This window comes from Sander vitreus, chromosome 19 (assembly GCF_031162955.1).
Source record: "Sander vitreus isolate 19-12246 chromosome 19, sanVit1, whole genome shotgun sequence".
NCBI lineage: Eukaryota > Metazoa > Chordata > Actinopteri > Perciformes > Percidae > Sander > Sander vitreus.
Window position 1 is genome coordinate 3994161 of NC_135873.1, and position 65237 is coordinate 4059397.

Below are 65237 nucleotides of genomic sequence, written 5' to 3' on the forward strand. Positions count from 1 at the left end.
ACACAATTGCAGGCATTAAAAGACTATTGAGTGTTTGCTTTGATTTATAGTCTGTCTAACACGTTTATTTCCTAATTCTAAACAGTGAACATTGGTAACAAGCATATATTTTCTTTCCCCAAACTGCACACTTTCTACTTACAAGTGCCACTCAGCACGTCCGTCATGCAGATTCAACACAAGAATATCAAGATCTAGTCAAACACCCTGACTTGTCTCAATTGAAGAGTTCAGTTCTTTAGATTAAGTGATTTGTTAGGAGGATATGTTACAGTGCAAAGTTCTCCTACAGACATAAATGCATAGGATACAAATCAGTCCAACACTACAATATACAGCGAGCAATAAAAAAGAGAGAGAGAAAAAAAAAAAAGATCACAGAAACAGTGATCAAAATAAAAGTCTTGGTCGTTGGCACTGGGGTCTGGAGTGGAGCAGGGCTGGGAGAAATGACTAGTCGTACACTGATAGATTTGTATGTTGTTGCTTCATTTTTTGGATCCTACAGCTTTGATAACAACAAAGATGGGGGCAGAAATAGACCCACAGACTAGTCCTTAGCAAATTTCAGTGAGAGCCGTTTTGATTAACTTGATGTGTGTGCCGGTGTCTGTCTCCGCTTTTACACACAAACACACAATCACTCACAGTTGTTAAAAATTTTGGGGTAAACACAAAGTCCGCTAAGGCTTTAATGCGGGGGGGAAAAAGAGACACAGTGTTCAAAAGAGCAGTTATTATAGTTTAGTTTCAACAGTCTTGCTAGCTATGTTGGTGCATGGCGGTAATGGCACAGTTAGTGGGTTATGATCCTTCATCACAATCTACTTTATGTACACTTTGTTAAAATGACATGTTTTATTATCACATGCCACATTGTCTTTCTGACCTTTTCTTTCACTTTGATCTGCACTTACGTTTATTTCCAGAGGCCATAGTTTAATACCCTCATACAGTGAAAAATCACAAGCTGGTCAGTTACTTTCTGTGCAACAAATGAAATGGCAAGAAAGGGGTGTAAGCAAGTTTAGTGTTTGTCTCTTTATGTGTCACACAACACAACATTTCCACGCAGTAAATATAATACCCAATATGATCTCACAAAATATACTTTTCTAATGTAGTCCAAATTGATGTACTTTAAGTGCTTAAGTGTTTTTTCACCTCAATTTCCGATTAGATAAAATCAGGGTCTTTAGTTACAAAAACCAGACATGGTGTAATTGAACGTACAGTGGAAATTTGAGTGTCCTCTATGGAACACACACTGCAGGTCAATATATTATTTTTGCTATATTTTCTTCTAATATATTATTTGTATATTTACATCTCTAGCCAGCTCATACAACAGACTTTCATGCTATCTGGTCCCCTTGATGAAAAGAGAACCTATGGAGAGGGAATATCCATAGTTTAGAAATAATTGCTTTACCTTTCCCATCTAAATGTTCTCTAAATATATCTTGCTATGATTATAAGCTAAAGGCAAATATTGGCTTTTCCTATGAAAATCAACTTTAAATATATTCTTCTAAAATATTAGATTTTTTTTCTTTTGCTCTTGAAATATGATATCATTATCTGTGTAAGAGTAAAGGGAATGCATACAGAACCTCCAGCTGAGAACAGTGACTGTACTGGCCTTTAAGTTTGACTTACAGTTTAGTTTCAAATACAGCGGCCTCATGGCAAAAGAGGCAAAAGATGGTAACTTGTTGACTGTAATTATTTTGTAATGAACTATACAGACTTTAAAGGAATAGTCTGACATTTTGGAAAATCCTTTAATTTGCCTTTTTGCCGCGAGTTCAATGAGAAGATCGCTATTACTCTTATGTAATATGAAGCGTTTAGCTGAGCAGATTAGCTTAGCACAAACACGAGAAATTTCTGGCCAGCTATGTCCAAAGGAAACAAAATCTTCCAACCAGCACCTCTAAAAACTAATTAACAAAACATATCTCATTAATTTAATTCCTATAGTAACCCAAGTGTAAAAACAAGGCTAGCTGTTTCTGGTCTTTATGCTAAAATAAGCTAAACTAAGCTGTAGCTTCATATTTAAAAGACAGACATAAATGTGGTATCTTTCTTCTCAACCTAGTCACAGCAAAACAGTGAATACACGTCTGTTGAACTATTCCTTTCACATTTCAAACAGCTGAACTATTAATGCAGCTACACTAAAACAAGCACCCTCACAGAAACAAACCAGAGTAATATATGTGAGATTTCTTTTTTTAATAAGTGTTAACTTTTGCTGCAGTTTTGTTTTTAAAATACTTTTTGATAATGTAAACTATGTATTTAAAATGTTTTTGGCTGTTTTGCAATTTCTACTTCAATTCTATAAACAATTAAGCAACTGCTGAACTACATTCATAGTCACAGTCAGAGTTAAGTATCATTGTACTGTACATACAATGCATTCCCAGCTTAATTGTTTCTATGGTTAGCGATCAGTTTTCTGACATTTTTAGAAGGTCTGAAAAAATTAAACTTTGCCATTTCACTATGTTGTTACGTTTTGAACGCAGGGTTTGTAGTTTTAAACTCTTCATGGCTGGATGTAGTCTTTGTCTTAACAATAACAACCTTCACTGGCATGCACACACACTCAGACATACGGTTGCATACAGTAAGCACAGCATCACAGATTGAACAGTGTTTACAGATTACACTCATTCTAAACTGACCCATTCAGCATTTGAATCAAGGGTAGACTTTCTCACTCTCTCTCTCTCTCTCTCTCTCTCTCTCTCTCTCGCTCCTTACACACATACACTGTTCGTCCGTCTCCAGATTAGGTCTTCTAATGTCTCTTTTTCGCAGCTTCCCGCCTCCCCTCAGCTTGGAAAGAGGCTGCATTGCTACGATCTGATTGGTTGCTTGGTTGGTGGCTGCCTGCGTGGTTCTGTGTTAGTGCAAGGATGATGCTTAGCTGGATGTGTGTGTGTGTGTGTGTGTGTGTGTGTGTGTGTGTGTGTGTGTGTGTGTGTGTGTGTGTGTGTGTGTGAGGGTAGGGTGAAGTAAGGGAGTGATGGGGTTGGTCATAAACGGTTGGTCGGTTGATTGGAGTGCCAGGAGTAAAGAAATCAAGGTGCAAAGATCAAGGTGTGTCACGCTCTCACACTTTTTTAGGAGGCGGGGCCAACTTGATGATCTCATCTTCAGAGGGCTGGCGGATGATGTCTTTTAGGGGGGAGGGGTTGGGAAAAGAAGGTAGAGAGAGACAGAGAGAAATAATAAGAAATCTATACTTTAAACAAAAAAGGATGTAGCCAAAGTAGAGTAGAGCACGTCGCACCTGGAAACGATTCATGCATGCAATCCATCTTTTTGTATGTCATTGATATCAGTCTCCTTACACAGTATCAGAGCTGTATAAGGCAGCATTCGTACAGCTGCTGCTTCACATTAAACGTGTTAAACAGGCAAAACACAGGGTGGCTTTTATTGTGAAGCAGTCAGAGGAAACAACAGTATACCTGTATTTATCACCAATGTTAGCACTGACTGAACATTCATAAAAAAATGCATCTACCAAACAAAAACGGCTGCTGATTTATATTAGGCACTTTGAGTTGCATTTCATGGATGGAAGTTGCTATATAAATTTTTTTACTATTATTCTAATTCAAAATAAAATACATTCATTTTAGACAAGTAAATTAAAAAATTGGAGCTCTGAGCATATTATTTATAGTACATGAACACTAACTTTGTCATTAAAAATCATGTTCAGTATTACAAGCAGAGCTGGATATTGAACCTCAGTGCTTTTTGTATTGAAAACTGTAAAGTTATTTTGTGTCAAAGACCACATGGGAAAATGCATTCAGTCTTCTACTCTGTCCGAGTATATCTCATATACTTTTACAATTTTTATCTTTGGATTATGAATCATTTTATTCATTCCTCAAGCAAGATGCACAAAGCGCCCTCCAAAGTTGGGAAGATAAAACACAATGACAGGACATAAGCAGCCTTAAAACAGCAGCACGGGATAAAAATAAAGCAATGCATATTAATATGACCTATATAAGACTAAATATATAATCCGTGTAAAAAACCTAAATCACAGTCAAAGTTAGTTTAGTGCACATGACATACAAATGATGCTTCCTGAATAGAACTGAGCTAAACAGACATTCAATCATTTTAACAGTAGAGCAATTTATGTTTTTTCTTTGGCCATTGCACGCGTTTTTATGTTGTTTTAAATCAACCTGGCTGTAAGCTAAATTTCCCCTGTGAACTGAACCGAGCTACAAAGAAAGTTGTAGTGAAGAAAGAAATAATGGCAGCAAAAAGCAGGTTGAGAGAGGAGGAAAAAAACCATTTTATTGCAATGTGACCCTCCTCTTATTTATTATTTCAATCTTTATTTACACCCGAAGGAAACTGATATAAAATACATAATTAAACCAGGATATATGTAAGATAAAGTAAAGATGCTTTAAAATAACAATTCATAAAAAGGAAATGACTGTTCAGAATTAGATGCTTTGTCATTGTGGCATTAATCCAGACCATGTTTACGCATGTTTCCTAAATTTGTACACAGTTGGCCTGCAAATTATTAATAATGTTATATGAATATGACAGTTTGTAGCCCTTTGTAAACACAAAATGCCCTCAAATAGAGTCCTCAAAAGTAGAATCTTAAATGTATGACAAATATGATGATTGCCTGCAAAGTTTTGTTTGTTTTAACTAAAACAAACTATTCACAAAAAATGGTTTAATATCACGTTATCAAGTTTAATTGGTACGACTTATAATTTATTAGAATGCTTTTTCCTTGCAGCTCTTTTTCACAGGTTGTTTTTATGTTTTATTATGTCTACCGATTGTGACCAGTTCAAACAAAGGGTTTTTTTGTTGTCGTGAAAAAAGTAGTATTATTATTAATTATCCAGTAACTGGACAGTAACTCACAAGAAAAACAAAATGTTCTTCTGCTTTCCTATCCTGTTAATCATTTTACAACCGCCTCAGAATGATCTTGCTACCACTTGTGGGCGTCCTGATACATAGGTTGGGAACCACTGAGGATAAGATGTTAAGGCAGTTTTCTGTTTAGCCATTAGCGGGCAGAACTCACCTACTACTACTACTACAGATTTGGCATACCAGGAGCTAATCAGAGTACCTCCTTTCAAGTCAAACTGATATATAAAGCTAACCCTACATCTACATGTTTTAGAGATTAAGCTCAAAGAGAGGGCTACCTTTGTATTTCTTGGCTGAGGGGATGCGTGTGAGCTTGGTGTCGATCTCGTCATCCTCAGAGATCTTGAGCACGGTGGTGCGGTACTCGATCACCCTCGTCAGCAGGTCCGGTCGCCGCGAAATCTCGAAGATGTGCTCGATGTACGACAGATTATCTGCATGAGAAGTGTTGTTTTTAGTGTTAGTTTACAGCAGGGGTCTTAAACATTTTTTTAAGCCAAGGACCCCTTAGCTGAAAGAGAGACGGAGCAGGGACCCCTTCTACATATCGTATAAAATTAAGTTGCATATTAAACTGGGCCTCCAATAACATGTAGGGTGGCCTAAAGCCTTCATACATACCTTTTTAGTGCATAGAACACTAAGTAATTAAAATAATAATTCTTGGCATGATTTAATAAATCATGTTAGCTACTATCTTACTCATTCATGTTTTTTTGTTGTAGCTAATATGTTTGTAGCCATGGTAAGATATTTTCATTTTTTAAAAAGCTTTCACACTTTAAATATAATTTGGTGGCCCCCTCTCTGATGACCACCTAGGGATCCCGGACTCCCTGTTGAATATCTTTGGTTTACAGTATTTCAGGCATGTCATACAGTTTATTGGAAATACAAACAGGACAAACTCTGCTCTTTACCCATTTTCACCCAGGCAGATAAAATACAGTATATACAATACTCTGATTTATTTGATTCATTCATTTGAAATGTGTAAAAAACTCTCAATCTGTGTTTCTCACCTTGGGCCAGCTTGTCGTTCTTCTCCAGGTAGCTGAACCACTCCTTGCAGGAAGTGATGTTGTTGCTCTGGTCCTCAGGAATGTCCTCCTTGCAGGCCGACTTGAGCTGCTCCAAGTCTTCGTTGGTGATGTTTTCAGACAGGTCGCTGAGCAGAGAGCTGTACTCCGCCATGGTCTGGTCAGAGACAGAGAGAAGGGAACCAGTTAGATATACTGAACAAAGTGATGCCAAAAGACAGTATGGGGGAGAAATAAACATATCCTACTGTTGCTAAATTCCTCAATGTGGAAACAGCCCACCTACTTCCCAGATTTCAGAATGGAAAGTTAGGAAATCTTAGATAATGACAATAGCATATTGTCAGAGTGGGATGGAAAAGCACAAAGGCACTGAGAATAGATTATATTAAACAGGTCAATCCTCTCTGTTTGTATCTGAAAGAGGAGATTGACTGAAAAGACAGGACAGGACAAAAAGGGACTAAACACTGTCTTGCACCTAAATTAAGGCCGTCCCAAAGGGGGGATCTATAGCACTCAGTGAAGGACTTCAGTCAGCATCGGCTTTTGTTTATTATACATGGACTGATCTTCCATTGAAGGACGGTGACAGTCTATATTTCTTTATTGTCAACCAATCTCATGAAAAGACCAAAACCAACTAAACCTATGAACAGGTATTGACTGAAATAGCTTGTTCCTTTGTGTCATAGACTTCCATTATTGTCCAAAAACAATTGCAAACACATCAATGAGCCATACTGTTGCACTCAGTGACATGTTTCTACATTACAAAGAACAGACACTGTAAAGTATTGAGAGATGGACTAAGGCATTGTTGGCTTTCCTCTTTTCATGGGATGTGTTGCCAATAAGAAACATATAGAATAACATTGGCCTTTTAAATGTTGTACCATCTACATGTATTAGCAAGTACAGTAAAACAGTTATTAGTTGCTTTTCATCAAATCAACTCAAGCTCTAATGAACATTTCTGTGTCTCCTTTTAGTGGACGTATTAAAGAAGACCATTTCTGTGTCGCTGTAGAATCACAGAAGCCAGTATTCTGTGTATGTTGGAGGATAGGCAAGTCTACCCCTCAGTGTTTCTGCTATCAGTTAGGTTACTTTTGTTACCTTACATAAAAAAAATATTTAAGCAGGGATGTATATATATATTTTAAATTTGGGGAATTACATATATATATATATATATATGGGTGCTTCCTACTTATAGGCTTCCTACTTGGACAAAAATAGAACATAGATATTCTAATATATGGCAATACACTGGCTTGTTTTCAGATTTGGACCTGAGATGGGAACAGTGGTTTAAGGATTCAGTACATAGGCATGCAGTGGTTACGTATCAGGCTAGCGTTAATGAATGTGAGTTGTCAAGATTCCAGAGTTTAGGTTATCTTCACAGAGATAGGGTATTTGTCCCTGTGTGTGTGCACGAGTGTGTGGGAGTGTGTGTGTGTTGGCATGCAAGTTGTTCAGAAACAGGCAGTTGGCGACAAACAGACAAAAAAAGAACCACAGTGAGAAAGAAAGAAAGAAAGAAAGAGAAAAACAGACTGAGTGATTCAGACGTGTTGTGAGGCCGTCTGCTCTGTTCAGCTGTGTCAGTTTAGAAGAAGTAAAGAAAACAGGCTTCAGATTGCAGCTCATTGCTCGGTTATTAACATACTTTGGTATGTAAAGTATTCATATGCATCTTTATATCCGGATAATCACAAATATCTGTGCACATTACTGTAAATATTATGGTAATATGCAAAATTTGAAAAAAAACAAAACAAAAGAATATGTAATTTGTGCATGAGATATATAAAATATACAATTATACAAAATCGACTGTTAGATCGAAAGTTATTGGCAACAATAAGGATACGCATTCATTCTTTAAGTCCATTTTTAAGCAAAAACGTGAACATTTAGTGGTTCTACATTCCCCTCTAGTTCAAAATGCAAAAATGTTTTTTTTTTCAGTCTTTTTAAGATATTTGAAGATATCACCTTGGACTCTGTGACTTTGTAATATACAATGTTTGATAGAATAAGCGATTCTGCTATTATTTATGTATTTATTATTTTCATTATTGATTGTGGAAAGAAATATCCCTCACAACGCCTTTAAATGTCTTTGTTTTGTCCAGCCAACAGTGCAAAAGGCAGTTTACAATGAAATGAATATATATCCACTCATCAGAGATTCTGGAATCAAAGAACATTTGTCATTTTTACACAGTTTTATGCTTGAAAATCTCTTTCTGTCGATCGACTAATGGTGGAGACATAGTGGGATGCCAATGACATAATGCTACAGTAAACCAAAAACCAACTGGTGGTGCTGCTTCCAACATTTTCTACCTCGCATCCAATTAATTGGCTGCCTCAGGTTTTCCAAAGGCCTTGCTATCCCAACATCCTGGTGAGATTTTCCCCAGCCCTTAGTGAGTTTAACGAGGCAGGGGTTTAGCTATGAGGAAATGATTAAAGTCACCTAAAAAAAAGCTGCATTTGAGCTGATTGGGATCCAGTGTCTTGCTCAGGGACACTTTGGCAACTTTGAGGAGCGATAGAAGTCACAGTAGGACTGCCTCCCTTCTACCCATCTCCTCTAACATAAGCTTCCCACAGCATAAACATGAATCTGAACACATATCTCTTTCTGTGTCACCCCACCTCCCAAATCCCTGGCATCTATGCAGCTGGCGAGAGGCTGCCGCTCAATGCAGTGCATCATAGGCACTGGCACAAAAATCTGTCTGCCTCTGATCCCCTCAGTCTCATCACAGATAAACATGGCGTGCAGAAAGCCCAAAAGAGGCTCTGTGGTGAGTGGTGTGACCTATATAATGGAGCTGCTGTTACCTGCAGCTACCACCAGAGGGCCCCCATTCTCTGTGGCGCAGTAGATGCTGTAGCGGCAGCTTAAGCATCTTATGGTGCAACAATGCTATCATCTTTAGCCTGCTCACAGGGACATATGGATAGGAGGGGATGCTTTCTAGTTGAGCAGCAGACCGTGAAAACATGATAGTAAACATTAATGGAAAAAAAACTATGGTTTTATGACCTTATTCTTTCAAAAATACAGTTTAATTTGACACAGGAATAAAAAAATGTGCATTTCCAGCTAATAACTGGCGACTAGATGAATAGGTCTACATGCTGTCCTGACAAACAGTGACAGGTCTTTTAGTCAGCATATAATGTATGGGATGCTGCTGTCCCAGAGGCTGATTTTAAGGTCATGATTTGTTTGTCTGTTCTCTAATGGCTAATTGGTGGCATTTGGTTTGGTTTGTCTGATCCACGATCTCAGCCTCAGGGCGAGAGCACAATGATGACAGAGCACTTTTACTGTGCATGTGGTGAGAGAGAGAGAGAGAGAGAGAGAGAGAGAGAGAGAGAGAGAGAGAGAGAGAGAGAGAGAGAGAGCGAGAGAGAGAGAGAGAGATAGTTATTTCAGTCTTAAATGTCACATTCATCTTCTCTCTAACCAGAGCAACTTGCTCAATCAACACAAAGCGCTGCGTTGGAGAGAGCAGGGATATGCACCTTAACTCCAGTGAATACAACAAGGGTCTGAATTGTGTGTGTGTGTGTGAGCATTTTTGCATGTATTTGCGTGCACTCAAGTGAATGTGTGTTTTAACGCAATCACGAGCTTGGGAATTGTGTGTGTGTGATGGAGGGAGACAAAAAGGAGTAAGTGTGTGTGTGTGTGTGTGTGTGTGTGTGTGTGTGTGTGTGTGTGTGTGTGTGTGTGGGTCCCTGAGCCTCCTCTTTCGACCGAGGTCGCCCTGCCTGCTCTCTGTTTTGCACCACAATGGACTGGCACTGCTTTTGTGTACTTTTAACAGAGAAGGGGGAACAAAAAAACAACAATGGATTGAGTGGCTACATTTAGTGTTTCTCTCCCACCGCCTCGCTCACATCGCTCCCTCTCACTGCCGCCTTTAACTCTTTCTTATCCGCCAAGTAAAGATGTTTCTATTAAAATACTCAGTAATGGGCACGCTTCAAAAATGTAAAAAAATGATGATTGGTAATATTTATGATTTCTTTGCCATTTTATCTTCGGTTCTCATTTGTTCTCTTCTAAAAAAATATTTAAAATCAATACATCTATGTTTTTGCCATCAAGACAGAAAAATATGACAATAAATGACATCACCTAAAGTGCGTGATCTGCTATGATGGACCCAATGTATTAGTAATCATAGAGAGAGGCCACAGAAAGTTTGTTTCAGTACACATCCATTTCTGCAAAGGCCGACTACCATGCATCAGTGTTTTGTAAAAAGTTCTGAGAAAAAACAGAGCTATATATGCATTTTTAAATTCCTGTGCTACGTGGTAGTCATGCTCTAAGTAAAAGAGTTTGTGAAATCCCCTCCAACTAACGCTCCCCCCCCCCCGTCCCTAGTCTCTCTGGGACGAGCCTGACACTGCTTCCATACATAGAGACCCACTGTGCTTCGCATTCTCATGAACACAAACATGCTTTTGTCTGCTTGTTCCTCTGTCTCTGCTGCCTGTGCGTGTGTGAGTGTATGTGTGTGTCCTTAAATGTGGGAAAGAGAGAGAGAGAAAGAGTTGTCACTGAAATTATAATTACAAAGTCAAATTCAGCTATATATTTAATTGTTCAAGTAGTCTGAACAATAAAAGATGACCTAAAACAAAGAAAGAAAACAGGTTTTTGGGACGAGAAAAAACTATACTACGTAAAGACTCTCCACTTTATAAATATATACCATTAATGCTGTATTTGTGTTTGGTTACATTTCCAAGTTTATTAGTGACAAAACAGTTTGATGAGCAGTAAATGAATTCAAGCTGTGAGCAATTTTCAAGGGAAAGATTTGCACTTGTAAAAAGGAGGTCTTCATGCTCAGTTTGAAATGTCAGTTTTCTCTAACAGTTTTGGGGGAGCTTAGCAACTTTTTTTTACACAGGCTTCTACAAGTTTATATTGTATCTCTTACAGTTTAAGTCTTTAAATGAATAGTTTGGGAAATACACTTATTTGTTTACTTGCAATAGCTGGAATTGAAAGTAGCTAACCAGGCTCTTTCCAAGGGTAAAGAAATCCGCCTGCCAGCATGTCTAAAGCTAACCAAGACTCCAAGTCACTAGGCTCATTTTCTCTCCATTTCCAGTTTTTATGCTCAACTAAGCTAACCACGTCCTGGCTCTAGCTTCATATTTAGCATAGACATTATTCGGTAAACAGCGTTTAATAGGATGAAGCTTCCCTCTCTGGCCAAATCCAGCAATCCTTCTAACTGCAATGCTGAAAAAAGTGCGTAAAGGAAATCCTGCAACTCAATCAAATCTGGTGACACAGCTCCTCTTGTCCTACTACATTTGCAGCTGAAATGCAAAGCAAGGCGTAAGCCAACGTTTTTAACCATCACTGAATTTAGCTTGAATTGCAAAAACTATACATTGTTTTGTTTCACTATGGGTGGTGATTAGCTAGCCACATTTCTTCAACTCAACACTGAGGGAAAATAAAAGTTTGTTTCTATTTTAAGCTGCAAAGCAAGTTGAAGCAGCCAAGCTAAGCATGTGCGTTTATTTTTCAATACTTAATAAAATTAAGAATGTCCATTGCAGTTTATGATGCATCTTGGCTGCACATGTCAGCATGTAGAGTTTGGAACCTTTAAATACAAAAAAAAGAAGCGTGAATTACTTTTGCATTCGTTCTGTTGTTTCGTCATTAATAAACTTCCATAGATCCTCAAGGCGTGAATGGATGCCAAGCAGTCTTTTTCCACTCCGTGACTAAACTGTTAACCCCCCACCACCCCATCAACTATAGTCTGCTTTACATTGTGCAATCAGGCCATTATTCATCCAGACGAGACCCACTGTTTTCCCTATACCGATCTTTTTCCCCTCCTTTTTTTTACACTTTCTTGTCTCTATTCCTGTTAGATCCTTTCTCTCATTTCTGTCTTTATCTCCATGTCTGATTGCAAAGGGGTTTCATAAATGTGCAACAGCCTTCAAACACAGAATGACGGCACAAACATATGCTGCAGCAGACTATATATATATATATATATATATATATATATATATATATATATATATATATATATATATGTATATATATATATATATGTATATATAAGTACAAATGTGGAAGACCCAGGTCTGAAAGCTACGACGATATCTGCCGAGTCCTCGAGCACTTACAGAGATCAAATCTATTTTTTTCATTTTACAACACTTCACTATTCGCTTTCCATTTTCAATTGCCCTAACCTGCTGAGTCCATCTTTTACACACAGACACATTCAGACGTACAGTACATATATATCACAACCACCAAAATGCCATTCACCCTCCACACCAATGACGTTGCCACGGAGACCAGGCCTCGCTTTGCCTTTAGGCCTGGAGACTGTTACCTAGCGACGGGGCAGAAACCATACTCCCTCCTCACTTTACCTCGCACCCTCCTCACCCCTTTCAGAATAAAAGCCCCACAAGGTGTGCAATTTGAGTAAAGTCATATGTTGAGATTTTCTTTTCTTGACTTAGTTATCATGGATTATTAGTTTATTTGCAACAAGAAAACAGGGCTGTGACGACATGGAACTTTTCTTACCGCGGTGAAGAAGCAATGTATAATGTATGGTGGTTAACCACACTCCTCAAGCCTAGAAATAATTAATAATTATCAAACACAAAATAAATCCCCCATATGTTTAATAGACTGTCCATTCACTTTGTGGAAAGCCGAAGTGACAAGCAACTTAAAACATTAATAAAAAGACAGTCAATGATGATAACTAAACAATGATTGTGTTTATTATATTTCATATCACACGACAAATGCACACCAGCAAATAAATTACCCCCCCCCCAAACAAAAAAAAAGCGGTGATACAGTTTTTGTCACAGCCCATGGAAACACCATCATTTGTTATTAACACCAGTTTTGCTTTACTGTAATGAACATGGTGTAACAATATACAGAAAAGTGCCTGAAAACATTCTACACAGATACAATTTGAGACATCGTGACAGTCATATGATCAATTTACATGCTTGCGTAACTCCACCTCCTCTGTCTCTCTTTTTATCAAAGCACATACAACAAACACACACACACACACACACACACACACACACACACACACACACACACACACACACACACACACAGCTGGCCAACTGTGCTGGACTTCAGCGTGGAGACAAGCCTTTAGATTTCACCATGGCAACCAAACCACCGGGATAGCAGCTCAAAAATTTCCCTGACGGAGATCTGGAAAGCGAAATAGACTCTGTGGTATTGTTTCCTAAACAATATATTCAGACCTTGTGTCTGTGTCTGGTTTGTTTTGGCAGCTCTTTTTTCCCTTTTTAACTTGCTCTTTGATCCATCCCTCCCTCCCGTCATGTATTGCCCTTTTGTCTCTGTTGCTGTTAGTGTCTTTCTCCGCCTCCTCAAACTCCCAGCTGTTTGAATTTACACTCTATCACTATGGGCTCTAGTAAGTGATGATTAATCGATGCATTGTTTGGTCTATAAAATGCCAGAAAATGGTGAAAATGGTGAAAAGCCATTCCGATTAATTAAATAATTGACAACTAATAGATTATTCTTTGCAGTTCTAACCCAATGGGTAATCTTGAAACAGCTTCTTTTGTCTGAACAACAGTCAAGTTCCCACATATTTTACAAAACAGAGAAAAGCAGCAAATTCTCACATTTGAGAAGCTAGAAATGGAAACCATAATACCTGTTGATGATTAGGTTTCTGTTGCTTAACTCATTGATTATTCAGCTAGTTGTTTCAGCACTGACAAAATGGGACCATAGATCCAATCGGGCAACTCATAAACCTGACAAAGTGGCATCTAACAGTAAACATAGTATAGAGGCCAATGTTTTATACACTTAAAGGGGCTGTATTTGAAATACTGAAAGAAAAAAACAGCATGCTGGGATTGCCTCCACATGGCTCTCACTGACTGTACCCTAATATGTCAAATATCTATGTTTTTTTTCCCAGCCACATGGACTAACATACATGCGTGGCCGGACCGGCTATCAAAACAAAGAACAGAGAAGCTGTACACACAGAGGGAGTATGAAGTCATTCTCTGCTCAGGACGCCATTACTCCTTTATATCTTTACGTAGCATATATTTGTTTGCTGCTATATTGATGTTCTGAATATTGCGTACAGCCCCTTTGAGTGTCAATATGCTAATAAATCCTGCACAACTTCTTGTATCTTCATGTTTGACTCGGTGAGTACAAGCAGTTGGTCTCCATCTTCTTTTATTAAAATATCGTGACATTTCTCAACCTCCTGTGCTCTCTTTCTCTCTCTCTCAGTATATTTTTCTCTTTCACTCAGATGGACCAAGAGGCAGAGTGTAGGAGTCCCACCCACTCTTAAATCTCCCATGAAACTCACCTCGACTTTACAAAAGTCTGTTCGGCTGACCATGTATGGAAATGTCTATTCTAAAACAGCATTTCTTTCATTCCAAAAATGAAAAACAAAGGCAACAAAAAATGATATAATATACGTAATGAAATCTTTCTCTAATTATGGCAATGTTGCAGTTTGAAGTTACATATTTCTCTGATTTCGTCTTTCCTCCTTATCAATATGTCTCTCTCTGTGCAATAAACCTTCTTCGTCTCTCTCTGAATATATCGTCAGTCTTGCAGGCAGCAGGAGGTGAGGGATTAGAGAGTGGGAGGCAGAAGAGCTCACAGTTGCAGGTCGAAGCGAATGTCCGCCTCCAAAATTTACCTTTTCAGGTCAGAAGTCTCTCCTACCCATCCACAGATATCATTTTGCATTTCTGAGCGTGTAATTAATTGCAACCCACTTGCTCATGCTCACTCATTATGAAACCCACTGTAAAAAGAAATCTTTCAACAACAAAAAAACATGAAAGAGATTCAGTGGCTGTTTATCTTTTACAGTATGTTTGTCCATCATCCTTCTGTTGCTATTGGACTGCTGCCTAATGCAGCAGAGTTGTATTTATTGAGGTGACTGTGTAAAGGTGATATTTTGAATACATTGAATGGGAATATATACATAGGTTCTTCTGTAATATACTTAAAAATGTGCATAAAAGTATTGAGTAAGTAGAAAGTTAAAACTGCTAAGTTAAAAACTGCTAAGTTAAAATGCTGTAAGTCATTGCACTACTTGGTTAAACTACTTGGTTAAAAAGATGGTCATTCATTTCTTTACTGAGTTAAAATGCACTATGATCTGTAGATCAGTAATCCATTGCTCTGACCTTTTCATATAAAAGAGGTTTAAAAGATAAATAGGATAAAAAGACGATTTGTGTTTAAAATGCTGTCTAAGATACCTATACCTAAAATGCACTTGAAAATACATTTTGCAGTATTTCTTTGTTTCCTTAAGTTTCTATTTGTTTCCTGTTTTAAGCACTAGTTGAGTTGCTAATCTGTGTTTGATTACTAATGCCTTGTTCGGACTGTAGGGGAATGTGTGGCTTCCACTCGTTCATTACAACATTGGATGTGAGCGAAGCAACATCGTGTCTGTGTAGCTCATTCTATTTTCCCCTTTTACAACACCTGCATGCATTATTGACAATAACTAATGGCTAAAGCAAATATTATAGCAGGAGATAACATTGTTCACAAATAATACACTCTATTGGTTTTATATGGATTTATCAACACTGTGGGCACAGTGAGAGACTTTTAAGTTTTGTTTAAACTGTCTATGGTTACTAGGGTTGGGTACCGTTCACATTTTTTTCCGGTACTGATACCCCCCCTCCCAAACCCGTCCCTACAACCTATTAAATCAAATCATTATTAATTTCCTTCTCACTGTACACTGTTATTGTTGTATTCGTATATTATTCTATTTTAGCCTGTTTAATTTTCATGACCGTTTTTAACTGCTCTTTAATATTTTATATAAAGCACTTTGAAATTGCTATGCTGCTGAAAGTGCTATAGAAACAAAGTTGCTTTGCCTTAAACCCTCAGCCTGTCAGTCAGTCACCAGGGCACAGAAACCACTGTTGCGCTTGCTTGTCTTAGAGGAAATAAAAGGCCAACAGCAACGCGACCGCTTTCGCCTTGCCATAAATATATCGCAGTGATTGGTGTCTTCGTGAAGTTTTGAAAACTGTAACCACACTTGCAACCGTTTTATCGGCATTGCCGTGACTCACTGTGTCTTAAAAAAGTCTCACAAAACTGCAGAGACGACGTAGTTTGCTCGAGTTTGCTCCGTCCGCACCTCTGCGCGCGCTTGTGAATTCGGTACCCAACCCTGACAGTTACATATATTATCCCACCCTGAGTGCATGAGCAGAAGTATTGAGGTTTGGGTTGGTTGAAGTGAGTAATTCTAGAGGAGGTAATGAAAGGCTATACTTGTACAAACAAGGAAGCTTTTCAGTTTTAACAATAGTGTTGTACTGGATGTGATTAAACTGGATATGTAATTAAAGAAATTGGTTCAATATTTCGGTTTTCATAATACTTGCTTTTCCATTTCTCCTGATGTTATCACAGCCAGTGCCAAGACTTAATCTCTCGCTCAGTCTCATTCAAATGTTGTGCATGAGTCCTGTCAAAATTATCACCATATAAGATACATTTATGTCATAGTGAGGTGACATTAAATAGGGTATTTCAAACAAATACATAATAAATGCATAACTAACTTTAGAAATACTCCTGCCAAGATCTGAACACGTCTCCTATAGTGCAAGTCACCAAACTAGAACTTTCTGTTTAGGTCGGTACAACAGTTAGACCCAGAATTTCTCCCTGTTTACACCCTGGGTTCCTGCAGTAAATACACAGAATGTAACAGCAAATAATGCAAATCACATGCTGTATGCCCTCTATTCTGTATACTGTATGTGTAAACCAATCCGAGTGTCTCACGAGCAACAGTCGGACATTGATCAGTGCTCGATGCCACAGGCGCTAAAGCAATCCAATCTGCCTCTCTGCAGGTTTCTTTTCCACTAGCCGAGGAGGAAACACTGTCCAGTCACTGCAGGTGATGACCAGGCCTCGCTGCACATCGCCATGTAACAGCTTTATACCACCGCTGCTACACCGCATCCTGCTGGGCTTCAGAATGACACCATGCTGTTAGCATGTAGCTGTGTCTCCGTTTAATTTTTTCTGAGGTGGTTGGGGGGCAGTTTGAGTTTTGATTCTCTGTCTGTGTGTGTGTTGGTTTCCGTTTGATTTCTGGCAGTCTGTTGCAAACCCTCTCTCTCCGTATTATCCCAGCATAACTAAATGAATGTACCGAAATGCTGCAATAAAAACAGGTTGACTACATAGTGTTAAGATTGGTTGTTCGGAAAACCTGAAAATTCCATCTGCTAGATAAATAATTGACAATCACAGCTGCATAAAATGATTTGTGTGTGGGGCTACAGTGCATGTAAAGAGCTTCCAGTCCAAAACCAGCTGACTCTAATCAGAGTGCCTGATGTAGACTGGATGGCTTCACACCAACATTGTGCCTGTCTAGTTTTGGAGCACCCCCAACAATTAATGTGATCGCATGGTTTATGAGCAAATGCATCCATCCATTTTAGCTGCTTATCTGGGCCCACGTTGACATGGTTACAGTAGTAGCAGGCTAAAAAAGTGACCCAGACATCCTCATCTCCAGCCACATAAGGATGATACAGAGGTGGTTTCCAAATGCCTGAACAACTGGCTCCTGCCAACACGAAGTAGCAGCAATATACTCTGAACTTCTTCTAGATATCTTAGCTCCTTAGCCAGTTTTGTATGAGCCCAGATATATTTGACCGGTTTCAAGTGTCAAATCCATAAGGGCAAATCCAAGTGAAGTTACAAGTATTCTTAATTTGTAGTATCCACTAAGAAAGTTACTATAGCAGACAAATAATGCAATGGAGTAGAAGCATGAAATGGAAATACATGAATTAACTGTGAGTACCTTAAATGAATACTAAAGTACAGCACTTGAGTAAATGTCCTTAGTTTCCAACACTACAAAATGCACTTTCAAGGCCAGCAAAAAGTTTGCTGACACGATTTATACAAATCACATCTCGCCAAATATAGAATGGATACAGTAATGGACATATGATTTATTCATGTTGGGGAATGAGCTAACAGTTAAGTTAGTCTGCTAATGGTGAAGCACTCAGCCAGAACTCTGGCTGCTGTAAGCAGATGTGCAGTTTTAGAGAATGCCAGTTTAAGTTAGGAAGATGACTTTTATGTTGCTTGTACTGTACTTCATTTTTCACTGTTAAGCGTCATGCTGCCATCTGGTACATGCTTTCACGCACACACACACACACACAAACATCTCAAATTAAAAATACAAGCCTGCCATCAAAAGGTCAAACACACTGCTCCAAGGTTGTGCCATCCGCCCCTTCTCCTCATCCACATCATTCTGAATTAAAGCTGCTTCTTTCCTTCTTCTTTCTCCCTCTCAGAGACAGGGCAGGCTATGAAGTTGACAACATCACATGGGCATTTTGCTGCCGGGAAACAGCAATGATTTCTGACCATTAATCTTACTTTGATGTCTCTCTCACTAAAACCATTGCCAAATAAAACACCAAGTCCCCTGTCTTTTCTCTCCTTTGCTCACTTGTTCTATCCTCCTTGCCCTCTTTCTGAAACTCTTGTCGTTTCTCTCTCGGGTGTCCTGTTTGTTTTTGCATGCTTTGATAGAGATCCCCTGCCCATTTACCATGGGATTAACCATCGTCCTGTCGGCGATGTGTCCATTTAAACCACAGGCCTGGACAGCGAAAAGAGGGATATAGAAGTGAAGAGGAAGAGCGGAGAGAGTGATATTGTTCACGGGATTATGGGATGAGAGAGGGAAAGAGGGATAAGAAGGGGTTAGATGGCGGAGCGCAGAGGACAGAGAGAAAGAAGGTTTGGTCCTTTTCCTCGCAGACGGCCTCGTGTCCAATGAGGCAGTGAATACTGCCATCACTTATCAGTTCAAAAGCCCAGAGCGAGAGAGAGCGGGAGAGAGAGATTGAGATATGGAAAAAAAAGGAGGAGGCGCTAATCTGGGGAGAAGCCGCAAAGCGCCGGAGAATATAGGCCACTGGCCCATTTTTCATTGAGGAGAAAAGATTTGCTGAGTGTAAAAATAGGGCCTTTGATTCAAATATCTTTTTTTAACAATCCATGAGTTTGTCTTTTTCAAAACACTGGGTTTTTTTTTACTCTTTTTTTCAATTTGTCTTCTTTTGTGGATCCTCTTGAAGACTTTTTTCTTGACGACTTTTTTTTTTCTTTTCTTGAAGACTTGGTTACTTCATTTTAGCAATCTGTGACATTTTCAAATAAATTAATCATTATAAATTTCACACATGCTAGTTTGTTTGTAGAGTAAATAGAAAAACTGAGGAGTTAGCATGAGTATAGCTGACCAACGCATTCTCCTGAACGGGTCCGTATGATATCGTATGAAAATGCATGCACACCAAAACGTATGATATCCTACGAAATTACAGACAGTTCCAGTGTCCAGTGGACATTACTGTTAAATTTTGTCCACAAAATATGGCCATTTTGCCGCAACGAAAGTTAACCGTGTAATTAAGGCACCAAAACGACCAATTAAGATTAGAAAAAAAGATTGTGGTTTGGATTAAAACAGTCCTAAGGAACACACATTTCCTGGGTGAAAGTCTTTTGTTTTATAAGCGAACGCCGCTCACTGGCTTAAAAGTCCTGTATGTTAACGCCCACCCATCCCCCTGACCACCTCCCTACGCGATCAGCCGTGTTCTTATGCAGCAGCAGTCAATGTGGTGAATACAGCAAAAGAAAACGTGGAATGCTTACGAATTACAGTGCTTAACTTTTCGTAGCTTTTTGAACGAATGGTTCATGAGAACAGGCTGAGCTGATAAGGCTGGGAGACCAAAAAAGTCAAACTTTAACGACAAGACTGTACTTTGGCACAGCGGTGCTTTGAGGTAGCTATAATGGCAACATGCTCACAATGACAATGCTAACATGCTGGTGTTTCGAAGGTATATTCTTCTTCATCTTAATTCAGCCTTTTAGCATGCTTACACTAGCTAATCAGCAGCTGAGGCTGGCAGGAAATGTTCTTTGTTTTGCAGGTATTTAGTTACAAAGCAAAGTTATAAAGCAAATTACTGGACCAAATAAAAGTTTGATCTGATGATGGTGCTTGAAAGAGAGTGAAGGGATACTGCCAGGAACAAATGTCGGTACCAAATTTTGTGGCTAAAAACTACAGTAGCCAGCTGTGCCAGTATATAACAGAACCTTTTTTGTGTGTAATGTGTTTATCTTTAAATAGGAATGAATGGGCTTGGAGAGCCAAAGACAGGATAGTTGGAAAGTGCTGAGCAACGGATTAACACATTGTACGTTTCGCTCTTTTCATGGAATTTCTTGACATTAAGAGAAATATAACTTTTAAAGTGCTCCGAAAAATCTCTGTGACAACTGGGCAACTCCATCTGCTGTGGACGATCCTGTAATATGATTGAAAACTGGACCGCCAGCCTCATCCTCTAAATCCTCCGCAGTTACTGTTACCGTGCAACTGCCAACTGGCCTCTACTTTCAGTCAATTGTATTTTAAAATATGTACAAGTTAACATATTTTATACAAAATGAGGGAAATACATTTAATCTAAGGCATTCTTTATGGAAAACACTTTTTCATTACATTGGCTTGGTCAATCAACCCTTCATACAATCCCTTGTTCAGTCTGAATGAAACATGATTATAAACTGAATGCAGAGCTGACTGAGGCTTTGTGCAGCCTGAAGAGAGCTAATGGTGAAACCTGCTGGATTGTTCTTGAACCTATTTGAAGAAAAAAAGAAAGAAAAAAGGCTCATTTTACACCCTTTTAAATTAACAGCTTCTCGGATTTAGTTTTCGTCTCTCTTACAGTAAGTAGCAGGATTGAGGAAGATTTACTTTTGATCATCTGGGTTGGAGTTTGCTGAGGTCTAAAGGGCCACTATACCCAAATTACAAGGGAAAACACTTACATTTAGTAATATCTAGCCATGGTTTTAGTTTTGGTTATATTGGCCCAGGTTTTGAGATATTCATCGTCGGGGTTTCTGCTGTTATCCCAACAATGGAGCTCAATGGAATTTTGTTTGTTAACAATAAAAAAAGTATGTATTGAACTGAAATGTCTTATTCCCCGTAATACAAAGGCTTAACTGCAATGAGTAGTCCCTCAAAAGTGGGTGGATTGATCCTTTAAACTTCCAGCTGCTAGTTTCCTAAAAATCAATTTTGTCTTTAAAGTTATCCAACTACTTAATGAGGCTGATTTATTGTTGCACGTTATGTGCACAGGTACTCATATGGATACACTCATTTATATCCAGTATCCTACCAAGAATCCTTGTGTATCGATCTCTGAACTTTATTTACATGCCTAACAATATTTTGTTCTCGTATTCACATATGCAGTTATAACTACGTTACATGTATGTTGGTATTTTCCTCCCTCACATTTTTCTTTGAGCTATAGAAGAACGTCGGTGAGGAGTTTGTGTAGGCAGAGCCAACAATCAATCCTCCCAAGTGACACACAAACACAAAAAACACAATCACACACACTGTGGGCAGTGTGTGGATGTGCCCTGTATACAGATACACCTTGTTTTTTTGGCACAAGCTTGCGTAAAGTTAGAGGGTAAAGGTCAGCGAAAGAGAACGAAAAGAACACCATGGGAGACTTTCGGCAACTAAATCGAAGTGTTGTGCTGGCTGAACACCAGAATGAATACAAAATGTGAAAACGTGAATGTGAATGAATGAAAGCATGAAAAGATTTGTTGTTCAGCGGTGGAAGAGATCGAGCAAAATGTGCTGTTCTGTACAGGCAGGGTGGATTCAATAGTAAAACCAGCTGCTGTGCATGTCGTAAACCCTGAGTGGGCAAACAAAACACAGGCGTGACAGCTTGAGTGCATCTACACCTGTCTTTCATCTGAATTATAATAGAAAAATAACATAACATTAGGTAAGAGAAACACCATTTAAGACTGTCCAAGGGCTTGGATGAATGAGAAAACAAGATATTTCAAGCAGCAGCAGACAGTGTTTTGCTTGCAGTGGAGAACTGGCTGCGACTGACCAGCCAGGCTTTACTTCCTGCCGTCACCATGGACACACTTCCTGGCCCCGGGTGTATGGTGGCGGAAAAAACAGCAGCCGACAAGGGAGAGAGAGAGAGTAGATAGAGAGGGGTAAGAAAGGGAGAGCAGAGAGGATAGAGTGATGAAGAGAAGGGAAAAAATAAGCAGCAGGACTGACTCGGCATCGGAATTAAAACTGGAGCTAATCCCTTCTGCTTTGTTCAACACTCCCCTCTTTTTCTTCTCTCTCTTACTCTTCCCCTCAGGGCGAACATATCCACAGGAACATGTTAAGGCTGCACATTAGACTTTCCATTGCGGCTTTGCTTGCAACACATTAGCATCATTAGTCCGAGTGAACTGTACAGGACTCACTGAGGACACAAAGGTTATGTATATAATATTGTTGGTCCTAGTGTGAATGTAGACTGGAACATATCACTTTATAAAGTTGATATGGCAAACATTTTCGCAAACTAATTTACACATTCAGCAGATACAGAGCAAACATCAGCATTCATTTAGATTTGTGGTTTTGGCCACCCAACACATTTAAGTCCAACTCTTGTTCTCCTTTTAGCTCAGTTTTGGTCTCCACTAACTCCTGGTATTGTGGCTGATTCTGTGAATACCTCCACAGTTTCTACGAAGTGCTGATGGCCTGCATGCCTGTACAAGGGTTGATAATGTATTTAACTGTATGCATGAATTGCTGTGTGAATATGAATATAAATGGCTGCATGTGCCACACACGTGGATGAGTGCACTGATATGAGCGAAATAGAGAAAAGGAGAGAGTGAGTTACTCTATCCCCATCACTAGAGCTGCCTACTGCTTAATCTAAATTCTAAATGGCAAACGCTTCATCGTGGCTGCAGGAAAAGACCAGATGGCCACGGCTAAAACCAGAGAGACAGATGTGGTGTGTAGAGATGCAGGAAGAGATACCGGCTAAAGAAAAGGGAGAGAACTAAAGCACACTGACATGGAGAAGACGAAGGTAAATGGGGGTTAGAGCATGTGCAGAAATAACAGGAGTGAGTTACTGAGTATAAACACACACGGATACACAATCCTTTTTTACTACCGCTAATCAAAGCAAAGACCTGTGTATTTTGGGATAGACCTCACGACTGTGACCCGCAGTAAAAACCAGACAACGACGGCGTGCACTCACGCACCCACCACCCATTGCTCCAGAATTAATTCTGTAATCCATTAAAATCCTCCTTCCATGCAGCTTAACTACCATAAGCAAGTCAGTAACCTTCAGCACCTGATATGTCGGTACAGTCAACACACATTACAAGCTGTTTATGCTTCAAGGTAGTTTTAAGCTCCTGGTGTCACTATAAGTAATGTTTTTTCCTTTTGTTTTGAGGATTCAGAAGTTGCTGACTGGAGCTTTTAGAGACATTTTTCCAAGCTCCTGTACCAGCTGAAATCAGTTCTATGGGCAAACCTTTAACAAAAAAAACATAAAATACTATTTTCTAACTTATGAACTTCTAAAATAAACAAGCCTTTAAATGTAAAATGGCATTTAACTGTAAATTAACTTTGACTTTTACAAGCCATCTACAATAGGGCTTGTCTGGCTCAACGGATGTACATTTCTGGGATAAAACCTGACATCCGGCTCCTCCCTCCCCTTTCGCTATTTATTTTGCAGGAGCACTGTTGCTGTATGCATGAGATTTCATGGAGTTGAAAGTGCAATTTTTTTAAAGAACAGTAAGAAAAGTACAATAACTGAGTAAATTATATTCCACCTCTGCAAATTGTACACCAAGTAACCAACCTTTTTTCGCATCTCTTGCAAGCTACTTGTGTTCTGACACATGCAGCACATCTGCATTTGTGAGGCGAACATTGAGAACATTTCTGCCCTCTTATCTAATCATCTTGTTTTCCTGAAACACGACACAATCTGGCATTTGTGTTTATACTTATACTCATTTCCAATGCAAATAATTAATTTCAAGAGTTTCTTTGAACAAAGTGTGTGTGTGTGTGTGTGTGTGTGTGTGTTGGAAGGTCTTATTTTATGACACTGTCAACTGTTTAACAAAAAAGCTCGAAACAAGTAAATGGACTAGAAATAAGTGGCATCATCTCACCTCGCTGCCTCTCTCACCTAACACAATTTCAAGACTGAGTTCATGATTAAATTGCTATTTAAAATGTGTAATTATCACTGAAATGACTCACACGCGACTTATAGATTGTGACATTCATGCACTGTGACAGTTTATGTTCACAACAGCAGACAGAGATTGGGCAGTGTCACAGCAGTGGTGGTAGGAACCAGATTTGAAAAATGTTATGGAAATGTATTTGTGTTGTGATGCTTCATTAGCGTTTAGGCTTTATGTAAGATAAAAATATCTTTGTGCCTCTGGGAGAAGAGCGGATGAGGAGGGGAGGTGCAGGCTGTGTGTGTGCATGAATGTGTGTGGAGACGAAACGAGGATGCAAGAGGGTTTTTTGTATGTGTGCTGTGTGTGTTTGTGCATAAGCGAAACCAGAACAGTGACATCGATTTCCAAGCAAAATGTGACAAAAGGTGCAAATCACAAGCTGACGTCAGCCCCTCCAGACAGCCTGCTGTGAAGTCAAAAATATCTCTCGTCCTCATCTCCTTCACTCCGTAGCTCTTTTTCACTTCATCCTCCTGCTCCTTCATAGAAAGCACACTGCAGGCTTTCGTAAGAATGTGTGCAGCGGTGCATGAAAATGTGTGTTGGTGACAATGACACTTCTAAAAACAAATTGGGCAACTTTGTGGCTGAAAACTAATGTCTTCCAAAAACATTAACATCTCAACCACCTGAAATAAAACTTCAACACATTTTCATCCATCTTTGCTTTTCCAGGCTCAACCAAGAGCACAAATTAAAACATCCTGTATGACTAACACACCCCTCGGACCCGTTCTAACAATGGATGAAGCACTACATTGAGCATCATCACACCAAATCGCACTCCGTTCGTTTCACCATGACCTGCGGGTAAATTATGTTGTACAGGTTTTTAACAACTAACTGTCACGTCTAAAATGGGCAGTTGAGCTGAATGCTGGAACAAACAGCCAAAAGGCTCGAGATGCTGGACTGTTTCAGCTCTGGACAAAGAACAACCAAAATACAGATATAACCAAGGAGGGCTGGGTATCGTTCAAAACATTTCGATAACGGTACCAATGCCAATACCGTGAATACGATACCAGCGTCTTAATGCTTTTTTCGATACCAATTGAATAAAACAAAAAGGAAATTACAACATCCCACACTAATGCACAAAACTATTATTTTTTTCAGCTCCTACTAGGTGTGTAATGTGGAGTTTCTCCTGCCTGCCTCTGCAATGTGGAACATTAGACAGCCAATCACACACATTATTAGATCTTGGTAAAAGCATGCATGCATATTGGCTCCCTGACTCTGATGAGATTTACTCCTTAGGTATTGAAATTTGGCCTTTTTTTTTTTTCTCGATACTTTAGGGACAATTTGGTTGGTGCCTAAAAAGTATTAAATTAAGGACCCAGCCCTTTAACCAACAAGTCCTGCTGTGACCTCACCCACAGCCACATTGAAGAAACTCAGCCGACACAGTGGGTTAATCGAGAGACGACTTGAAGACTTGGCTTTAAAACATCAAGAAGAGCAAAAGACATACAGTAAGTGTGTGCATAATCAGTCATGTCATTTGTGATAATGAATTGCCTTGGCTGAGTTGTATAGCCCTGGTGTGTGTTATTATACTCAAAAACAAGGCAGTGTTTTTGTCCTATGAAAAATATGCATATCCGAAACCTTTTTATTTTTAATATTCATGCATCAGCTTTTTAGATACTCAATTTGATTTTTAAATGGTTTATTTACCACCACATTTTGGTGATAAATGGTTTTCACTGGACAGCACTAGCACTGATTTGGAGTTTAGTGGTTCAACTGAGCGCTAACACATTCACAACTACCAGAGGGCTTGTTTAAGCACCAACATTGAATAAAACACCTTCAATTCATCATTCCAGTATTCAACTACAAATAATCAGGATTAGAAATGTTGCCCCTAAATGTGCAGCCTTGCTTCAAAAACAAGCGCCAGACAGACAGGTGGCCAGGTAGTCAAGCGGGAAAACTAATTAAGAGCCAAAAACATTCAGACACAGTCAGCCCGTAGGGAAACGCTGTCGGATGTTTTGACCGGTTGTCCAATAATCAAGAAAATCAGACAGGAGTCTGGCTGGTTTCTTACAGTCATCTGGTGACATGTTTGTGCGCATCCAGGGGCATGAGCACAGAATTAGAAAGACAAGCAGTGAAAGGCCTGAGAGAGAGGAGGAAAAAAAGAGAGGTAATGAGGAAGAAAGAGAGGGATGAGGTGGTGTTGTGATGTTAAAGTTGAGCAGCCTGTTGAAAGTTACGCTCTCAGTGAGCTCCGACTTGTGTTTAAGGCGCATTTACAGCCCGTCTCCTGATGAGAAGATGAGAGCCAGATGGCATCTTATTTCCTTGAGGGGTTGGAGTTCACAGAACAAATTCATCATTTAGAGAGGAAAAAAGGTGAAAAGAGTAAATACTGTGGACAGGAAGCAGAGCAAGAGTACTCATTTTCTTCTAAGAAGCTGATTACGAAGTTTAAAGCCTCCATCCATCCAAGGAGAAGGAATCTAGGTACTCTAAACACCTAACCTCTAGTAAATACACCAAGCATCACATATAAATGATATTTGAAACATGCAAGGGGATCCTACAGAACAGAATTTTCTTTTCAAAGTACATTCATGTGATGTTGGAAATACTTTTTTAAATACATCTAAGGACCTTGCAGTGTTGCATCTGTGCTGTAGCTTCATATTTATCATACACACATGAAAGAGGTATCGCTTTTCTTATCAAACTCAGCAACAAAACAGATATGCACTTTCCAAAATGAACTATATATGAACTGAAATAAGGCTGTCAAAAAGACATTGAAGGTGACATCAATAAAGGCGAGTGATGCAGAACCCTCCCCCCCCACCCCAAAAAAAGAAAAAAAAAAAACCGTCCACCAAACATCTCCACCACCTCCACCCTTCCCTCTTGTTCACTCTTATCACATTTCCATTTCCTGCTCACATGATCTCACACATTCTATTTTGTCCCCGTTTCTCTCTCTTTGAGACTCTTCCAGCATCTTACAATATGTTGTATGTGAACCCGGCCTTCTGCCTTTATTTTATCTTGTTATCTGTGTCTTAATGTCTCTTTGACGCACTTTGCACTCCATTTTGAGAGTAATAGCTACCTGCACCAAGGAGGTGGTGTTTTCGGTTCAGTGTATCTGTTGGTCTGTTTGTTTGTCAGCAGAATAATCAAATACTGGCCTGACTTTCATGAAACTTGGTGGAAGGGTGTAGTATCGTCCCAGGAAGAACCCATTACATTTTGGAGCAGGTCCGAATCACGGGGCGGATACACAAATTATTTTTCACTTCTGTTATCATTGCAAGATAAGACATTTGTGCTGGGTGTTTCACGTTTTTCACGTGGTGTCGGAATAATCGAAAAATATTGTTCCAGGCTGGGAAAATTCACACTGCATTAACATTGTGAGAGAGTGGATGCCTTGGCAGATATCTGCACTTTCAGAGTCCTTCTAGTTTTTATAAGCTTCATTTGTGTAATGCATGTTTACGGCCATGAGAAGATACTTTGGCACCTTCCTGTGCCTGCTAGGGGTGTTGAAATTAATCTTTGCATCGTGATGCGGACGTGGACGAATCTGCATCGATGCAGTAACAGACCATAATCGATTATTGCCTACCGATGTTGCGTGTTGATTTTCTGTTTCTGCTTAATTCGTTTTATGCCTTTTGTCTGTTGTCTTCTGTGCTCAGACTCCGCTACATTCAGGAAGTGCCTTTTTTAAGAGCTGATACAATAAAAAGAGGAGCTCATACATATCTGACTGCTTGGATTGTTGATGAAAACCATATGTAGTATATAATGATATTGAGGAGGTGACGCATTGTGATGCATCTTGATATCGAATCGATTTGAATCATGAGACCAGTGAAGATTCACACCCCTAGTCCCGACCAATAATCGATGGGGACTTTTCCTCTCCGACTTGAACCTCTCAGGCAGCATTTCCTCCAAACCCCATCACTGGGGTCGGCAAACCTTTCCCAACAACTCTGCCCTAATCTTGACCATAAAGGAATAGTTTGCTCATTTGCTTTCCTGCTGAGAGTTAGATGTCAGTAAATAGTTCCAGCAGGAAACAAACGTTATATAACATTAGTTATTATAGGTAGGGATAGGCAGATTCCTTTTCCAGTCTTTAAGCTAAGCTAAGCTAAACAGCTGCTGGCAGGAGCATCGTATTTAACTCTTGGCAAGAAAGCAAATAAGTGTATTTCCCTAAATGTCAAACTTTAACCATCTTAAATCTGAATTATTTGATTGGTAGTGCTTGTGCGGGCTGTTGCACTACCTGGGAGACTCTACCCAGGGCACCAAAATCCCTAAGCATGATAAATCTGTGAGAAGCAGAAACATTCATTTCTATCTGCTGAGATAATAACTTTATTTAAACAAAGAAATCGGTAAAGACTCAACTCTACATGATGAAAAGAAAAGAGCTGAATAGGTCCCTTACTTTATTATTCCCATGGTGGAGGCTTTTTAAATATTAGAAGAAATGTTGACTGTAGCAGACAGGAGAGCACAGCCTGGGCCATGATATAGCTTTTCTACCCTGAAAACAACACCAACACCTCCACCACACATACAGAATCCTCCCGCTTTCCCGGCAACATGCCAACAAAGGTAATGAAACAAGCACAGGGTCCAAGTGACACACACTGGGTCAAAATCACTCATGCAGACATGCAAAACACTGCTGATAAATGGCCCACTCAGACTTCTGATGGTGCAGGGTTTGTTGCTTGCTCACTTTGCACACAGCACCTTTGCATAAATAACTTCAAGGCGCTGACTGAACAAAAACAAGAGAGAAAAAAAAAAAAAAAACGATTTCCTGTTTGGCTCCTGCCTGATCCCAGATGGAGAAATGGCTGCGTGGAAAAAAAAATGCTGCTGGAGCATTTGTACAAGATGGGAAAGTATAATAATAATAATAGTGTGTCCACCAGAGGGCACTCTACAACATCCTATCTTAAGTTTGTATTTTTATACATTTTATTTATCAGAACTTTAATATATTTTGATGTTCCTCTGTTCTGTTGTGACAATAAAACAAACAAGTTTATTTTTTATAACTGCATTATCATATTATTTTAGTATATGATACTCAAATAACTACAAATAACTAATGTTAGGGAACTCTGTTTATGTGTTGTTACGCGTTCCTGGATTTAAAAAAAAAAATAAATAAAATAATAATAATAATAATAATAATATATATATATATATATATATATTATATATATATATATATATATATATATATATATATATATATATATATATATATATATATATATATATATATATATATATATATATATATATATATATATATATATCGGCCGATATATCGAGATATCGGCCTTAAAAATCCTTTATCGGTTGGGCTCTACATGACACACACATAAATAGCAACTTATCCAAATGAGACGTACAGTTTTTTTTTTTCCCCCAACTACTCATTCGTCACTTCATCCGCTGCATATTGTCTCACTGTAGGTGTGTTTGTATGTGTAAGTCCATATTTGACAGACACAAACCCACATTATCACCTTTTCCAAGCTGTTATCGACGAGTGAACATTCTTCCTCTAAAACAACATGTTTCTCTCCCCTACTGTTGGCCTGTGGTATTTACTAGTGTGGAGCATATGCAGGAGTGTTAGCTTGCGACTCTGGGGTTTGTTCGACCTGCCTATCACTGCCTTTACAGCAGCTGCTGTCTCAGGGAGGAGATGGGAAATAGCTGCACAGAGGGAAGGAAGATATACACCAAAACACATCAATGTTTACTCTAAACTTAAATTCACACTAACCCTACCACCAAATTCAGACATCTTCTCACTTTTTTTGTCACATTTGTATCCATGTTAAGACATTTGATCCTCACAGATATAGAAATATAAGAGCATAAACACGCACACACATAGTTATGCAGACAAAACCAATTCAGCAAAACTGCATTCCTCAATAAACAAATAAGAAAATGTCAGGGAAATTCAGTTCACATAGCTACAAACTTGCACACAAACACAACCATGAACACACACACACACACACACACACACACACACACACACACACACACACACACACAGTTACACAGCAGGCCTATGTCCGGATGCCGGCATTCTCCACAGTGATAATGGGGCTGTATCCCACAGTAATGCACAGTTCACTGAGGCTGGCTCGGCTCCAGACGGAGAGGCAGCGAGGAAAAGGAACAGGATGCCATAACCTCGCCTCACACAGTGGACAAGAGCCACAGCTGCAGACACACACACACACACACACACACACACACACACACACACACACACACACACACATTTCTATCAACCCACATGAAAGCTTGCATCTACAGGAGGACAAACACACTGGACATACAGTATCTACTGTATGCTTTCACAAAACCATGAAACAGAAACATGCTTGCAAACACATTCAAATTTCATGCACAGTCACCACAAAAACACAACAAAACTGGTCTCAGTACATGCTGACATCACACACCCTTACATAAAGTACACTTCATATAGAGTGTTGGCTGTAATCATGCAGCTCCTCCATCCGACAAGAGCAGAGAGTAAAAGGCGGCGGAGTAGTGGGAGGAAGAGAGAGTGCTTTTTTGTCGTGTTTTCAGGCTCTGTGCGACAAGAAAGGCAGAGGAGCCGCAATGGGAGAGAGGATTTGTCGCTCAAAAGTAATAATGTTATTCTGCCCCGTTCTGACCCGTTTAGATGAGGGGTTCTGCATCAGAGCTGGTTTAAACAATCAGAAGCACAGCGCGGAAGAAATGGAGGTCGTAACAATGTTAACATTCAATTTTTATAATCAGTTATTAGTTCTTTTAGCTTGTTTAAATGGTGTTATTATTCAGCTTCTTCCTACACTACAGCTGTTTCACTGATGCAAGTCACCTCTGTCCGGACTAAAATATCGCAGCAACTATTGGATGGATTACCATGAAATGTGGTACAGATATTCATCGTTTCCAGACGATAAATTCTAATGACTTTGGTGATCCCCAGACTTGTTTCTCTTGCACCACCATGACACACACAAAGGGCCAATTTCAGTTACCCAGTTCCAACCCTGGTTTGATAAAAAAAAAGGAAGGGCACAAATTAAAGGTGGAAATAAAATAAAGGTTTTACAAGGGTTGGGTACAGGGCCTCTGATCAGAGTGCAAAGTCCTTCATATTGCTTATATATCAAACTAACTTTATTATAATGCTTTGTAGTCTTTCAAATTTGGAGGATCCTATTGGTAAAAGTGTAGCATGGGTTATTTTGTCATTGAAGACTTGCATTAGCCTGCAAAAAGGGTTTAAATTGAGGAATTTAGAATTATGCTTAATCTACGATTGTCAGCATTTTGGAAAAAAGATAAAAGGATGTGTGCAGAGAGAACATATATACCCTGATCCTTAATATACAGTAATTGCCAGAAACATAGGAGCTGCTGCTGTGATGAAGCTCAGGGGGGGGGAAAGGGGAGAGGAGGGAGACATAAGGGATAAAGGAAGAGGACGTGAGAGAAAAGAGAGGGAGAGGAAAGAAAGAAAAGAAAGAAAGGAAGGAGAGCAGGATGAGGGAAAGGAAGAGGAAGGAGGGGTGGGGTGCACGAGTCTGAGTCATCGTCAGTTACGGCCATCACCCGAGCCGAAGGGGGAGAAGGGAAAACACACGCACGCATGCACGCACACACGCACGCACAAGAGGCAGTGTTTCATAGCAGCTTCCCCTTCTCTCTCACTAACGGGACGAGGAGTCAAACGGTCAAGGACTGGGGGGAATGGCTGTCCATATTGCAGCCATTGACCCCTCTCCAACACACAAACACACACACATATATATATATATATATATATATATATATATATATATATATATATATATATACACATACATACACATATACATACACACATATATATATATTTATATATACATATATATATATATATATATATATATATATATATATATATATACACACATATATATATACATACACATATATATACACATATACATACATATATATATACATATACATACATATATATATACATATACATACATATATATATATACATATACATACATTATATATATATATACATACATATATACATATACATATATATATACACACATATATATATATATATATATATATATATATAGATGCCGTGGATTGCCCAAACAGACCATTAGAGATTAAACAAGTTGTTCAGTCTGTTTCAAACTCCACGCGCAACTCACATTTTCAGATTACTCTTTCTGCCTCCTCTCTCTTTCTCTTCCACTCCTCCTCTTGTGCGCGCTGCGTCTCTCTTTCTATTGCTCAGTCCTCTCCGTCGCCCCATTAGCGGATTAAGCACGGCAGAACCAGGGGAAAAAGATGGGTGCAATTCAGAGAAAATGAAACTCAGTCCATCACCCTGCATAGAGGCGACGTTAAGACATCTAACTGGCGTACTTGACCTGCCTGCCTTCATCGCCTCTTCACATTACATCTCTATAATGGATTTCTATAATAACACAACAGTTGATGAATTCACTGCAGGACTCCCATGTGCAGTCCTTCCATTTCCCATCCACATTATTGAGGTAATAACTCACATTACATGAAGTGTTCTTGTTGGCAATACAGGACTATGGGGAGGTTTACGTTTATGTTGGCACCATTGAAACTGACGAGAATCCAACGGCAGGGCTGCACCTGATTCTGTTATACAAGAGTCTACAGCCATGCTTGCGGCTCTGTGACGCTGAATTGACTTAGCTACAAATGCAATAAATGTATTGTGCATTGTCCCTATTTAATAAAAAATGAACACAGGGCTACCTCCAGCTCATCCATCAGACTGTGCGCCCCATGTCATCCCCTCTCTCTCGCCCAGATACATGGTACAAAGTAATGTTACATAAAGAGCAGCCATCTAAGTATCCGCAATTACAGTGAAGAACAACCTCAAGGATAATTACTGCTTTTTCACCATATGAAGACGAGATGTAGTAGTAATGTATCATCATTCCAGAAAATGCAAAAGCAACCACAACAGCTCTAAAGCTTAATGGGTGTATTACATAAGCAGTAATACACCCATTAAGCGTTAGAGCTAAGATCAATTTGCTCTATTACACATCCTTGTTGTCCACCTATTGTGAGACTAGATGCTGTGCGAGGTCTTTCAAAGAGGAACGTGGCAGCGCTATGTAATGTTTCCATTTCATTTCCTCATTCTGGTGATGCTTTCATTATTTCTGTCTGCACTTTGCCTTTCCTGTTAATGCTGAAGTAAAATTGACTTCCCTGCTCGATAGTTCCTCGTCTGTCCGAAGCACGGACAGACGAGAACACGAAACACAACCAAGAGACTGTTGATAATATAAGAAACAGTGCAGTGGTGTGATGATTAAGGGTTTTTGTTTTAATATTGGAGTGCACATACACTAGAGTGTGAGTCAGTTTGTGTACTCTAAGCTGCATGGTGTACACTGCAGGAGGAAAACAGCTATGAACAATGAACTGAAAAATGTATTTCTGTCTGGAAACTGATTTACTGACACTTTTAATCAATTTTATATGTCAGCTGAGCTAGCTAATATCAGGCAAGTGATTGGTCAGCTAATGGGTTATTATAAATGTCATCATGGCATTTGCCAATAAATAAAATACCTGTAGAAAATTAAATCCACTATGTCCAGAATTAAAATAAAAAAATCCAAGTAGTAGAATCAAATAAAATATGCCATCACCTTTTTTAAAAAGATGCTACAATCACAAACAAATTCTAGTGACTAAATATAACAGACAGAAAGGATCCTTTACCAACTTCATTCGATTTTAGAAAGATGTAGTAGGTTGCACATGTACTCACATGTAAAAGGCTGCAGGGGTTTCAAAGTTGTTACATATTACCGTTAATTATTTCAAATATACACAAAGAAAAAACACTTTCTGTTTTCATGAAAAAGGCAATGAACAGTCCTTAATGATTTCATCTAGTAAACCAAACTTCAGTCACAAAGCAGAGGTACCATTTGAAAAGAGTAGACAGGCAGGCTAAAGCAGTTATAACGCACATGGATTGAGCAAAATTGAATTTGAACTCATTAATGAGAAGATGTTCAGAGTGTTGAATACTAAGTGCTGCAAAGAAAAGAAACATGGGACGACAAAGGAAGATGTGGCTTATGGGCTGCTCGCTGCCCACCTTGGGTTTCGTCTGTCCAAAAACTCTGTGAAAAAGTATTACATTAAAGCTTCTAGTTGGGCCTTTGTGTAACGGTACAATGCATTAGTGCAAGCTGCAAAACCGCAAGCACTAGGTGGGTACACAGCTCCCCAGAGGGTTACATAAACAACATACACCGAGCAAGTTTGACGCCTGCATCACATTTTATCAGTTTGAGCGGAGAGAAGGTACACGTGTGTGTGTGTGTGTGTGTGTGTGTGTGTGTGTGTGTGTGTGTGTGTATACGTTGGGGATGGTGGTACTAACATTAGGGCATGCAAAGACACATTCTGGGCTTTAACTGACAAGTTCAGGAAGCAGATTTCATTTTCAAGATGGATGACATGGATGCTGAGACAGCTTTGCAGAGGAAAAATACACACAAACATCAGGAAATGCCAGAAAAAGGCTTTAAAAGAAAGGGTTAGAACATGTATTTCAACAGCTTGTTATTCTCCTAAAATCTGACATAAAACATGTTCAAACAGTCTTTCATGAAGCACATAAGGACATTTGGTCTCATTCAGGGTGCCACAAAAAAAGAAACGACCGCTCTTAATCACCTCAGCAACACAAAGCGTCTCATCACGGCACTCATGGCTCATCAGAGCAACTGTTATAAAGCCGTACTTTCCACCCACGCCACAGGTTTCTTCATCATACTCTCACACTCACACTCACACACACACAAATATCCATCATCATCCAAAGAGCAGATGAAGAAGCTCAAACACATCAGATGGGCACTGCCAGCTTCAGGCTGAGCCCTCGTCTGTCGCATGACAGAAACAAAAACTGGCCAAAAACATACCAGGCTGTTCTCATGATTCATTCGTACATATAACTATAAACAGTGTTACACTACTTTTTCGGGTAAAAAGTAGTGTAACGTGCTACTACTGAAAATTTGGTAACGAAACGTAGTTCCTTTTTCAATTCGGCGCAATGTCACTTTTCCCAGGGACAGATTTGACAGCGACACTGCTTTCTCAGCTGCGCGCTCACAAGCTCCACACGGGACGTGACAGAGGCTGGTAGCAGAGTAATCATGGCAAGCGAGAAGCAGCCAAAGCTAACTTTTGAGAGCTTTTTAAGCTTTGTGGCTTTTTGCTAGACGCCACTCCGAGCCAGGCAGACACAAAACTGACAACCTCACAGATGGATGCGGTGGAGATGGCCTCATACACACACACAGCGGACCTCTGTGGACTTGTGTCGTTTGCACGGACACGCAAGGATTTCCAGAAAAGAGGCTGCATGTGTCTACGACAATGCACGGACGTGGCTGTGCGACCGGTACGAAAAGGGAGAGAAAGAAAAAAGACTGCGCCGCACGCACACAATTCTTGTGTCTTTCGTCAAGAATGAATCATTTATAAATTTTCTAACATAATTTATTCATGACTAACGTAGGCTATAGGCCACTTGGAAGTTGGAACAAAGAAATAAAATAAGTCCTCCAGCGGCCAGCCTCTGTTTCACTTCCTCAGCATCCATTTACACGCTAATCGTAAACACATCACCTGACCGCTCATTTACCACGCAACCTGGAGCGCAAGCCCGAGCCTGGCCCGAGCCTGGCCCGAGCCTGGCCCGAGCCTGGCCCGAGCCTGGCCCGAGCCTGGCTCAAGCCCGTGTAAAATGATAGAAATTAAGACCGAACGCGACCGAACCCCTCTGTCCCGTCAGGTCCCGTCGGGTTCGGGCATAGATCTTCAGCTCTAGTCCAGACACTTCACTGATAAACCTGAGATTGGCTTTATGGTCAAAGATAGTTTTTGTATAATTAACTTCAGTCTCTGCCAGAGACGCCTGCTTTTAAAAGTAACGTAAAAGTAACGAGTTTCCATAGGGGGTAACTAAGTAAAGTAACGGATTACTTTAAGAAGTAACGAGCAAACACTACTTTTTAAAAGTAACTTCCCCAACACTGACTATGAAAAGTAATGCACGGTAATTTGTATGCATTCCACGCATTTATTGCTGTTGAGCCCCAAACTGCATTCAACTGGAGACCATTAGCTTAGCATAAACACTGGAAACCGGGGAAAACAGCTAGCCATGCTCTGTCCAATGGCAACAAACTCCGCCTACCAGCACCTACACTACACACTGGCTGCGTGGCGTGAGCGTGTCAGCTGCGTGGCGTGTCTGTTTATATTTCGGCTCCCATGTTAATTAGAGCTTACACACTGCCTGCGTGACACGCACGTCTCAGGCGTGACTGGAGCCGCGCCGAAAACGCTTGCATGCTAGAAATCTAACCGCTGCCTATTTTTCACACGACACGTAAGCGTGTTGGAAGCGTTTCCAGGCAAAATAGAATAGGAAAAGATGTTTATATGTCATTTTGACACAAATACATATTAATAAATGACATGTTGATGTTTGAAAGTCTCTAGGTTTTGAGATAAATGCAGATATAAATGTAATAAAAAAAGAAAATCGATTTTCAAATATTGCACCTGTCAATACAGAACAAAATATTCTGTAGCCTATTTTGCTGTCAATACTGCCGACGTTGTCTTTGCTATAATCAAATCAAGTCTATATTTATATTTAACATGAAGTATACTACTGCTTGAGTGCAGTAAATCAATGGGAAACATACATGTGTACAGACAAGGCTGGCAGCAGACACATTTCTGGTGTGTAAAGACAGAAAAATCCACGCAGCTGACACGCAACAGAAACGCCACGCTCACGCCACGCAGCCAGTGTGTAGCCGGCCTAATGCTCACTAATTACCATTCCATACAAAAGCTGGGAAACAAACTCTGACCCAGGCTAGCGATTTCTCTCGGCTCCAGTCTTTATGCTAAGCTAGTCTATATCCTTCGCGTTCCACTTCCGGGATTGCTCCGGTGCTGCAGGAAATTCAGCCGGATCCATGTATTTTCCGTTTCCTTCCGCTTTCTTTGTGTTGGAATTTTAAAATTTGGTGGATTAAGGAGGACTATTGTTAACTGCTTCTCAGATCTCTGCATGGTAACTTGTAGAGGTGGAACGGTACATGTATTCGTATGGAACCGAAATGGTACGGGCGTCACGGTTCGGTGCATGAATTTACAAGGAGAATACATGGTATAAAAATAACTAAAACTCACGTGCAAATTAATTAATGTAATGCGGAACTACTCTTAGATACGCGGGTTCTTTAGGGACACCTAATCTGTAGCCCCGCCTTAGCTCTGAAGCTCTGATTGGCGCACCGGCTATGTAGCTGAGCTCCGCCTATGTATGCAGTTTTTGTCAGGTCAACGGTCCAGTGAGTGAGTCAGAGAGAGCAGCACTAAGGACGAGTACGGCGAGTGGTGGTGACCCACAAGAGTTAGAGGACCCGCCGGCCTCTTTAAGAAAAAAAAACTGTCACATACAAATAGGGCCAAAAAAATCACTGAAGCAATCAGAATTTACATGTCATCTTCAATGCGCCCATAATCACTCGTAGAACCTGGCTTCAAGTATTTGCTGCATGTACTCGAACCTTGTTATAACATGCCATCCCATCCACATATGAGGCAAACTGTAGTCCCTTCCATACACAACCAAACACGGACGTTGATGGAGCACGAGTTGTCAGCTGCACCCTTCGTTTTACTAACGACCAGTTGGCAAAGGTATGCCTGTCGCACTTAATAGCAAGAATACTTTCTTTTATCTTTTGTGGGGGAAGGTCTCGCCTAAGTAGAATTTTCTTTTTGTTATTATTCTATGTAATTTGCACTTTCATAAATAAGAGATGCTGTATTTTCAGTTTTAGCTGTTTCAGCTGATTGTTTTATTTTGTTTACAAGTTACAGATGGAGTCTGGAGATGATGTTGGGTACTTATTGTTTACTGTTTACATCTTACTTTACACACTTCAGGCTGTTGCAGCTAGCTCAGGGGAGAGACTGTATGACACTAGGTGGTACAGCCTGAGACATGCACAACAACAACAAAAATTGCTTTCTGCATTTCTGTTTTGCTTTTCCCTCCATTGTACCGAACTCGTAATGAACCATGATGTCTGAACCGAACCGTGACTTCTGTGTTCCTTTCCACTCCTAGTAAATTGAGACAGCTAGCTATAGTCCCTTTCCGACCGGAGGGATTTTTGCAGTTCCTAGAACATAAAGTTCCTAGAACGCTTTTTTTCTCGTGTTCGTGTTGGGGATTATTAAGTTCTCTGACCGCAGTTCCTGTAACTATTTCAGCTCCTACTTCAGGGCAGGTATTTTCTCTTGTCCACATAGGAACCCTTAGTGACCTAGCAACGTCTGAAATACAAACAATTAGGGCTGTCAGCATTAACGCGTTAATCGCGATGTGATTAAGGGCCGAGCGTAACGCGTTCATTTTTTTTAATCGCATGCCGGCATTTATTAATTTATTTTACACTTCACTCGGCTTTGCGTCGTGTCTAACAGGCTACTATTTTGACCCTTTGCAGCACCGTTACTTATCATCAAGCTGCCACTTCCTCGTAACACATCCTGCTGCTGCAGGTGGAGAAACACAGCAGCAATAACTCTGAATGGAGCTTTTTATTTTCCAAAACTTCCGGGGCGGCTCGTAGACAAGTCGAAAGCCATATGCACATTGTGTATGGGGGGGGGACAATAAACATAACATTTCTGAAGAACAATTTTTGAAATTGACACAAATAATACAGCAGCAACTATACTCGTAGAGGACATGTGTACACAGAGGAAAGCCTTAATACTATCATTAGTGTAGCATGGAGACTGTACCATTATCCTTCTTTTCAGCGTTTCTCTTGATTCAATGAAAAAGCTGACTAAATTGGCCAAAATATTCTTCTTTAAAACCATGTATTTATTTTAAGTTGTTTACAATCAAGCCACAAAAATAACTTAAAACATAATGACTTATTTTGAAAAAGTGTCCCATATAAAAGAAATACAATACTTTTGTATGCTTGTTAAATTAGCTGATCATAATGTTACTTAGTGAGCCACTGATGAAGCTCATCTGCTCACCCTGACAGCCACATGAGCCACACTGTCTGCAGCAAACCCACTGATCAGCCACTTAACATCATATTGAACAAAACACAACTGCAGATCTTCAATATACATCCATCCATCCATCCATCTTCATCCGCTTATCCGGGGTCGGGTCGCGGGGGTAGCAGCTCCAGCAGGGGACCCCAAACTTCCCTTTCCCGGGCCACATTAACCAGCTCCGACTGGGGGATCCCGAGGCGTTCCCAGGCCAGGTTAGAGATATAATCCCTCCACCTAGTCCTGGGTCTCCCCCGAGGCCTCCTCCCAGCTGGACGTGCCTGGAACACCTCCCTAGGGAGGCGCCCAGGGGGCATCCTTACCAGATGCCCGAACCACCTCAACTGGCTCCTTTCGACGCAAAGGAGCAGCGGCTCTACTCCGAGCTCCTCACGGATAACTGAGCTTCTCACCCTATCTCTAAGGGAGACGCCAGCTACCCTCCTGAGGAAACCCATTTCGGCCGCTTGTACCCTGGATCTTGTTCTTTCGGTCATGACCCAGCCTTCATGACCATAGGTGAGGGTAGGAACAAAAAACTGACCGGTAGATTGAGAGCTTTGCCTTCTGGCTCAGCTCTCTTTTTACGTCACAACGGTGCGATAAATTGAATGTAATACCGCACCTGCTGTGCCGATTCTCCGACCAATCTCCCGCTCCATTGTCCCCTCACTCGCGAACAAGACCCCAAGGTACTTGAACTCCTTCACTTGGGGTAAGGACTCATTCCTACCTGGAGAAGGCACTCCATCGGTTTCCTGCTGAGAACCATGGCCTCCGATTTAGAGGTGCTGATCCTCATCCCAGCCGCTTCACACTCGGCTGCGAACCGATCCAGTGAGTGCTGAAGGTCACAGGCCGATGATGCCATCAGGACCACATCATCTGCAAAAAGCAGCGATGAGATCTCCAGCCCACCGAACTGCAACCCCTCTCCACCCCGACTACGCCTCAATATCCTGTCCATAAATACTACAAACAGGATTGGTGACAAAGCGCAGCCCTGGCGGAGGCCAACTCTCACCTGAAACGAGTCCGACTTACTGCCGAGAACCCGGACACAGCTCGCTTTGGTCGTACAGAGATTGGATGGCCTTGAGAAGGGACCCCCTCACCCCGTATTCCGCAGCACCTCCCACAGTATCTCCCGGGGCACCCGGTCATACGCCTTCTCCAGATCCACAAAACACATGTAGACTGGTTGGGCATACTCCCAGGCTCCCTCCAGGATCCTTGCGAGAGTAAAGATCTGGTCCGTTGTTCCACGACCAGGACGGAATCCGCATTGTTCCTCTTCAACCTGAGATTCGACTATCGACCGAATCCTCCTTTCCAGCACCTTGGAGTAGACTTTACCGGGAGGCTGAGAAGTGTGATACCCCTGTAATTGGCACACACCCTCAGGTCCCCCCTTTTAAAAAGGGGAACCACCACCCCGGTCTGCCACTCCTTAGGCACCGTCCCAGACTTCCACGCAATGTTGAAGAGGCGTGTCAACCAAGACAACCCCTCCACACCCAGAGCTTTAAGCATTTCTGGACGGATCTCATCAATTCCTGGGGCTTTGCCACGGTGGAGTTGTTTAACTACCTCAGCAACCTCCACCAGGGAATCTTCAATATACAGTCTAAGATAATAACCCTAATATCAGTTCACACACATAACGTTAGGCTTATCGCCGTGGTAACGTTAGTTGTAGTGGGTGCATTTCTATCCAACAAGCTATTAAACAAGCTAGGTAACGTTACATAATATTACTAACATAGTAAACTTTTTGTCATGACTAATTCATTACTCAGCATCATTTCCATTTGAGAAAAGAACATCATCCGATGTTTCATGTGAATAAATTAGCCTTGAACCGCCTACTTACTAGCTACATGCCTGTCACTACCGATGTGACTGTGAGTCGAGTGCAGATCCGATTCCTAACGTACAGCAGGCAGTGGACCAAACCACTGTGAGGCAAAGGAGGGGGAACTCAAAATGTTCCTAAACTTAAAAAGCATTTTTTGGGGTTTGTATTGTTTTACTACTTAAACAGATATTTTAAGTATACATTTTTATGATATTTACAATACACAGCATGGTTTTCTAGGGGGGGGGACAACCCTTAGATGGGGGGGGGTCCTGACCCCCCGACCCCCCTGGGATTTACGCCCTTGGTGTAAAGCTGAATTAAAATATCACCGAAGCACGTCAAGCTTGAGCTACCACCTACGGAGCTAAGCATATAGTTCAGTTAACGTGATGCTACCCACTAGCATGCTACCCACTCAGGCAAAGCAGTATTTTGGAAAGTGCTACTTTCCGACCTGTGGACGAAACCAAATCCCAAAAGATTACTACAGCTCTTGCGAAACAGGTGGCAACTAACTGCAGACCTGTCAGCATCGTAGTGGACTCGGGTCTTAAAGACGTACTACGGTTGGCATGTTCTGACCCGTCTCATTGCCGTCGAGGGGGACAGCAGCCCCACACACAGCCTGTACGACACGGAGAAAGCAGCCACGTCAGTGAGTAATCAAAATTATTTAGGAGTTACTAAACACTATATTGACTCTGGTAAGGATTGCTTTTGATTGTTAATATGTACTTGAAAACTGTTCTGAAATGCAAAATAATACAATTTTAATCATGTGATAAAGTATGCGATTAATCGTGATTAACTATAGAAATTAGCGATTAATCGCGATTAAAAAAAATTATCGTTTGACAGCCCTACAAACAATACATATTCTTCACTGTCTGTTGCAATTCGCCTACGTATGCTAACTCATAAGACAAACATCACGCATTCAACCAGTTAATTGTTAATGCTAGTTAAACTTACCCGTCGTTTCGTTTGCCTGTTGCGCTCTGCTCTTCTATCTTCTTCCATCATACGTATTAATTAGGATCATATTACGCTGGAGCCTTTGTCTTCTGCGTTTCTCTGTTAAGTACTCCAGCCTAGTCTTTAAATGCCGCCGTTCAAACTCCATTATGAGGATCCCGGCAAGGCACAAACATTCTGATGGCCTCCTCCATGCTGGTTTGTGTGTATGTGGCGCTAAAGTCAAGTGACGACACTATAAAGACCGTTTCCGTACCAGTTCCTATGGCCACTTGGCCAGTGCAAATGCAAATGGTAAAAACAGTTTTGGGGGAGAGTAGTCTGATTGGTTTAAAAGAAATTCCATTAAACCAGAGCATGTTTTCCTCCCATCCCTGAATGCTATGTAGAAGCCAGAGCCAGCGCGCTTTGGAAGAGGGTCTGGCAAAGCGAGACTAATGCTAAGCTAATCACCTCCCGTGCGTAGCTTCATATTTCACTCATGGATATGTGGTATCTATCTTCTCATCCAACTCTCGGCAAGAAAACAAATGAGCATAATTCCTCAAATGTCCTTTATGGAAAAATTGCTAAATCTGAAACATCAGTGTGGGTTGTTACACAGCAACTTTTTCAATAAAAGAAATAACATAATTCCTAACAGGTTTTTAGAACATCACAAAGTGTTGTTTGTGTGTGTGTGTGCGCGAGTGTGAGGATCTGTGCAGATGTAGATGAGAAGACCATGTGAAATTCATCAGCACTGAGGGGAACTCAAGGGCCTTTTCTAAACAGTACAGTACTTCCGATCTTGTGATGTTTCCTTCTCGACCCAGGAAAAGGTGGAGAGTTTGGTGTGATCATGTTTACGCTAATGTACACACTGGGTGAAAAACTGTTGGATGCTGGGACTTTTTCACAGTCAATCTGATGATTAAAAACCGATGTGAGCAAGAGAGACAGGCAGACAGAAACAGAGTCTACACTTTGAGGTGACCCTTGACGGTATATCCACACACACACACACACACACACACACACACACACACACACAGCAGAACTGTATTCACCCCCCTGCCCTCCTGCTCCAATCAAATCAACTCTTATCAAATCCAATCAGCCCCACTGAGCCGTTTCATTTTGGAGGCGAGCGGCAGAGTATATTATGCACACAAGCGAAGGGGAATGGCCTGGCTCAAAGTGTGTATGTACTGTATGTGTGTGTGTGTGCATGCAAAACAGAGAGAAAGATAGCGTGTATTCATATCCACGTGTTTTTGCATGTGTGCGCCATCTGCACTGTTGCGGTTTGTGTGGCTCTGTCCGTCTGTGTAGGCTTAGGTGTACTGCATGTGTGTGTGGATCACTTCATCCATTATCATTGGGCTTATGAAACACTTCCACAGCTGTGTGTTAAAGCAGGAAACACCCCTCCGTTCCTGCCTCTATCCATAAAATCAACAGAATTACTCCAGTTTTGCACAAAACCACGTTAAAGTGGTACCTACATCCACACAACCTGGTGCGTTGTTGCTCCACCCCAAAATAGGACATTTGAAATAGGGCTGCACGATATCAGGTAAATATCTAATTGTGGTTATTTTGACTTGATATTGTGATTACAATGTGATTTAAAATATGAGGGAATGATCATTTCTGTATCATTATTCTCATTTTCAGTTAAAAATATTACAATGAAAAAAAAATTCAAACGATCATAGTGTGATTTTTGCAAGGATCTGTACCAATCAAGATGTTTTCATTTAGTCTGTCAGTAAGGATTTGTAGGCTGGGACATCTCTGCATCACCACAATACTTTAGAATGGTTTGACACAGATTTTTCCTTTAACAAATATTGAGCTCCCCCCCCCCAGCGATTTGAATACTGCACTAGTCCATATTGCGCTTTCGATAAAATTGCGATTAATTGTGATGCTCTAATTTGAAATCTCTGCTGCATGATATATTTGCATGAATTCAATTACAACACAGAGCAGATAAACAGCATCAACAGTGGAAGCAAGTTTTTTTTAAGTAGCTTTTTGCTGGTAACTAGTAACATAGCAACTGACCGACCAAGCAACCAAGCAGTTGCTGGAGGGATTAAATATGTGTTTGTGTTTTGTTTGAGTGTCCATCCATGGGGCTGTAGCCTGAAAGAGAAAGGCTTAACCTCTGTGGCATTGGGGAATTTAAAATAAATCATTGCACATGCTACAAAACACTGTAATAAGGTAAATCACTCACTCAGGTTAAAAGCCTAATAAATTGTGACTTGCTGCTCATTTCCTCTTTCAAATAACATACCTGGTTTTTGATGCTACATACCAAGTAATCATCAGCATAATCATCTTGCCAAATACAGTAACCTGCAAATGAAATGGTACATATTCATATACTGTAGGATAGTGGTTTTGGATATTAAAACACACCTAATAGGACCACATGTATTGCATCGAGAATATAAGAAATCTGACCGGGAATAACAGCGGATTACAGTATAACTGGTGATGTAACTGGAAATGTGGACTTCCCCTTTAAGGCATTACTTCCTGTTTGCAGAGTGTCCAGTGCTCTGGGTGAGCCCAACACAATACACAAGAGTTTGTTATGGAAACAGTGGGGGCGGTAAGCTTAGCTCTGGGTGCTGGTTTCACTCTTGGCCCAGTCACTGTTTGCAGTATCACTTCCTACGACCCCAACGACTGAGACAGAGACACCAGGCTGAGGCTTCCTATGCTGTTTCACCTCCCCAGCGCTGCGGAGAAGGGTCTGGCTAGTCCGTACAGCATTCAGGGATGGGAGAAAAAAACATGCTCTGGTTTATTGGCATTTCTCTAAACCAATCACAATTGTCTTGGGCGGCGCTAAGCGCTGGACGGAGCCACGGTGCCACTGCAAAATAGCCTCGGGAAGGAACTTGTTTTGGTGGAACATGCACGTTCAAAAGTTGTTTTAGTCATGCAACAGAAAACTCAGATTGGACAGATAGTCTAGTTGTCTGGATTTACCCTGCAGAGATCTGAGGAGCGGTTAACCATAGTCCTCAGAAATCCAAAAGAGTTTAAAATTCCAACACAAAGCGGAAGGGAACGGTCATCTGGCCGAAAAGACGAAATGTACAACCTGATATACAGTTGTGAGTATTAGAGCTGCACCTGAAACTGCATTTTCCACGCTAGCTCCGAGTTTCTAGCTTGGGAAAAATACTCAACTTTTCACTGTGTTGCATTTATAACCTGCCATGCTATAATACTGGCTGTGTACAATCACGCAGCTACAAAGAGCAGTGATTTGACTGACAAATGAGGTTTAGCTCGGTGACTTCTCGACTGATGATTCATATCATTGAAGTTTAGGTGGCAGCCAGCTCAATGGTGTCAATGGGAACCAAAGCCTTTGAGACAATTAGTCAATTAAGCATCAAGGATTTATGTACTTAACCTTTAATCATATGGAAAGTTTGGCAGTAAGCACATTCAATAAAAACAGGAACATACAATAAGGCTACGTTCAGACTGCAGGCAAAAGTGGCCCAAATCCGATTTTTTTTTTGGGGTCAAGTGACCAGGTCAGACTTCTTCAGAAGTAGTGTGAACACTCAAATTTAGCCCAGATCAGATTTTTTCAAATCAGATTTCACTTCAATATGTGGTCCTGAATCAGACCCAGATCTGATTTGTTTTCAGTGCGGCCGCAGTGTAAACAACCAAGGCGGATTTGACGCGACTTTTACCTCAATAACCCTCGCTGCGCCCTCTCTCTCCGCGGGGAGGGGCCCCCTGCTCCCAGTGCGGCTGTCAACCAGGCGGACTGTCCTCAGTGTGCCCCAACCGTGTTGCGTTGCCAGGGCGGGGATCGGCTCACGTAAAAAGGCGACGTCGGCAACCCACCCGAGCCGTCTTGAAACACGGACCAAGGAGTTTAACGCGCATGCGAGTCAGAGGGTCACACCGTGGCGCAATGATACCGGCCTGTCTCGCCCGCACCGTCGGGGAGGTGGAGCGTGAGCGCGTGCGAGGGCGAAGCCAGAGGAAACTCTGGTGGAGGCCCGTAGCGGTCCTGACGTGCAAATCGGTCGTCCGGTCACACAGACCTCTGTAGTGAATTTGCAGCCATAACCCCACAAAAGGCCAAAATAGCCAATTTGTCTCTCTTTCTCTTCATTCTTCTCCTCCTCAGCACCTGCTCATTAACGTTATGGCTGCAATTACACAAACATTTTGAAATAAAAGCGAAAATGCTTACTTCTTCCATAACCTCCCTAACTTTAGAGCAACAGCGTGCTGCGTCTGATGTCATTGTTATTGTTCTTTTGCGCATGCGGGTTAGTTCAAAACCGCAAACAGTTCACACTGGAATCTGATATAGGCCACATTTTAAAAGGTAATGTGAACAGCCAAACAAAAAATCGGATCTGAGCAAAATATCTGAATTCGGCATTAAGACTTGCGGTGTGAACATAGCTTAAGTATCATTAATAGACACATAGACAAAGATTTGGAGATTGTAGCTGGAGGACTATTCCATAATGTTATCGTTCTCCGCATCACTTCATGCTTTGCATCTTTCCTGCAGGATTACTATGCAAATGTTGTTGCATGTACTAAACTCAGGTTCTTCTGCTTGTTGCATATCTAGAACATGTGTAGTTGTTTACTCTCAGGAGCCTTTCCCTGTTCAGTTAGAATGTGGCATCTGCTCTAACAGTTTAATCTGTAAATGGATACCAATAACAGACCTGAGGAAGAGTGGGTGGCAGCAGCAGCCGTAGTGCAGATTGCAGGCAATGATGTAACGCCACGTAATGACACTGACCCTGTGTAACTCGTAGCTTCCTGAGATCCCGGCGCACTCATGGTGAAAGTAAACAAACGCGCAGCAAGGGGGGAGGGGTGGGAAACAAAAGGCATGGGTAGTCTGACAGTGATAGTGCGTTCCATTTACCTCGGAACTCGGAAGCCGAAGCTGGGAATGACGTCACACATGAGAGTGAATGCGTTCCATTTACAAGTCGGATTTGTTTGTTTTCATTAGCTCTAGCCAGGTTAGCCATTGTTAGCAATGCCAGTTTATAACAACGCATTACGCTGTGTTTTTGTGCATAACAACATTGTCCACAGATAGAATATGGACAGCGCTGCGTGTACAACTGATTTAGTGAGACACAAATAAGTGCCTATAACTGTATGTTACTACAGCTTTCACAACTGTTGATGCACGGAGCAGCCATGTTGGATTTTTAGCTCGGGGTACTCAGTGGTTGCCCGAGTTCTGAGCTTGGAAATCCGAGGTCAGGGGGGCGTGTTTCCGACTTTGACCTCGGAAAATCCGAGTTGCGAGTACAAATGGAACGCACTATTACATGTCAAGAGGATCCACCGCTGCAGGAAGTGATCCTTTCTGAGTGACGGCGAGGCTGAAAAACACAGGTTGTTCATGATATCCGAGTCCTTACTTTGACACCACACACATTTGTGTTGGTTTTCAGCATGATGTGATCTTAGTTACTCAGTGTGCTGTGTTGGCGCCACCAGGAGGAAGACTTTATTTGCTTTAGTGACTAGTGACTACTGGATGGATTGCCGTCACAGATATTCATGGTGCTGCCAGCCAAGCAAGGGGTGCAGGTGTTTAAAGCAACACTATATAACTTTTAGCTGCAGCTGTAGTTCTAATGAGACAACCTGTAGGGGGGCCGAAGCGGTGGGTAGCGTGAGCTGTAGTTCCAATGAGACAACCTGTAGGGGGGCCGAAACGGGAAAAGTTACATAGTGTTGCTTTAAGTATTCTAACTGTAACTGTTTGTACATGTAGGTCTACAAAATGTGATGTTTTAATCATATTTTAGTCCTGCTTCATTATGTGAGGGAAAAAGAATAATTACTTTTTGACATATTACCCAGCCCTACTTTTGCAAGATGATGTCAGTGAGTCAGATACTGCATGCTGTGGTTTCCCATTCTGGCTAATCTGGGATGTTTCATACCAAATGAAACCAAAAAGGGAGGAGAGAGTCCAGTTTCATCTGAACATACTTTCCATTCTTCATTTCCTGTGGTTACAAAAGTAACCATACTTGACACCACACTTTCACATTTTGGGTGAATATATGGGTTTCAATTTGCGGCGAAGAAATGCTCTTCCTTTCATTATTTAAAGTAACATGTTAGGCTGAAAACTGTTTCTTATGGTGATGGTGAAGTCTATTTTATGCTACTGTCAGTTGTCTGGAATGTGTGATAATAAACAGCTTGCTGACAAGGGAGGCGTGAAAAAAAACGGACATGTTTTTCTTCTGTTTTCATTGCTTCAAGTTACACCAGTTTAACGCTGATCTTCCCAAAAACTGTGTTTGACTCAGTTCCTGTAAACAGTCAACCACAAACATTCCCCTGGCGGCGGCGGGGGGACAACCGACACCACCGACGCGGACAGAGAGGAAGTGAACCCGAGAGAGGAAGCACATTTCTGCTGCGCTGCCCAGTTTTCTTTTTCTCTGTCCGAGAAGACAGATCGATATCAGAGAGGAGACAGGCTCCCAAAAAGCTGAGTCAAGGCACGCACACACACACACACACACACACACGCGTATAGGTGTGAGGACCCTAGCTCCTAACAAACACAACTATATGCCCTAATTTTGACCTACAACTAAATCTAATGTTGTCCTTAAAACCCTCACGAAGCCACTTTGAAGAAATCCCCACTTTTCAAAAATGTCCTCATAAACCTGCAAAACTACACACACACAAAAACGGATTACAGGGACGCTTCACTGTCGCTAGCACTTTATGAAAGACTTGAAACTTGACTAGAATTTACAACAGCAGTTACTGTTTCAATAAAATAAAGTTGACTCTATTCCGCTATACTGGGATTGTTTAACAGCTTGTAAAACGTGCACACTGTGGAGGGATAATATGACTGGAATGCAGCCTCATAGGAAATGAACTGACAGCTGTCATATGTGTACATGTGTACATGTGTACATAGGTGTATGTACAGCATGTGTGTGTCACTCGTGGTCAGGATGCAAGAGAAGGGACGGTGAAACGATTAGAAAATGAATCAAGCAATTGTTCCGACAACTCATGAATCGTTTGCCATTGTTTATTATTTATTATCTTTGTTTTATGGTAATATCTCTGTTGGTCACACCAAACAAGCAAGTTGATTACGTAATCTGGGCTCTGTAACATTGTGATGATTTTTCACTATTTTCTGACATTTGTGGACTAAGCAAGAAAATAATCATCATAATAAGACAAAACAGAGCATCTGTATTGCAAAATACACTAAAACATGTAAAAGTATCCAAATCATAATGGCTTTCACTGCTTCATATTTACCGCTGCCACGCTAATATGAGTTCCTAAGAAATGACATCTATTTAAGGCAAAACAAAAAAGGTATTAAACGTCTTTCCACCTTTAACAGAATGTCTTAACTTTACATAACAGGCCTACTTTAACTCAGTGTTTCTGTTATAACTTTGTCTTGTCTTTTTATGTTTTTTTAATCATGTCTTCTACATTGAGTCTGAGCAAAAAACATTGTAGGCCAAAAAAAATAGGAATACTTTTATGACACAATCAGGGGAATAAAACACAGAAAATACAGGGTTACTAGGTGATATAAACCAGCTATTGTCACTCCCACCCCTCACAGCACACATACACGCACATTGTGTTGGCAGGCCAGACACATCCATTCATAAAAGACCCACCCCTTCCACACAAACACACACACACACACACACACACACACACACACACACACACACACAAAAAGGTGGTTGCTGGCAGTTTATTATTGCCTTTTTCCTATGACTGAGTTTTGTGGTTTTTAGAGGCAGAACATTCCTGATAATCTGTCTGCAGTTATCCTTACAAATACAGATATGACCCTGTAGAAAACATCACAATGTAAGGAGACGCATATAGGCTAATATTATATAAATAATGTAACTTATGAGAACAAACAGGAAATCAAGTTTCAATGGGAGTACTATGGGCATATTTGGCAGGGAATTAATGAAAAGGACATTGGATCCTGAATGCCTCCAGCAACACTAAACCCAATCCAATTAGTTTTAATTAATGGTGTGTTAAATGCCCTCTTTTGAATGGGAAAATTCACCAACTTGCCACTTAACAGTCAAGTTCATGACTGAGTTGTGTCAAGTCAACAAGGCATTGCACATTTCGCATGGCTTTGTTACTTCACAGCACTTTACAGATAGCCTACAACAGGCCAAGTGTCATGTCAACAAAACATTTCTATTTTCAAATATATTCATTTTATTTTTTGGGTGATTTTTCTGCTATTTTGGTCAAATCTTTTGGAGATTTCTATATCCATAAAGGCCATGAACGCCCCATGTCTTCAACTTTTCCCCCCTGTTAAATCTACCTTTTTGATGCCAACAGCACGCCGGAAAACTACATTTTACAGGCAGGCTTTGAAGTAGGCGAGTCCCTCACACAGCTATCACGTAACGGTTTGTGAGGAGAGAAATGATCCATATCCATGAATAGAGGAGGGTGACGGAAGGGTGACTCCCAACACGGCCCAACTAATGAACAACACCCGGGACGTTTAGACTTAAAAAAAAAAAAAAAAAGAAAAAGAAAAAGAGAGAGCAGTGAGAAATGCAGAAAAGAGATGTAGCCTACTCACCCCGAGAGCAGCAGATATGAGTCAGCTACAGACAGGGAGAGAGATGCGGGAAGATAATCTCCTCTGGATCTCACAGAAAGCAGCTCTGTGGGAATGAGACGGGACAGACGTGCTGCAGGAATGGAAAAAAAAAAAAGTCCACTCGGCCAATCTCGGTTCACTTTTGCGGTTTCAAGTCGTTCTGTGATGGATTTGAGTCTGTTTCATCAGCGTGGGGAAACGCGGCCGTGGAGGGGACACGGGTGAGATGAACTGTCAGTCAGTTTTTGTAGATAATAAAAACGGAAATGTTCAGGATGACCGTGATTCCGCTCTGTGGCCGTCTGCTTCGCTGTCTGCTGCTCAGTCACCGGCTGCTGAAACGTGGAAACGCCTTTTTTTTTCTCTCTCTCTCTCTCTCTCTCTCTGTTAAGCTCGCTGTCTGATTCGTCCAGAGATCGTCTATTGCAAACAACTGCTCACTCTCTCAATGTGTTATAGTGAATGTTAATGAATTAAAATGTGTGTGTGTGTGTGTGTGTGTGTGTGTGTGTGGGGGGAATTCAGATTTCAATAACTTTATGTGGATGACATCAACGGTCACAGAAGAGGTCCGTATGCATACATTTATTTTCAAATTGATTTTAAAGGGACCCGAGGACAGTCCGAACTGATTGGAGGTTAACTGCCCCAGGGCCCAGCAATCCGAGGGGCCCAAAAAGCCAGAGGTTTACAGCATGTCAACTAGTTTTGGTAATTCGGTTAGTTGCAAATGTGTTAGGGAATTATAGCAGCAGTACAATATTTCTAAATTTCTAAATTAAAATCTTTTTATTTTGTTCATAAGTATTATTCTAGCAAAGGTGTACTGGTTGCACTGTCTAGAGTTCATCTGGTGGAGGGGTCATAGGGCCCCAAGGCCGCAAAAACAAAGTCATGAAAGCCTTTTCACCACCATCCACAATTTATTTAAAAATGTTCAAGGTCTGATCAAAATTACATTATATAGTATAGGATCTCTACACCTTGAATGGATGGATGGGAACATGTGCTACATGCTACTCATGACACCATTACCTTTACTGACTTTTCTTTAATCAGCTTTTTTCTTGTTTCCTGTTCTCCTTGCCTGACATTTGGTCCTGGGTAAAAAAATAACAAAGTGAGAGCTCTTCCTGTCCCGCTTCCTCTTGATTCCACTTTTTCTCAGACACTGGCACACACTCAGACACACACACACACTTGCACACACACATTTTTCAAAGCTGATGTCACCGCGCTATCCGGTCTGCAAATCCCTCCTCCTGTTTCTTTCTCTCCATCACAACACGATCCAAAACACCCCCACTCCCACCCCCAAGCCAATTCTTTTAAAAAATTGATGGGGAGCCAACAGGAGCTGTGCTGCTGGGTGTGATGCCTCAAATAAAGTTAAACCATCCATCAGTTTCTCTTGTCTGTCCTGCTGAAAGAAATGTTGCCCTGCAGTATAATTAAAATGGATACAGGTAGGAAAACAGGACTGATCTTCCATATGACTATTTCAGAATATTCTGAATTTGATACAGGTCATTTAAACAGCATATTCCGGTTGGAAGGCCTTTTTCCAAATATAGCATTTTCCGATTAAGACATGTGGGTTATTCCGGTATTATTCGGGTTTTAGAGGCATTCTTGTATACAGCGCATTCAGAATATGCTTATTATGGTATGTGCGTTGCTATGGTTGCTGTAAACAAACCAACCAGCGAACAGTTTGCAAGGCTGCAGACCCGATAAGAAGGAGAAACACAGCTACTTTTAAACATTAAAGACTTGGATATCAACAGGTTTTTGGATATTTGCACACATCGCTACGCCGACCTTTTCGAGAAGCTGGTTGAAGGAATGAAAGAGGGACGCTGTGTTTGCACGGTCCAACAAGTCCACCGCCGCTGGAAAACTTTGAAAAAATCCTGTTTTGCATGGCTACATGTAAACAGGAATATTAGTGGAATATACAATATGAAAGAAACTGAAAGAAATTATCCTGCTTGCAGCTACATAGAGCTAATAAATTCTAATGGTGTGTCCATTTGTAAGACTAAATTGCCAAGATGGTCTTTGAACTGTGCTTCAGTCCTCATCAGAATAAGAGTGTAAGAGAAAACTGTGATGTTTTTACACACTTATTACACATAGTTCTGTGCAAAACTAGGCCTATGAAAGCCCTGTTTACAGAGTTTTCTCATCATGATCGTTTTTGTGCCTTTGGTCGTCTCTTATAAGCTTTTAAACCGTAAGTAATGCATGCATGAAGTGTCACAATGGTGATTCAGTATAGTCACTTCATTTTGAAGATTTGGTGTTTAAGTCTTGTTTGTACGTCTAGCTATCAACAGCGTGACAGATTTTAACCATTGATAGCACCGTCGCCACACTCATGTCTCGTATGTGATTTAGGGCCGTCACTTGAACGAATGTAGTTAATATTCGAACTGTGATGACCTGTTTGAATTCAAAATGCACAGTCGAAGTAGTGTGCCTTGTGATTCAGCAGAGGGCGCTCTAAACATATCAGCTTGACCCATTGCATGCTCTATTGACTTATCAGTAGACTAAAGGCTGATTTATACTTCTGCGTAAAATCTACGCCGTTGCTACGCACGTAGGTACGTGAAGACACAAACCTACGTCGGACCCTACGCCGTAGCCTGATGTGCACCTCTCGAAAAATTTAACAACACACGCACGTCGCTCGGCCGTGGCTTGGTAGTGTTGCATCCCCCCCCCGACTCATTTCCTGGTTCTCTTTCTCCATAAACAACATGAAATCAAGGAGAGGGTTAACTTTTCCTGCCACAGATTTCCCACCGTGGTCAGAAACCACAGGGGAGACACTTTGTTTCTCTCACTATGACTCTAGAGTCGGTACTCGCTCCAAAGCTAATCGCCATCACTCTATCACTTGTCCCTCGCTCTACCACACACTCCATTCACACTGCCTGCGTTGGCCATTACAAACGCAGGTCTTTCCATTCATTTTGAATGGGGGTAGTGCGTTTAGGCTGCGGCGGGGGTTGCCGCAGGGGGGGACACTCAAAAAACGTAGTGGGTCTCCGCGGAAAAGCTGAGACAGACTCAACTTTTGGAGAAACGCAACCCCACGTCACGCTAATCAATGCCAATCATGTAACCGCCGATCAGACTTGTGGGTGTGTTTTGAGCTATGGTTTGAGGTGGTGTGAGAGTCCCGTACAGTAAACGGGAAACATCACTGCCTCTATCGCTGTCACAAGGAAGTAAAAAAAAAAAAAAATGAGGGTAAAAAACGAAACACAAGCACTGAACTGCCCGGGAGTTTGTGTAATAGCTGAATGTTTCCTGCAACAACAAAGCACTCTACGCTGTCTCGCTCGTCTCTTTTCTTTCTCTCTCTCCAGCTGTGAAATAAGCTGCCTTCAAGTGCGGTCGGAAATGTCGAAATCTAAGCAATCTGACAGAAAACAGTAATTGTGAAATAGAAAGTCTACTCGTACAAGAGGACCTCACATAAATGGGCCGTTTCATTGACATTCATTGAAGTTGAAATATCGCTAAACGACATATTTACACTTGGCTGAGTTGGAAAAGTTGGTGTACCCGTTCAGCCGAAGAGACTGCCATTTTTTGGCAGTGGATAGAAAAAAAACATCAGATCTGTATGCACATTTAAAAAAATTATTTTGAAAATGTATCTAATTAAATATTGTGTGTTGCTGAACACAACATTGCAGCTATTAAAACCAGATCTTCACACAGTTTAACCCTCATGTTGTCCTCGGGTCAAATTTGGCCCGTTTTCAAAGATTCTATATCAGAAATAGAGGTTTCTTTTAACCAAATTTCCCAAAAAATAACATGGATGGTTCCATATGCTAATTAATTATCACTACTTAATGTATACCTATACGTATAATGTATACTATAATGTATAAGATCTGTGATAATCCATAAACATATGTTCCTCTGATCTTAACTATTAGATAATATCCTTTATAATTTCTGCTTATTTAAAAAAAAAATGAAGCATCATTTCAAGTAAATGAGGTTTATTGAACATCCATTCCAAAAAGAAGTGTAAAACTAGTGGTCAAGAAGCTGTAATCCAGAATTGGGTGATAATTTATAGGCTACTTTATGCTTTATAAACAGGCAAACCAAACCGGAGGACAACAAGTGCGTGGTCGACGGGAAGATGATACGAGGGTTCCTCCACCTGTAACCAGCTGAATGAAATGGAGCCCTCTCACCGGCTGGTTTCACTGAAACAATAGGCACATTGTTGTTAATGTATGCAAATAAGCACACAGTCATTTGCATTTGAGAGAACAGAGAATGCTTTTTGGATTGACATTGACACAGATACACAAGCATCCACACCTACTTACGTATACAAATCTAAAGTGGATTTTTTTCTTTATTTATGGCTTTAATGTAAAATATATTTTTCACTTTATAGTGTTGACAGAGAGGGTTAACTTCCCATTTGTATAAATACCGAATACATCACCGAATGTAAAATGAAGTGAAAAATAACAACCTGTTTTCTCTAACCTCACATGTCAGTTATTCAAATAGCTCTCAGTGGGTGATGCATGAGTCAGTTGATGATCTTTGGCTCCCTGGGAGGCCATATGTTGATTAGCATGCTGGGATTTATGGAAATGCTCTCAACATTACAAACAGAGAAGGGCTCACCAACTTCGTCTAATCACAGAGAACGATGACTGAACACAGTCCATATCGTTTCTATGTATACTCTCTATAAAATATAACATTTTCTGACTCTGACAAGTAACAAAACACTTTCACATGGAGTTTGAACTATAGAAATGGAAGTGGGAAAAGGGCCCCTTACAGAGAAGAAAACACTGCCACAGTACGGAACCTACCATTAACCGCTCTATTAATAATCTCACAACATGCTACGTTTACAAAGGACTAAATAAACATATCTTAATGCCCATGGGTGTACTTTCTTTGACCCATTACACCTCAGTGATGGCACACTGGTAAGTACAAACCCGTCTTCGTCCAAACCCATAGATTAGATAGATTCACATATCTATAAAATGATGCACAAGACATGTAGAATGTGTGATGCAACCATGAAAAAATAAATTAATAAATTAAAAATGGAACTCTATATTTGCCATCCGTTATACGTTTTTGAAGATTTACGTCATCAGCAGGAACCAAAGAGTCCTGATCTGATTTGACAAACTGGTTAGGAAAGTTGGGAAGAACTGAGAGATGAAATAAGGAACTGTTGGTTTTGGTCTTACCATGGAAATGGTTGACAATACAAAAATAGTATGTCAGCTTTATCCTTTAAAAAAGAAAGGCGAAATTTGTTTGTTGAGGGGTAATCGAGGGGTCCATCCACTGGTTTATAGAATTATAGAACAGAGGGAAGACGAGGACGACAATACAGGAAAGACCTGCAGAAACATGTTCATATCATACAGTAAGTCCCATGTGCATATGTAGTTTTAGGAAGGGCTGATAAGGGGTTATTAAAATAAACCAGGTATTCTGAAAAATATTGATGTTTGGGCCAGTACAGTTGCAGTACAGTTTAATGTACTGGATGTGGTTTTTGCACATCCAATGTACAGAGAGCATGTGTGTGTTTGTGTGAGTGTGTTTGCATACTGGGGAATGTGGAAGTCCTAACTGACAAACGGGAGCCAGATTGAATACAAAGCCAAGCTCTTTATGCATGACATGTGAATTTGGTTGATGCCCATTTTAATAGAAAAACACCGGTTCTCTATTTTTATGTGAATCTGTGCTTGATTGTGCTTGTGTGTTTTCCCCAGAGCAGACAAAAATAGGGAAGTTCTTGTTTTCTCATCACAAGACCGGTGAGGGGGAAAGAAAGAGCCACAGAAAGGAAGTTCTCCCAAACAAAACAACTCTGAGGATTCAGCTGGAGAGAAAGGAAGGAGGGAGGGAGGGAGGGAAGGACGGAAGAGAAATCAAAAAGAAGTAACCAAGAGAAAGGGATGGAGAGAGGGAAGAGTGGAAGGATGGAGGAAGGACAGAATAGAGATCAACAGAGAGAGACTGTTGTGTCAGTGTGTGTGAATGTGCTCATTGAAAGGGATGAGTCAGTGGAAAGAGAAACAATGAAAATGCAGAGTCACTGTGCCCCATTTCATTTAAATCTCTTATTCTGCTGCTCTTACGTTCTCTACCTCTCTACGGTCTTTTCGCTTGATTAAAATCATCTGCAAAGATAATGACAGCCACTACATGAACTCATACTCTCAAGTTCAGGCTTCAGCTCCAGTGTTTCAAATCACATGCTCTGCATGGCATTATATAACCATGTATTTTTTGGAAAGCAAATGTTCATAGATGAAATATTTTATCAAATAAACAGAAAAAAAGGATCAAATTCAATGCAGCAGAAGCAGAGATATCATCTTTTCTTCCCTCGTCCGACAGCCTGCCCCTTAATCCTGGGTTCAGCTCCACTGTCCTTCGCATGTCTCACTGCGCGTCGTCCTGCACTCCCAAAGGGCGTTTCCGCAGGGTCCTGACTGCAGGTCTCGACTGCTATCTAGACCAGCACCACCTCAGGTCCTGTCCTCGTCCTCGGCCAGCTCCGCCGTCCAAGCCAGTCCCACTGCACGTCGTCCTGCGCATCCAATGGTGCCTCCGCAGTTCCTGACCGCCCACTAGCTCCGCACCACCTCAGATCTCTTCCACATCTCCGTCCCCCGTTCTCAGCCTCAGAACACATATGTAGCTCCTATCTCACCTCATTAGGAGATGCGCTACCGGTGTGTTTGGAGAGCGTCCTTAGCGTCTGTGCCAGGAAAAATAACCATACCAAGAAATACCAAGAAAATAACCAAAAGCAAAACACCACACTATATACAATAACAATATTAAAAACACACTAGCTGCCTGGCTACACTTTGTGACACATGCAGTACTCCCTAACACCTGTAAACTGTAGACTTTAATGTGAAAAAATGGGTGGAGTTCCCCTTTAAGAAACATGCGTTAATGGGTTTCAACATGCGACACCATCAGTCAGGCACGATATAGAGACCGTCTTTCTCTCCGTCTTCCTTCCACCAGGTGTCTGTTGTCATTTATCATTCTGCCGTCTCACCTGCCTGCAGTCATCACTCACTGCCTGTCTGTGCTTTTTTTTAATCCTCTTTTATAGACATTTTTCTCCCTTTACACACTCAAACTCACAAGGTGCTCACCCGTATTTTGATCTATGTTTGGCATCTTTCCTGTTCTCATCCCCCACCCTCTCTGTCACTTCCCCTGTCCTCCCCCCCCCCACCATTCCAACATGATGAGACTGACTCTGCAGCAGAAATTAAAGGCAGAGGTCTAATCACTAACAGCACTAAGTGCAGGCCAGCAGTGCAGGGCATCAGACCCCATTATAAACACAGAGACAGTCAGCTCGGCGCACTAATGGCAAACCGTACAAAGCAGACTGTTGATGACAGAGAGACAAACCCTGCCCTCCCTTGTTAAACCATGACCCCCCTTTAATGCTTTCTGCTGTGCTTGCTTCTGTGATTAAATAATAAAAGCACTACTATTACTATGAACAATATGAAAAAAATCAGTGATTATTATGCTCTTAGAAATTGTTGCAATTACTGTTCACATTTACAAAGACCTTGCTGACATTATTAGCAAATCCAATGTTACATTTTACTGCTATGCTGATGATACCGAGCTATATGTACCGGTACAGCCAAACAACCTTTCCCAACTCCTAAATTTAGAGGCATGTGTATCAGACATAAAAAAAGTTGGATGGGTATGAACTTTCTGCTGTTGAATGCTGATAAAACAGAGACAGTAGTAGTAAGACCAGCCAAACATGGTCACTTGTTTGAGAATCTGTGTATTAATACTGATGGTTGTATTTGAGATGGCCCGATACCAGTTTTTGCTTCCAGATACTGATTCTGATACCTGAACTTGCGTATCTGCCGATACCGAGTACCGATCCGATACCAGTGTGTCATATATTTTATTATGTTTTAACAACTGTATACTACCATCCCTGTATGATGTGATATGAGTTCTATCTTTGTTATCGGTCTGGCTCAGGTTAAACTCTTTGTGAAACATGAACAAACACAAACAATGAACGCCCCAGAACTTTCTTTTATTCTCCAGTTTGACAGTCAGTTATAACGGAAAAAGAACATAAACTACTTTAACGTAGATTTTCTTTAGGGCTTTATTACGTGGTATCGGATCAGTGCATTAACTCGCTTCCCGATACCGATACCAGCGTTTTAGGCAGTATTGGAGCCGATACCGATACTGGTATCGGTATCGGCTCATCTCTAGGTTGTATTATCTCTGAAAGCTTGAGCATCAAAAACCTTGGTTTTGGTTATTTTTTATCCTCGTCTGACATTCCAGTCTCACATCAAGGCTATTACCAAGACAACATTTTTCCATCTCAGTAACACTGCAAAAATGCAACCCATCTTATCATTTTGTGATGCTAAAACTGTAATCCATGCATTTGTGTCTTCCCAACTTGATTACTGCAATGTCCTTTTTTTGGTCTTCCCAGTTGTGCAACTAGAGGCCTTCAACCTCTTTAGAACACTGCAGCCAGACTCCTGACAAAAACTAGAAAATATGATCACATAACACCCGTTCTGGCCACTCTTCACTGGCTCCCAGTGCAAGCTAGAGCTGACTTTAAGGTTCTTCTTTTAACATACAAGGCCCTGCATGGATTTGCACCACCTTATTTATCTGAGCTTATTACACCATATACACCGGCACGCACTCTCTGCTCCCTTGATGCTGGTCTCCTGGTCATTTCCCTAGTAAATAAAAAAATCAGTTGGTTATAGAGCATTCTCCTACCGTGCCCCTCATCTTTGGAATGGCCTCCCACTACATGTTAAGCTCAGACCAAAGATTCACAAGGAGACAAGTTGAAACTTGCAACTTCTTGCAACGAGCCGGTCTGCAGCGTTCTGAGACCTGCCAGTTCACACCAATGCGACAAGACGAGACAGTGTATCATCTCCATAACAACGCCTCGTTGTATTTCCGTTCCAACTTTTAGGCTTTTTTGTAGCTGGATATATCATTTGTTTCATCTAAATATGAATAACATTAGTGATATTGAGATGCTTGCTACAGGTGCATTTCTAGTGATGGTTTGATGAAAAACAGGTTTTATTTCTCTGATTCACTGCTTTGTTTTAACGCCGCTGGGCGCTCTCTCTCTTCTCTTCAGTCACTCTCTATCTCGCTTGACCATATAATGTTACCGTGCTTTCGGGCAGTCGTTGAGGCTCCGTCTAAAACTCTGCCATTTCGACCAGCTGTTTGTAACATTAAAATGAAATGGATTATAGATAATTTTATTTCTATAGTTTATAGCTGCCTTTACCAACTGACTGACTGACTTCTCTATTGGCTGTTGAAACAGGTGACGTCTCTTACGTTCTAAAACCGGCCTCTGCGACTTGAACAGCTGAGTCGCAGCGAAACCATCAGCTGGCTTGAGTCGAGCTGAGCAAGCCGGTTCCGACCGACGTTCTAAAATGGTTTGTCTTGTCGTGAATCTTTGGTCTGAACTGGGCTTTGAAGAAGCTCACTCAGTTGACATTTTTAAATCTACTCATTATATTACAGCCAACCATAACACACCATCCTTCCTGCGTCCTGCACAAACCTTTTTCACTTATTCTCTTATGTTGCTGGTTTTGTGTTGTTTCTTATTACTGCTTTAATGCTGTTTAATTGTCTAGTTGCTGTCTGTTATTTCTGTGTTCCTTTAATTGTAAAGTGCACTGAGACCATGTTGAATGGTGATTTTACAATTTAAATTAAATTTGATTGATTGATTTATGTGAATGTGTTGCCTTAAGCTCAGGGCTTTATATGTAAATGGCAACTGTCTCCCTTAATTAAAAGGGTAATTTGTGTTATTTATCTTGATTCTTTTGGTAGTTTTTCCATAGTTTAACCGTGATGAAAAACATATGCCTTCAACATACAATAAGTTAGTCTTCAAACAATTTTTGATAAATACGGATGAGTGAATTTTGAGTTAAAATGATGATCACGAGTCAAGATCCATATTTCCTTGGGGTGACTCGAGTCATTCAGAGCTTTGTTTGGTCTCCTGAAATGCTCCTGCCTCGTCTAAATGTGTCAGATGGTTGTGACTCCTCAGCATGGTTTGCTTATCGCATCCTGGTGGTGTCTGGTGCTGTGATGAGTAATGACTGAATAAACTAAAGATTTTCTTTAAACTTTTGGACCATGTCATAAAAACGGGCAAATCCCATATGACATTACACTATATGACACATTTTCTTAACATGACATTAAGGAGCGTTTGGGGGTTTCTCATCATTGTCATCGGGCAAATCATTGGTAAACGCTTCCATCTTTGTGCTCTGTACTCCAGCTAGATATCATGTCAAATATGTCATGGAGAGCCTAAAAAAATCTACATAGACAAACTGATATAGTCAAAGATGTCAGATTTGATGAATTATCCCGCTGTGCACATTCACATCACTTGTCTCAACACTTTTTTCCTCTCCCCGAGCCATTTTCGTATTTATGATTTGTGCCTCTGCTTCCATCATCTCCTTGCAGTCCGACACAGCTAGGCCAGGTCTGTGTTAAAAATCCATACAACGATAACTGCTCTAAATTACCAGCACTTTCTCAATTATACCCTCCCCACAAGGCCAGTTAGCCAGGGCACAATTACAAAATGCAATAATGGCCTAAAAGGGTTGTCACATTAGGTGTTGCTCAGAAACCTGCAGAGGTATTGATTACAGCTCGTTAATCACAGCACAAAATGGCTGCAGCATTATGTAGCTGTGTGTGGGAAAATGATGAAACAGTTGGAAAAATGATGCACATTTATTCAACTTGTAAAAAAAATAAAAATAAAAGATGATAAGGCTTCAAAGAAAGTGATGTCTTTGTCTTGAAGCACATGACTGTTTCAGTCTGGTTGGCTCAGCAGGCTGTGGAGGCTTTGAGGGGATTTATAGAAGGGAGAAGAGTCTCAATGTTAATTTGAGAGATAATGAAAAAAGATTATTGCAAATCTGGAACACTAAGCAAGGTGGGTTTTGCTAGATATCAATCAAAAAATGAACAAGGCAAATGGAAATTAAAGAATATTGCAACAGCTAGTTGTAAAAGGTAAATACACTCAAATTCAAAGTGCTTTTTAAAAACATGTTTTTCTCAAACATGCCCATGTTCTCAGTTTGGGCTAATACCTACAGATTGAAAATGCTAAAGGAATGTATAATCAGTAATATGTACTCAAAAGCACTAAAAGTAAGTAAGTAAAAGTAGTAGAGTACTCAATGAAGAAAAAAATGCCCCAGACTGGATAATTACTACTAATACATAATGTAAAAGCAGGATTTCACTGTTGTAGTCTGTTGAGGTGGAGCTGATTCTGTATAAGACTCCAATCCGATTATTTTCATTATGGATTCATCTGCTGATTATTATTATTATTATTTTTTATTAACCGATTGTTTGGTTTGTAAAAATGTTAATTATTAAAATGTACATAAAAAGCAGCTGGAAAGATGAAATGTTTTAAATGAAAAATTACTTTTTCAGAGGATTTTCAAAATATTGCCATAAAACACTTGTTGCATAAAAGCAGGCAATCTGTTGTAATATGTTTCAAGTTATTCCTTAGCGTGGAACTCATCCTAGCATGCAATTGGTTAAATGTACGAAAACAGCTTAGGCAGGTTTCTAATTTATGCGTTTGTTTAGACCAACAAAAAAAATCCCATCTTAAAAGATGCAAGGGGTTGCTTTAGTGGGTGTTGCCTTCAGGTACAAATTTAAGGTTTACAGTGAACCAGATATGGAAGTCTGACTCATGCACCACACAAAATGTTGATAATGACCATTCTGCATATCCCGCATTAGGGTCAATGACGATGTTTCCCCCCCCAGTATTTATTCAGGCAATATCGAATCATGGCCACTAGGGGTGGGAAGAAAAATATGGCCACAGTATGTTTCCCTGATTGTCACATGCCATAAAAAAAAAGACAGGCTATGTCCCTCTGATTCCACAACCATCTGCTTCAGTCTCTTGATTGTAGGCATACCGCAGGTTAAACCCCTTGACCCCGCCTCCTCTCACAGTCTCTCTCCACATCCTTGCTTCACATATTAACACAGCTCACACATACACGCACACACTTAGTACAGCACATATACCCATCCTACACACACCAACTGTTAGGTCTGAAGTCAGTCAGTCTGTCATCTTTTCGGTTACTAAGCAATATCTCATCCTTCAGTTGTCAGCCAACTGTCAAAGAGTCTTTTCATATTGACATTTCTTGACAGAGACTTAATAGTCTCACAGTTTGGGCATACTAGAGCAAGAGTCTGTCCTGGCACAGATGTCCTCAAATGTTCATAAGATGAGCAGTTAAGGCCCATAAAAGACCCTGATTTCTTTGCATTTCACTATGTTCACATTTTATTCACCAACTTGCCAAATATTCATGGTGAATGCAAATGCTGTCCCCTGTGGGCCAACGTGGGTGATGTGATAAAAAAGTAAAATGGTAGAAAACCAAGTGTGCAGCAGCCTGAAGCGGTTAGAAATGTTAGCAGCAGCCAGCAGTATCACGCTATAACCACCGCCTCAATAAACAAATACAAGACAACTGTAAATGCTTTGCAGCCCCATCTCAGTTTCTTTTTTTGTGTGGATATTTATTTTTATATTTTTAAAGAACAGAAGCACAACAATACAAAATGATAAACATACAAAAACATAGTTATATGAAAAAAATAAAATAAGTGATTGAAAAATAAACTAGAAATTAAAAAAAAATTGATCTATCATTCATGCGTTATATTAAGCATTGCAAGAGCAGTATCTTCAATCAGTTTTGTCTACTTTTGTAAAGACAGAAAAAATGTGTCAGAAAAGGATGTCTAAGATTTGCCATACTGGTTTTAATGGATCCTTTCAATATGAAATGTATCAATCATTTCAGTAAAGCAAATCTGAGGGGTCATTTACAATCTTCCATTCGTAAGTTAGGTCTTCAGAAGTTTGTGTGAAATAATTAATTGAACGGTACATCAGCATTATTTGAAGTTCTGAATGTTTTTTGTCTTCCATCATCAAATTATCAAACTGAAAATATTAGCCTCTTTCTGTAAGTTATGCTAATTAGCTGCTAAGCTACAAAGGTAAATTATATTTTAAATTTAAAACACTTTGGTAAAGCATGCTTTATTTCACTGTGACTGCCATTTCTGTTTTTGAACTGCCCTTGTGGAAAATTCAGGCCTCAAGTCTTATTTTGACACTACAGTCAAGTTTTGAATCTTTCATGAAGTCAAACAGCTGAGTGCCGTCCTGGAAGACAGGTGGAGTCTGACAGCCATTCAAAGTGTCTCACCTGAAAGACTGGGACTTCTGAACTGTAAAGAATCTGGCTCCCTCACAGCTGCTGCACACGCCCTTTCCCAATGCTTCTGGAAATGTCAAGGCCTTAACTGCTAATGATATGCAATTTCATGTCAAAGAAACTTTATGTATGCATGTGCTATGTGCATGTGTGCGTGATTTTACACTCTTTTCTGCCCTCTGGTTGCTTGGAGTTTCATATACAGTACATTTTCATGTTTACATCTGAATATTTGGGTTGTGCATGTATGTGTTTTTTGAAAAACAGTGTGCTCTTACGTGCATCTTATCTTATTTTATTTTTACAAACTCTTGGGCATGTTGGTGTGGGTGTATGTGTGTGTGTGTGTGTGTGTGTGTGTGTGTGTGTGTGTGTGTGTGTGTGTGTCTCAGAGGAGGAGGGTGTGTTGGTTGTGTGTGGAGACACTTCAACATTTATGCCAGCATACGGGCCGTGGGTGTGGGACAGTGAGGGAGCGGGCACCAGGGCCAGACCGGTCCTGGTGGGAGGTGGCAATGTGTGGGGTTGTGACTTGGGTTTGATTACTCAGATGTGATAAACTACTAGTCAAACAAATCTTGTGTTAAAACATGTTGAATCTCAAATCTAGTCTAGTCTAGTCGGCTGCAGTCAGTTGATGTGATTTAGA

At 40.6% G+C, this 65237-nt stretch overlaps 1 protein-coding gene across 1 annotated transcript; it reads right to left on the reverse strand.

The window, feature by feature from the left end:
• Window positions 1–678: 678 nt before the first annotated feature.
• On the reverse strand, window positions 679–51495 carry pea15 (proliferation and apoptosis adaptor protein 15). Its single transcript, XM_078275508.1, has 4 exons — window positions 51123–51495; window positions 5979–6153; window positions 5235–5390; window positions 679–3192 (listed from the first exon to the last, which is right to left on the reverse strand). Exons 2-4 carry the CDS (start codon window positions 6148–6150, stop codon window positions 3128–3130), a joined length of 393 nt encoding a protein of 130 aa, XP_078131634.1. The 5' UTR covers window positions 6151–6153; window positions 51123–51495; the 3' UTR covers window positions 679–3127.
• Between the last annotated feature and the right edge of the window lie 13742 nt (window positions 51496–65237).

What these genes read in the sequence shown, in the direction of transcription:
- pea15 (XM_078275508.1), bottom strand. Translation starts at nt 6,150, where the DNA reads ATGGCGGAGTACAGCTCTCTGCTCAGCGACCTGTCTGAAAACATCACC. An exon ending in GAACGACAAGCTGGCCCAAG is followed by an intron (nt 5,391 to 5,978) that starts GTGAGAAACACA and finishes CTTCTCATGCAG; the next exon opens with ATAATCTGTCGTACATCGAG. An exon ending in CTCAGCCAAGAAATACAAAG is followed by an intron (nt 3,193 to 5,234) that starts GTAGCCCTCTCT and finishes CCCCCCTAAAAG; the next exon opens with ACATCATCCGCCAGCCCTCT.